Source organism: Bidens hawaiensis, unplaced genomic scaffold (assembly GCF_021521415.1).
Source record: "Bidens hawaiensis isolate Kalapana, Puna unplaced genomic scaffold, B.hawaiensis_p1.1 tig00052169_1, whole genome shotgun sequence".
NCBI classification, from domain to species: Eukaryota; Viridiplantae; Streptophyta; class Magnoliopsida; order Asterales; family Asteraceae; genus Bidens; species Bidens hawaiensis.
Genome location: NW_027499360.1, coordinates 1 through 62,731, shown reverse-complemented (window position 1 = coordinate 62,731; position 62,731 = coordinate 1). Strand labels below are relative to the sequence as shown.

Below are 62,731 nucleotides of genomic sequence, written 5' to 3'. Positions count from 1 at the left end.
GGTAAACTTTGACACCTCATCCAGCTCTCGCCCTCTTGTTGGCGGAAGGGATAACACGCACCCTTCAAGCCGAAAACACCGGTGGACGCCACTCATCAAAAGCGTCACGGAGATATTTGCCACCGAAAAACTCTCATGGCCAAAAGCTCCAATGATCCGGCAACGACCTAATGCGGATCAGAGCAAATCCTGTGACTTCCACGGGACAAAGGGTCACAGTACAGAGGAGTGTGCATCCTTGAAGGATATTGTTGAAACATTCGTCAAGGATGGAAGACTTGCACACCTTGTGGCATCAATCAAGAATGGAGGAAGGAATGATAACCGGTATAAAGGCAACGGACGAAAGCCCGTTGACATCAGCATCCACATGGTTCATGGCAACATCAGAGGAAGAAAAAGACGAACGACAGAACCATGCGAATGGAAGGAAGCTGAGGTGCGCTTCCCGCGAGTGCCAGGAGGACCCAGCAAGGAAGGCCCTATCGTCATCAAAAGCCAGCTGGGGCATTACATAACTTCCCGCACTCTTGCTGACAACGGCGCCTCGTCAACGGTTATGTACAGGCAGTTCTTCGACAAGCTAGACGACGAAGACAAAGAACGCCTGGAAACGGTTTACGCCTCAATGGAAGGGTTCGACGGCAGCACAAACACCCCCCTGGGTATCCTATCTTTCCCCGTCATTCTCACGGACGGGAAATACTCCCGCACAGAAGACGTGGACTTCGTCGTAATGAGGAACCCACATCACACATACGACATTCTCTTCGGGAGAGACGGGATGGCAAGATTCAACGCCGTGGTATCTTCAGTCCACGGCATGATGGGATGGCCAACTGCTGAGGGTGTAGCGATGATCACCGGTATCCCCCAGGTATGCATCGCATCCGTCTCATCTAAACCCAAACCAAAGATGGCTAAACCAACCATTACCGAACCAGAAAAATGGGCCCTCAATGGCAAATACCCTGACCAGGCTGTTACAATTGGCCCAACAATCGCTGATCCTACGCGCACCTTACTCAAACGCTTACTACAGAGAAACGCTGACATCTTCGCGTGGACACCAGCTGACATGACTGGTGTACCTCGAAGTAAAGCAGAGCATAAGCTCAAGTGTGACCCGGCTTTTACGCCAGTCATACAAAAGCGCAGAGTAATGGGGGCGGAACAGGCTAACGCGTGTAGAACCCAAGTCAAGGAACTCCTTGACGCAGGCATCGTACGCGTTAGTAGATATCAAACATGGGTTGCAAATCCCGTTATGGTACCGAAGGCTAACAAACAATGGCGCATGTGTATAGATTTCAAATATTTAAACAAAGCATGCCCCAAATATTGTTACCCGTTACCCGAAATTGACCTCAAAGTGGATTCATTAGCACCGTTTCGCCTTAAATGCTTCTTTGACGCATATAAGGGGTACCATCAAATCCACATGGCTGTAGATGATCAAGACAAAACCGCATTTCGAACACCCGATGGCACATTTTGTTATCAAATGATGCCATTCGGACTTAAGAATGCAAGGTCCACATACCAACGCCTGATGGACAAAGAGTTTCATGCCCAAATTGGGAGAAACTTGGAAGTCTACATGGATGATTTGGTCATCAAAAGCCCTGAGCCAGAAGCGATGTTGAAAGACATCGAAGAAACTTTCAACACGCTCAGAAAGATAAACATGAAGCTCAACCCGAGCAAGTGTTCCTTTGGGATGGAAGAAGGGAAGTTCTTGGGAGTCATTGTTACTAAAGATGGCTTCAGAGCGAACCCTGAAAAGGTCGAAGCCATTATCAAAATGGAATCACCTATTACCATCAAGCAAGCCCAGACACTGAATGGACGCCTAGTCGCACTTAACCGCTTTTTGTCAAACCATGCGGATAGGTCGTTCCCATTCGTGTCAACATTGAGAAACTGTTTAAAGAAAACGCACTTCCGCTGGACACCAGAAGCGGAAGCAGCTTTTCAGGAAATTCGGTCACGCTTGATCGAACTCCCAACACTCACAGCACCAGAAGCGGGGGAGGAATTAATCATATATCTTTCTGCCACAGATAGAGCAACCGGGGCAATCCTGCTAGTAGAGCGAAAAGGTATCCAGATGCCTATTTACTATGTTAGCCGTGTCCTAACAGACGTAGAAACCCGGTACTCCACCCTGGAAAAACTAGTCTTAGCACTTGTATAGGCTTCACGCAGGCTAAGACGATATTTCCAAGGTCACCCAATCACCATTCTCACCAACTTCAAACTTGCAAACGTTCTAGGCAAACCCGAGTTATCGGGACGTCTAGCCAAATGGGCAATTGAGTTGGGGGAATATGCGATAAAGTACAAGCCAAGACCAGCCATAAAAGGCCAGGTTCTGGCCGACTTTATAGCAGAAGTCCCCGCTTCGCGGGAGAAAGAGTGCCAGGAGGAGGCTCAACCCTCCCCAGCACAGGACATCAATGATGTCTGGCGACTCTACACCGATGGAGCAGCCAGCAACGAGGGTTCAGGCGCAGGGTTGAAACTAACCAACCCAGCAGGCTAAGAATACACTTACGCTATTCGACTGGATTTTTCAAGTACGAATAACGAAGCCGAGTATGAAGCATTCTTGGCCGGGCTGAGAATTGCGTGTAAAATGGGAGTGAAAAACTTGGAAGCCCACGTGGATTCCATGTTAGTAGCCAACCAAATAAACGGAACGTACACGGCCGTGAACGACACAATGGCCCGGTACCTCGCGCAAGCAAAAACCCTTATGCGCAATTTTAATGATTGTAAAGTCATACACGTCAAGCGTAGCGAAAACAAATCTGCGGATGCGTTAAGCAAGCTTGCATCATTAGCCTTCACCCATTTGGGAAAGGACATCCGCATTGAACTCCTTGAAGCACCATCAGTCCCGCACAAGGAAATTTGTGTCATCCAAACCGGCACAGAAACGTGGATGACACCGATAATAAATTACCTTGCAGCGGGTATACTACCAGAGTCAAAAACACAGGCAAGAAAAATACGTTGTAAAGCATTAAACTATCAACTCATCGATGACATCCTTTACAGACGTAACTTTCTTGGCCCACTCTTAAGATGCGTGGACAACCAAGATGCTGACTACCTCCTAAGGGAAGTACACGAAGGCATCTGTGGAGTACACGCAGGTCCACGCGCTGTTGTAGCTAAGTTAAACAACGCGGGATACTTTTGGCCGGGGATGCATACGGATGCGCTGGCATACATCAGAAAGTGTAGGTCTTGCCAGCTCTACGCACCCAACACGCATCGCCCGAAGAATGAACTTGTTCCAGTCACCTCTTCATGGGCATTTCAGAATTGGGCCATCGATGTGACAGGCCCATTTCCTACAGCAGCAGGAAACGTTCAGTTCCTAGTAGTAGCCATCGACTACTTCACCAAGTGGATAGAAGCAAAACCCTTGGCCCAAACAACCGCAAAACATATTAAAAAATTTATTTGGGAATTTATTATTTGTCGTTTTAGACTTCCACAGACTTTGGTGAGTGATAACGGCACCAACTTTGCTGACAAGAAGCTACAAAAGTGGCTAGAAGAACTTCAAATCACCCACACCTTTACCTCAGTGGCACACCCGCAAGGTAACGGTGAGGTGGAAAGAGCAAATAAAAGCATCGTCGAAGGCATAAAGAAAAGACTCCTGGAACACAGATCCGGCTGGGTAGACGAAGTTCCACACGTCCTTTGGGCAAACAGAACGCTGAAAAAGGCCAGTACGGGAGAAACCCCGTTCAGCCTCACTTATGGCACTGAAGCCATGGTCCCAGTCGAAATTGGTTTGCCCTCACCAAGGGTCTTGATTCAGCCAGAAGACAATGATGCGGAAAGACGGTTAGACCTTATGCTAACCGAGGAACGCAGAGACTTAGCCGCAGCGCGTGAAGAAAACTACAAGCGACAAATGCAAAAGTACTACAACACGCGGGTAAAACTCTGCAACTTCAATGTAGGAGACTACATATTGCGTAACAACGAGGCTTCAAACCAAGAGCGCCCAGGAAAACTGGCACCGGTCTGGGAAGGACCGTACATTATCAAAGAAGTTTTGGGAAAAGGCGCATACCGGCTCGAAAGGCTCGATGGCACTTCTATCCCAAGAACATGGAACGGAGCTCAATTACGCAAATGTTACATGTAGATCAATTCCAAACTTGTAAAGAAAAGGCCTAGAGCCACTTCTAATGGAAATGATTCTCCTTTCACATTGTGTTGATAGCCTTACCTTTATACTTATGAACTTCCCACGCTGATATGCCGGTATTCACCGCATAAATATGGGAATAAGTAAGTCGTTGCGTGTGGAAGGCGGCAAAACCCGCATAAACACATAAAACTGTAAAAATTTCTAAGGAAAACCTTCACGCAGGTCAGCTATAGGTGAAGTTTGGTCATCCCAATAAATGAAAGTGACGGTCCTACCCGCACAATCATGATAGAGGAAACTGAACATTGACCTATTGGCAACCGCGCGTCGAAAGGTTAACTTATTCAAAACACTTAAAAAATTTCAAAGGAAAAGATGAGGAAAACTTCCACGCAGGTCAGATATATGTAAAGTTTAGCCATCCTACTAAGTGAAAGTGACGGTCTTATCCGCACAATCACGAAAGAGGAAGCAAAACTTTAACTTATTATCTGCCACGTTGAAAAGTTAACTTATCTAAGTACTAAAGAAATTGCTAAGTTAAAACAAAATATGAGCGAAATAAACAACGCAAGGCATTAACAAATAATTTTTATTCCATCAACATTCAAACATTACAAGAATTGCTGGGTACATACCCGCATACAAGATTAGAAGTCTACAAACATAAAAATCTACTCTAATGGTGGAAAGGGATCTAAAGTATCAAGCTTCAGGACCACTCCCACTTGGACCCGCACCATCAGTAGAGTGTGGCGGTTCAAGGAAAGCTTTGAGGATAGCTAGCCCATCATCAGCAGCAGCAATCTCGTTTACCTTCTCCACCACCGGATGCGGGAATGCGGCATACTGATTCACTGCTTGGTCATACGCAGCTTCAGTATCCACATTGTAAAGAGGGAAGTTGGAAGGCGGAATGCCTTGTTCAACAAACCCTAGACCAAGCAGGAAGCCAGCCTTTTCCCCATCCTCATGAGAAGCGTTGAGGGCTGCGCTCATCGCATCGTCATATGATGTGTTCGTGAACACCCGATGCACAACCTAAAAAACAGAAGTATATCAAAAACTCTTCTAAAGAAAAGCGTAAAGAAATTGTGAAACTACGCATACCTGCGACAACGCTTCTCGAAGAAGCCATTCCTTGGTAACCAGAGCCTCCTGGAGGGCAGCTTGAGCTTCATTACGGGCGCGTTCGGCTTCGTTCTTTGTAAGGTTGGCAAGCAACACATCTTTGGTTGCAGCCTCTTCGACGCCCTTTAGCTTACGCTCAGTTTGGTCAAGCACCCCCCTCCGGTCCAAGATCTCTTGGAGCTTCTTGACATCTTCCATGGCCAAAGCATCATGAGCCTGCTGGAGCCTCTCTAATTTGGCTTTAAGTTCCTCATTCTCGATGCGTAGAGGCTTAGCAACAGCTTCAGCCTTGGTGGCCCTCTCGGTTGCATTCTGTGCAGTTTCCTTAGCCAACCAAAGCTGTTCGTAAACAGCTTGGGCAGCCTTGGAACGGGCCTCGAGCCGGGCCTGAACTTCAACCTCGAGGGCCTTGAAGGCATTCTCCTTTTCCGCAGCAACGGCGGCAAGCTTCGCATTCTCCTCCCGGATAACCCGCGCCTGAGCCACTTCAAGGCTACGCGCCGTCTTTAACTTGTCGTTTTCACGACAAAGTAGCTCGACGCGCGGCTGCATCCGGGCGAGGAGGATTCGGAGCTCGTTGGACAGCCTACCTTCCTGGTAGCTGGCCATGGCCTCCCCCAGCGCACCGCTTGGGGCGGCGTGACGCACCCATTCGACGCACTCCTCAGCAGTCCGGAGGGTCGTTCCCCGGCGGATCTTCCACCGAGGAGCGTACACCTCGTTGGAATCACGAACTGCAATAAAACAAAAAACAGTTAAAGAGAGAGAAATGATTAAAGGGATATAGGCCAAAATAACCCTACGCACCTGTAGGGTCGACAACAGGCCGATAGCCACCAAACCCATCACCTGAACCTAAGGGATATCCATCCAAAAGGTCAAGGAGACGGGAAGGAGGCAAGAATTGGCTAGACGCCCCAACCCCAAACGTACCTGAAGGACTGGCCGTAGTCGCAGGCGCCGGAGGAGGCATGGTGGAGGCTGCCGCGGTGGAAACCAACGGAGGTGAACTCACCGGAGGTGAACTCACAACTATGGCCGCGGCTGCGGAAGAACCCGCAAGAGAAATCACCGCCGGCTCAGTGATGGATTCTGTGAAAATGGCACTGACGGCCGGCGGGGATAATGTTACAGCTGGAACAGTTGGCTCAACGGGATGAGCAACTGAACCAGTACTGCAAGCAGGCGTAGCCGCCTGGGTCATCGCCTCGGGTAGGTTGACCAAACCTACCTTCATGGGTCCAGAGCTGCTCCCTCCCGCTCCACTCTGGAATGCCGTAGCATCCACGCCTGCACGAAGACAAGATATATAAGTATAATAGCGGAAAGATATGAAGTTAAAGTTATGTACACTTACGGGTCCTTTTGAGCTTGAAGGTGCGAACAGGCGGGGAAGAACCCGATGGAGCCGGCCTCTTCGTACCGGTCACCGTCGTCGTCCTGGGCTGCTCGGAGGTGACAGCCGTTTCAACCTCCGGAGCAGTGGTCTCAACACCACCTGGGTTCCCCGCCGCTTCTTCACTCTCGGTCTCCGACTCAGACCGGTTCCCCTGATCGGCAGTGGAGGCAACCTTCGCCTTGCCCTTCCCGCCGACAGCCTTCTTCTTCCGCGCAAGAAAAGGACCATCTGCGGATTCCTCATCAGAAGATGACAAGATTAGAGGAATTCCAGCAGAGGTTTCAGCATTCAGAGGGCGATGGTTAAATAGTCTTTTACCTGGCCGCGTGGCGCTCAGTATTTCGTGGCCTGGCGGGTAGGCCTCCGCAAACCGATCCGCAGTCTGCGCAAGGATGGGCAACTCGTTCTCGTCAAGAGCACGAGTACCCAACCGAGCGGGACCGTCAGCTTCCCGCGGATGCAGGAGGGACTGCAAGTCATTTCCCTCTGAAATAAAAAGAAAAACAGTTAGAAAAAACCTTAAATCAACAAAGAAGACGGAGCATACCGTAATGGATAAAGTTCAAACCGTATTCAAGTACGATTGGAATCTGTGGCGCATCCGCCCCAGTATCCTTCCACACCCTGCTCATACCAAGCATCACCATCCCGGACTCCGGAAAGCGGTAAACCGGAGTCTGGATCCGGGAAATCTTGGAGAACCATTCCGCCTCCTGGTAGTTGGAGGCGTGAAGGCTGGGGAGAGCTCTCCCGTTCTTAAATGTCATCGCTATAGGGATGACACGGGCAGAGATGTAAAAGAACTCCCGCTTCCAAGACCGAAGACTGCGCTCGGTAGCGCAGATCTTCAAACCCTTGATCCGGGTGACCAGGGTATACCAGCCTTGGATACACCTCCAGGAGTAGAAGGTCATCAGGCGGTCGACGGGGGATCCACGCCAAGAATGAGGCACACCCACTCAAAATGGCGGATCTTGGCGATCGCCATTGGGTGTACCTCGGTCAGGTGCACACCGTGTCTATCCAGAACACGGTATACAAACTTCGTCAACGGGAACCTAAGATTCCCATAGACGAAGAAAGCGGCATATACCCCTATTTTGCCCTTGGGGGCATCGTACACCGTCTGGTGTGGCTCCGGAAACTCAGGCTCGAACGGCTCGAGCATGAACTTCCGGACGATGTACCGGTAAAGCTCGATGGGAAGAGCACACTGGCATTCGCCAGCAGTGCTCTTATCGTCCTTATCGGACGTAGACGTCGAGTTCTCGACATACAAGTCAGACTCCTCGAGGGTAGCTTCTGGATCATGAGTAGACATGTTTTGGAGGTAAAGAACGATTTCAGGAGAATGCTCGACAGAAAGTTAGTATTCGCCGGAAATCGCTTAGAAGAAGAAGAAAGAAGTGAAAGTGTGGATTACCGTGAACCCTCTCCCCCTTTATATACTCATCGCAATGAATACGATACATTTAATGCGGAGGAGAGAGAAAAGAGCTGGTGCAATGAAACTATGATACGTGGAAAAAACAAGCTGGCAACAGCTGTTGACGGGACGCGCGCCGTAAAATCCGCACCCACGCGCCCGAAAAATCGTGCCCACGCGCCTGAAAAAGCGTCTAGAATGACCATATACTGTCACGTTGCCATAACTTCCTGCACGTCCTGACACTGTCAGAAGAAACCGTCGGACGACGTTTCAACAGTTTGGACTGTTCTTATCCTTTCACCAACTCTTCGAATTTTAAAAAGATTCAAAAAGATTCAAAAGTAAGCGGGACTATACCCCTTACCTTGGCAACCAAGTAACTATAAGACAGGTGCGAGTACAGTGTTAAGGCAAAACCCTTCGCATACTTAGCACCTGCAGGGAATTGAAGCCAAGAATACCTCGGTAACCAAGTAACTATAAGACGGGTGCGGGTACAGTGTCAAGGCAAAACCCTTCACATACTTAGCACCCGCAGGGAATTGAAGCCAGGAATACCTTGGAAGTAAAGTAACTATAAGACGAGTGCGGGTACAGTGTCAAGGCGAAACCCTTCACATACCTAGCACTCCGCAGGGAATTGAAACCAAGAAGGATCTTCTGGGCCATGCTTGCGGAAACGGGAATAACATCCCCGCATAGCGGGAACGTCGAAAACTAGATTGTTTGAAGCTCCAAGATGGAATTGGTTGTTTTAACATAATTGATCACTATGTTCAAAACTACCAAAACCTCATGGAGAATCTACACAAGTGGAACTCAACGCTCCTGACTTGCGAGGAGGTTACACACCTACCCGCATCATACCCAAAGATCAAGCAGAAAAGTCAGGAATTTCTGCGTGACATTAGGGAAACCGCGGGAAGAATCCCCACGGACAACCTTAAAACTAAATCCTTTTCAAAACCCCTTGATTAAGTCCAAAGTTCACCTCACTTATTAACAATTCATGAGAAGAACATTGGACTGGGGGGACTTGAAGAGGTAGGTCCCAGCAGAGCCCAGTTGGACCCGCAAGACTCACCTTGAAGAGGGACGTTTGCGCAAGGACCAACTGGTTCCGCAGGACCCACCATGCTCAGAGATGAAGACCTTACGCGCAGTACGCCAGCTGTTCCCGCAGGGAAAGCCTCCCAATGGTGAAGTACCCCGCCTGTCCCCGCAGCTGCGGATACAAGCCATCAGGGAAGGCTACCCGCACTAATAGCAAGGCTACACGCACAAGGCACTAACTCAATAATTCAGTGTCACCTGAAGGAATGAGCAAGGCGGGAATACTCCCGCCCAAATTGTGACATCTGCCCCGATCCGACCCGACCCAGGTACCCGTTTCTCTGACCCGAACTCTTTCTTTTATGATTTAATATTTATTTATACTTATATTTTACTTTTAATAATAATAATATACTTTTCCTTCCCGCCTCTTTCTCTCTCTTTCTTTCCGCCGTCCCGTCCCTCTCCTTCTCTCTTTCCGCCTTCTTTTCCCTCTTGCCGCCGTCCCGCCCTTACGCCTTGTTTCCCTCTTTTTCTGCTAACTCTTTGCTTGTCCTTTGGTTCTTCCCGCCTAAGGTTGTCTGCGCAGCTCCACGCGCCAGACCCCTTACAAGGAATCCTGCGTGAAGACCACCTGTTTCAGCGATACGCGAGACGAACTCTTCTCGCAGCGCGCTAAGAATTGTAATTCTTCTCGCAGCGCGCTAAGAACGGTAGTTCTTCCCGCGACGCGCTAAGGATTGTAGTTCTTCTCGCAGCGCGCTAAGAATCGTAGTTCATCCCTCGACGCGCGAAGAATTATAGTTCTTCCCGCGGCGCGCTAGGAATTTTAGTTCCTCCCGCGGCGCGCTAAGAAATGTGATTCTTCCCGCGGCGCGCTTAGAAATGGTAGTTCTTTCCGCGACGCGTTAAGGTTAGTTCTGTCTGCCTTCGCGCTCGCGCTCTCTTGACCTTCTGTGTCTGCCTTCGCGCCTTAGCCTTCTCGCGCTGAATCCTTCGAGTTTTCTTCTGTTTAAATCTAGCCGTTTGCTTTTGTGTTGTCTTATCTTTTGAGCTGTTGACCTAATCTGCTTTATGTCTGAAAAGTTACTTTCGGCGCAGCATGCGCACCAACCCCATTGGTTGACAGATAAAGTGACTGACATAATCTTTTGAGATCTGCTTTTGCCATGCTTGACCTGTACCTTTATCTACCCGCCCATGCTTTTTTTACTGTTCCCTGACAGCTTTATCTTGCCTCTGCAGCTGCCATATCTTTCCATATCTTTTGCTTTTGGAATCTTTTGCTTTTTAAGATCTTTTCCCCTTTTCTAGGGATTATGTCTCCTAGGGTTTTCCTATAAATAATAATAATATTTTCATAACACATCACACACAAACACTTAATCTCTCCTGTTCTCTTGCTCCTTGCTCTCTCTGCCGTCTTCCTCTCTGCCTCCGTCTTCCTCCCTGTTCTGCCCTGCTTTTCCGGTAATATATATTATATATAATAATTTACTTATTAATTATGCTAACTTATAATCAAGACTTGAAACAAATCATTAAAACAATAATCTTATTTATAGGTTAACTTGTGCTTGTTTAAAGTTGGTTCTTGCTTTATCTTACACCGCATCGTTTATCATGTGAGTAATCTCGTACCTAATCCCTTTTTGCTTTTAATGTTTTGGGATGTTCATGTGTTCATACAAACTTAGAGTCTTAAACTTGTTTATAAACTTTAGTCGCGCAGTATCCCATGTGTTGAGGACGTAGACTTGGCTGTTTATTTGTATGTGTGGATCATTAACCGTCTTGTCGGTCTATTCCGCAGTTTTCATGGTACCATTAGATGAACACGGGAGAACTATCGTTTATGATTTTCTCTTTTGTTTACACATGCACAGTTAGTCTTGTTTGTGAGCTCAATTGTGAGCACTGGCAGTCTTATGAATCTTAGAGTTGGTCCCGATCAGATTACACCCTTGTTGAAAACCAGACATACACATGTTGCGCGCAGATTTTATTGTTATCTATGTATTGTATTAAACTTGATTTCTCACCAACACGCAAGTGTTTGACGTTTATTTTAACACATGTTCAGGGTTGCAGTAGCTGTTTTGGAGCTTGTGGACACATAGGAAGTTTTCTTTATTTTGGACCTAGATTAAAATGTATCAAGACAAGTTATTGCTGTTCGAATATTATGATTTATAATATATTGATTTATGATGATTTATGTTATCTTGTGTTTACCCTGCGCGTGCGCAAATGAATGTATTTATTAAATATTGACACCCAATAGTGTCACGAGTAATGAAACAATATGTGGCGCCCCGATGTATAATCCGCCTTTGGTCGGGGTGTTACAGATTGGTATCAGAGCTCGTTGACTTTAGGATAGGTGGTTAGACGTAACGGCCTAGAATACCTAAGAGTCCCTTCTCGCGCATGAGAGAAATCTCATGTTTGCGCGCTTATTGTTAATTACTCGTTATTTGTGAATATGCTCGCGCTTGCGCAGTATATGATTTTATGTTTTATTTCGCGATATTTCGATTTTTGTTGAATTTCGATTTTTATTGATTTTACTTACATATTCGTTTGTTGGATTTGAAAATCCGAAAAGTCATGGTGATACATGAATAGTTGATTTTCAATTTCCATTTACGATTATGTTCTGAGGTTGGGGACTTGAAAAGTCATGGTGATACATGAATTGTCAACCTCCAATACTCATTTTCTTGTATATTTTATATTGAAGATTGGAAAGTCATGGTGATACATGAATCGTCAATCTCCAATACTCGTTTACTCGTATATTTTAAATTGAGAATTCGGAAAGTCATGGTGATACATGAATTGTCGATTTCTGATTTGAATTTGTTACCTTTATTAAGTCTGCAATTAGGGTCATTTATTTTACTTTAACTTTTGATAGCATCTAACTCCGTGAAACCAAGCTTTATAAGATTAAAATTTTGCGATAAAAACCAAGATGTTAACTAAAATTAAAACTTTTATAGAATGCCTCCGCTATCTCGCCGATTTCAGAGAAGAGAAGCCTCGCGCATGCGTAGACAGCAACGTTCCCAGGAAATGGCCGCCGCGATAGCCCAAGCCTTGAGCCAAAACAATACCAACACCTCTGGTTACAACATTAAATCCTTTAACGCGGGTAACCCTCCAAAGTTCACAGGTCTTGGAGGAGCCACCGTGATGCTCCAATGGCTCGAGAAGATAGAAAACACTTTCCTCCACACCCAATGCCCCTCAGACAGACGAACCCTATATGCTTCCAGTGTCCTGGAATCCAGAGCGCTTACATGGTGGAATGGAGTAGCTCATGCGCGTGGCGCAGAGGCTGCTTCTAGCATGACATGGGAGGAATTCAAGGAAATTCTTACGCGAGAATTCTGCCCTCCAACGAAGTTAAGCGCCTGGAGGAAGAATTCTGGAACTTGAAGCAATACAGTGGCGAAGCGCGCGAGTACGCGACGCGCTTCCACGAGCTAAGCTTACTGGTCCCTCACCTTGTTACCCCTTCACGCCGAGCAATCGAGAAATTCCTTGGGGGTCTCCCCATGGAAATTCAAGATTCTGTATGGGCCAGAAACCCAGTTACCCTCTCTGACGCCATCGAGTTGGCCGCTGTGCTCAGCGACAACCATGTCAGAGCAGGAACCCTGTTCCTGCGGGGAACTGAGAAGACCAAACTCACCAAGACTGCCCCTGAACCAACAGAAACCAAACCAGAACCCTCAAACCGTAACAACCTCAAGCGCAGGCGCAAGGCCTATGCGCTTACCAACCCGCCCATTGTCCAGCAACCCATCTACCAACCCCCAGTTTACACGCCTAACCCTCTGTCAGCCTACCCAACACCTCCTGTAGTCCACAACTATGCCTTAACCAATCCAGCACTCCCTGCCCCGCCAACTAAGAAACCTTACACAGGAAACCATCCCTTTTGCCCAACCTGTAGATTTCACCACCCAACCCAAACCCCGTGTCGACTTTGTACCCGATGTGGCCGTACTGGTCACACTGCTGAGAACTGTAGAGTCCTTCCCGCCAACCCAATTGCGCAAACACCACCAGTCTACCCGCAGAACCCACAACCAACCTACCAAAACCCACGACCCAGATCGTGCTTTAACTGCGGTGATCCCAGTCATTTCCGGAACGCGTGCCCAAGGCTACAAGTTCAGATTACGCAAGCGAATCCGGTGAACCAGATTTCAAACCAAGTGACGCGTGGACGAGCTTTTAACATAACCGCGCACCAAGCGCAAGCGAATAATGACGTAGTTAATGGTACATTTTTGCTTAACGGATTTTATGCTTCTGTACTTTTTGATACTGGCGCCGATCGAAGTTTTATTTCTCGCGCCTTCGAGCAGAAGCTTGCGCGACCGCGCAACGATTTAAAAGAAGATTTTTCAGTTGAATTGGCTAATGGTGAAACTGTTTTAATAAACTCAGTGATTAAAGATTGCACGCTTAATCTTAACGAAAACGATTTTCTAATCGACCTCATCCCTATGCCTCTTGGAAGCTTTGATGTTATCATTGGTATGGACTGGCTCTCGAAGAATCGCGCCGAAGTTATTTGCGCCAAGAAGTTGATTCGCATTCCTCGAGAAAATGGTGATCTTCATATCTACGGCGAAAAACCCTCCAGTGGTCTTAAACTTATGTCTTGCGCCGAAGCCCAAAGACTCATGCGGAAGAAGTGTATTGCATTTCTAGCCCATGTGGTTAAACCTGCTGAAGAAAAGAAGCTTCGCGATATCCCCGTCGTGCGTGATTTCCCTGAAGTTTTTCCTGATGATCTTCCTGGTATCCCTCCCGCTCGTGAAGTCGAGTTTCGTGTTGATCTTGTCCCTGGTGCTTCCCCCGTAGCTAAATCTCCTTACCGTCTTGCACCCGCTGAGATGCAAGAACTGGCCAGCCAACTTCAAGAGTTGACTGCTAAAGGATTCATTCGCCCTAGCTCTTCGCCCTGGGGTGCTCCGGTGTTGTTCGTTAAAAAGAAAGATGGATCGTTTCGCATGTGTATTGATTACCGCGAGTTGAACAAACTCACCATTAAGAACCGGTATCCCTTACCGCGTATTGACGACCTCTTTGATCAACTCCAAGGTGCCTCTTGTTTCTCGAAGATCGATCTCCGCTCTGGCTATCACCAGTTGCGCATCCGCGATGAAGATGTTCCGAAGACTGCTTTTCGTACTCGTTATGGCCACTTTGAATTCTTGGTCATGTCCTTCGGTCTAACCAACGCACCCGCCGTTTTCATGGATCTAATGAATCGGGTGTGTAGGCCCTTCCTGGATAAATTCGTGATTGTGTTTATCGATGATGTTCTGGTGTATTCTAAGACCAAGGGCCGAGCATGAGCAACATCTTCGGTTGGTGTTGCAAAAGCTTCGAACCGAGCAGCTCTATGCTAAGCTTTCCAAGTGTGAATTCTGGTCTGATGAAGTACAGTTTCTTGGTCATGTTGTAAACAAGATGGGTATTCATGTCGACCCATCCAAGATTGAAGCAATCAAGAACTGGATTACGCCATCCTCTTCTACCGAAATCCGTTCCTTTCTGGGCTTAGCTGGTTACTACCGGCGATTTATTTCGAACTTCTCAAGATCGCTTTGCCTTTAACAGCTCTAACGCACAAAGGTAAACCGTATATTTGGGGCTCGAAGCAAGAAGAAGCCTTTCTAACGCTCAAGCGTTTGTTATGTGAAGCTCCTGTTCTTGCGTTACCTGAGGGTAATGATGATTTTGTCGTGTATTGCGATGCATCCAACCAAGGTCTCGGTTGTGTTCTTATGCAACGAGGCAAGGTTATCGCTTACGCATCAAGGCAACTTAAGGTTCATGAAAAGAATTATACAACTCACGACCTCGAGCTTGGTGCAGTTGTTTTTGCCTTGAAGATCTGGAGACACTACCTTTATGGTACTAAGTGTATCCTTTACACTGACCATAAAAGCCTTCAGCATATCTTTGATCAAAAGGAACTCAACATGAGACAACGCCGATGGAACGAACTCATCAGCGATTACGATTGTGAGATCCGGTATCATCCTGGTAAGGCTAATGTGGTAGCCGATGCGCTCAGCCGAAAACCCTGCCAGCTTAACTGTATCTTGCCGCGCACCCAGCTTCACTTCGCGCCGATTCAAAGCAACCTTGAATCGCGTATTCGTGACGCGCAGCGCGCATCCATCAGTAATGGTAATCTTCGCGCCGAGCTAGCGTGTGGCGCGGAAGCACTCTTTGTCCCTAATCTGAGTGGAATTCTCTGCTATCTTAATCGCATCTGGATTCCCTTTGATGAGAATCTTCGCGCTGATATCCTGAGTGAAGCACACAAATCTCGATATTCTATTCATCCTGGCGCCGATAAGATGTACAAGGATTTGCGCATAACTTATTGGTGGCCCGGTATGAAAAAGGATATTGCTGTGTTCGTAGCTAAATGTCTGACTTGTTCTAAAGTGAAAGCTGAACACCAACGCCCATCTGGTTTGCTCGAACAACCAGAAATTCCTACGTGGAAATGGGAATGTATAGCGATGGACTTTATTACCAAGTTACCTTTGACAGCAAGCAAACATGATAGCATTTGGGTAATAGTGGATCGTTTGACTAAGTCTGCTCACTTTCTGCCCATTCGTGAAAACTACCGTGTTGAGCAGCTCGCGCAGCTTTATGTCAAGGAAATTGTCTGCCGCCATGGTACTCCTTTGAGCATCATATCCGATCGCGATGGCCGTTTTATATCTCGCTTTTGGAAATCTCTCCAATCTGCGCTAGGAACTCGCTTGGACATGAGTACGGCATATCATCCTCAGACTGACGGTCAGTCTGAGCGAACTATTCAAACTCTTGAGGATATGCTCCGATCTTGTGTTCTTGATTTTGGAGGTAATTGGGATTCACACCTGCCTTTGATTGAGTTCTCTTATAATAACAGCTATCATTCCAGTATCGGTATGGCCCCATTTGAAGCACTTTACGGTCGTAAGTGCCGCTCCCCGATCTGTTTGGAGCGAAGTGGGTGAAACTCAATTCACAGGACCCGAACTTGTTCAAGAGACAACCGATAAAATCGCCAAGATCCGTGATCATCTGCTGACTGCCAGAAGCCGACAGAAGAGTTACGCAGATCGTAGGCGAAAGCCTCTCGAATTTCAAGTTAGTGATCTTGTTCTCCTCAAAGTGTCGCCCTGGAAGGGTGTTGTCCGCTTTGGGAAGAAAGGTAAGCTTGCTCCTCGTTATGTTGGTCCATTCAAGATTCTCGCGCGTGTGGGAAAAGTTGCCTACAGACTTGACCTGCCGCCCGCGCTCAGTAATGTGCATCCAACGTTCCATGTATCCAATCTCAAGAAGTGTTTAGCTGACGAGAACCTTCACATTCCACTTGATGAAGTTCAAGTTGATGAAACTATGCATTTCGTTGAGAAGCCTGTTGAGATTATGGATCGCGAGGTTAAGCAAACCAAGCGCAGTCGTATCCTTATCGTGAAAGTTCGTTGGGAGTCCAAGCGCGGAGCCGAGTTTACATGGGAAAGGGAAGATCAAATGAAGATCAAGTACCCGCACCTGTTCTCTGCGCAACCTACTTCGAGATAAATTTCGGGACGAAATTTCTTAAAGTAGGGGAGACTGTGACATCTGCCCCGATCCGACCCGACCCAGGTACCCGTTTCTCTGACCCGAACTCTTTCTTTTATGATTTAATATTTATTTATACTTATATTTTACTTTTAATAATAATAATATACTTTTCCTTCCCGCCTCTTTCTCTCTCTTTCTTTCCGCCGTCCCGTCCCTCTCCTTCTCTCTTTCCGCCTTCTTTTCCCTCTTGCCGCCGTCCCGCCCTTACGCCTTGTTTCCCTCTTTTTCTGCTAACTCTTTGCTTGTCCTTTGGTTCTTCCCGCCTAAGGTTGTCTGCGCAGCTCCACGCGCCAGACCCCTTACAAGGAATCCTGCGTGAAGACCACCTGTTTCAGCGATACGCGAGACGAACTCTTCTCGCAGCGCGCTAAGAATTGTAATTCTTCTCGCAGCGCGCTAAGAACGGTAGTTCTTCCCGCGACGCGCTAAGGATTGTAGTTCTTCTCGCAGCGCGCTAAGAATCGTAGTTCATCCCTCGACGCGCGAAGAATTATAGTTCTTCCCGCGGCGCGCTAGGAATTTTAGTTCCTCCCGCGGCGCGCTAAGAAATGTGATTCTTCCCGCGGCGCGCTTAGAAATGGTAGTTCTTTCCGCGACGCGTTAAGGTTAGTTCTGTCTGCCTTCGCGCTCGCGCTCTCTTGACCTTCTGTGTCTGCCTTCGCGCCTTAGCCTTCTCGCGCTGAATCCTTCGAGTTTTCTTCTGTTTAAATCTAGCCGTTTGCTTTTGTGTTGTCTTATCTTTTGAGCTGTTGACCTAATCTGCTTTATGTCTGAAAAGTTACTTTCGGCGCAGCATGCGCACCAACCCCATTGGTTGACAGATAAAGTGACTGACATAATCTTTTGAGATCTGCTTTTGCCATGCTTGACCTGTACCTTTATCTACCCGCCCATGCTTTTTTTACTGTTCCCTGACAGCTTTATCTTGCCTCTGCAGCTGCCATATCTTTCCATATCTTTTGCTTTTGGAATCTTTTGCTTTTTAAGATCTTTTCCCCTTTTCTAGGGATTATGTCTCCTAGGGTTTTCCTATAAATAATAATAATATTTTCATAACACATCACACACAAACACTTAATCTCTCCTGTTCTCTTGCTCCTTGCTCTCTCTGCCGTCTTCCTCTCTGCCTCCGTCTTCCTCCCTGTTCTGCCCTGCTTTTCCGGTAATATATATTATATATAATAATTTACTTATTAATTATGCTAACTTATAATCAAGACTTGAAACAAATCATTAAAACAATAATCTTATTTATAGGTTAACTTGTGCTTGTTTAAAGTTGGTTCTTGCTTTATCTTACACCGTATCGTTTATCATGTGAGTAATCTCGTACCTAATCCCTTTTTGCTTTTAATGTTTTGGGATGTTCATGTGTTCATACAAACTTAGAGTCTTAAACTTGTTTATGAACTTTAGTCGCGCAGTATCCCATGTGTTGAGGACGTAGACTTGGCTGTTTATTTGTATGTGTGGATCATTAACCGTCTTGTCGGTCTATTCCGCAGTTTTCATGGTACCATTAGATGAACACGGGAGAACTATCGTTTATGATTTTCTCTTTTGTTTACACATGCACAGTTAGTCTTGTTTGTGAGCTCAATTGTGAGCACTGGCAGTCTTATGAATCTTAGAGTTGGTCCCGATCAGATTACACCCTTGTTGAAAACCAGACATACACATGTTGCGCGCAGATTTTATTGTTATCTATGTATTGTATTAAACTTGATTTCTCACCAACACGCAAGTGTTTGACGTTTATTTTAACACATGTTCAGGGTTGCAGTAGCTGTTTTGGAGCTTGTGGACACATAGGAAGTTTTCTTTATTTTGGACCTAGATTAAAATGTATCAAGACAAGTTATTGCTGTTCGAATATTATGATTTATAATATATTGATTTATGATGATTTATGTTATCTTGTGTTTACCCTGCGCGTGCGCAAATGAATGTATTTATTAAATATTGACACCCAATAGTGTCACGAGTAATGAAACAATATGTGGCGCCCCGATGTATAATCCGCCTTTGGTCGGGGTGTTACACAAATGAGCCAGTCCGTATGCTTCTGGAAGATCTTTTGTACTATACCTGCCAAGGTTGGACAAAATAGACAAGATCTGACCAAAGCAGCCCATGAACCAATCACAGGGTGACAGCTCACCGACAACAGTATGAGGAGCATGCTCTAGTACTGTTTGTCACTATTAGCCGCTGCCTACTCACCAACCCTTGTCGTGGCACGCACATAGCCTGCAGTTGGTGGAAAAGGAATAGTACACAGCCGGCCTGGTCACTATCAGCCGCTGCCTACCCACCAACCAGCATGGCACGTGCGTAGCCCATAGTTGGTAGAACAGGAATATTATACAGCTGGCTGTACCTGCTTGGAAACCTACCTTCGGCTATAAATACTCCAACACCTTGGAACGGTATGATCATCTGGTATTTTACCTTCACTAGCTATTTCTCTCAATATACACTTATATTCAGAGCAATCTAGTCTGATTCTCACGCCGGAGGGTAGTCACAAGGAGGAACCCCCCCCCCTTCTCAGTGACGAGCTCACGGTGTCTGTTTTGCAGGTCATCTGAAGAACATCCTTCTTTGCCGGACCTAACTCTCGTGGGAAACATTACTTAACCCCCAGATTATCCATAATCTACTCGGGGTCACCTAGTGTTTCTTCACCTAGTAGCATATATTTTTTGACTTGTAATGTTTATTCTTTTTTGAAAGTGTTCTTACTAGTGGATTAGTAAAGTGGTAAGTTCAATGATAGCTATGATTATAAAATTGAAAATAGCCTTATAAGACTGTATGGTATTGGCACCGATGTCGCCCACTGGCAATGAGGTGGTTGCTATGATGGATCCTTGCGGGGAGGATCGGTGAATGCGACAAGATGAGAAGGGTTAGAGTGGTGAAAGTAACGGAGACGGGGACAGAGTGTGAAGGCATGTTGATGTGGAGTTAGTTGTTAATAGCAGGGTCCTTGCGAGTTGCGGTGAGTGGAGGATGGAGGTAAAGGGTGAATGTGTGGGGGGGGGGAGTAGAGAGCATCGGTGTTGGTCAATTTATTCAATCAATATATTTTATATCCCTATTATAAATGAGTCAAAAAGTTTTCTTGAGATTTAAAAATAAAAATTACTATTTAAGAGTATATGAAGTATTGTAGAAATCGTTATGCGTTAGTCGGGCAGTGGGGTAGGGGGTAGGGAATAGCGTTTAGTAGGATTAATCGGATTGGAATATGTACGTCATTTTTAAAATTATACATAAATTTTATATATAGAACGCTCAATTTTGATTGATTTTAACTAAATAAAGGTTAATCGACGACTAGTCGGCAGAACGAGGATTAATCGACGCGCATACCGTATTTTTACAATCATTAGTATATGCTGAGAATTAGAACTTTATATGAAATTGCTTTTGAAATTGAATATTAGTGAATGATATGATTAATGAATCTTCTACAATTATTTGAAGAATTTTTAGGCTAAAATAATTTAACTTTTAGAAAAAGTGTGTGGGCCAATCAAGCTTTTACAATTTTTTTAACGCTTTCTTGACTAAGTTGTTTGATGAAACGTATCAAATTACCAACTCATTTGATTAAACTTTAAAGAGTACTTGGAATCTTGAATTGGTTGCAAATTTAGAAATTTTATTAAGTTGTATGTTAGAGAAAATTAAATCGAGTAAATACGTTTCCAAGTAATCAAAAAGACATGTAAAGAAACTTGTATAGGAAAGGCGGAGAAGAAAACACATGTAGATAACGTGAAAAGCAGTGACAAAAATAACATGTTGTTTCATTAGCATAATATGTTGGACTATTGATGAATAGTGCAAACTTGCAAGAGGAGTCAATTTTCACGATTAATATATGGTAATCATAATTGGAAAAATATGTTGTCATATGACTAGTCACTTCGACATGACTAGAGAACCCGGACACAACACATTTAGCTAAACGCATCATTTTATTAAATACTAGTTTAAGGCCAGTGTATTACACTGGTAATTGATGAAAAATTTTAAAAAAAAATTATGATTTGCCTCCATCTGCTTTAGTGGCACGCAACAAGCAAAATCGGACTCGGGTTTGTAAAGTGCTCCCACCCATAAAGCATAGGGAAACAAATTATAATTTTCTCATTTTAAAATTTAAACATTAAGAAATATACAATCAACGACGAAATTATCATATATTATTAATACAATTACAACTAACATAGAAATTACAGGAATTACAAAAGAAACATTAAACAAATACTTTACAAATAAGAACTTCCTTGTACACTACATTTGTGCTTGTATTGGTCAGATTACCTTGTTTATCAAGAATCAAATTCTTTAGCACATGCCTGCTTGTAACTCTTGACAAGGCAACATATAACCGTCCATGTAATAACACGGGTTATTTCAAGTAAAAAGATATATGTTGGTTATTTTTTTTATTGAATTGGATACTTTTAATAATATTATACTAACGGACTTTTAATACAAAGTATTATACTAATTGAACCGGAAGTTGAATGAGCCTGATAAATTTGCTGTCACCAACCGATCTGTATTAAAATATGACAAGTTTTTTTTTAATTTATTACAATTAAAAGTCATATAATCAAGGAATATATGAAATAGTTAAAAGTATTACACAAGGAATGCAATTGGCATAAATATGAAAAAGACATACAACCTGTTTGCCATAGTTGTCAAAACGTTGATTACTGTATAAGTTAGCAAAGTACCACATGATGTTCTTATATATAGTACTTCAAAATATTAGATGAAGAATGTTTTAAACTTTGAATACTAATCGCGTGTGATTAGTGATTATTTTAAGAAGAAGTTGCAATATTTAATTAAATTAATATATCTTTATCTCTATAATTATTTAAAAAATTGAAAAATCATGATTATAGTTTTCAAAATAATGAAAAAATTCAGATTTACAGGAAACAATCATGGTAAATGAGCTGACCAGATTAAACAAAAAAAAACCGTTATTATAGCTTGATCACAATCGACCCTTGATTTCTTCTTTAAAAAAATCTACCTAAAATAATATATTGATTTATATTTAGGAAAAACTGAAAAATCAAATCACTCACATTTATATTAGTTAAAAGTGTTAAATAATGAATATATATAATTTGACACATATCCCGTGTGATTAGATAATTTCATTTGAAAAGTTGTTGAAATATTAAACACATAGTAAACCATGATTGTTTTCACACATGTATTAATAAGAAAAAAGATATAATTTAATACTTGATTTTAAGGTTTACAACTAATAATTATTCGTATGATTAGAGTTTTAGCAAGAAAACCAGAATTGTAGGTTTCCAAAGTTTCAGCTAAAAATAATAATGGTTTTAATATTTACCTAAAATTCTCTTAATTTTAAAATTATTAAATAAAGTGATTTTAATGAAAATGTTAAAACTTTGCACATTAAGCAAAATATAGTCAATAAAAATATGAATAACGAAAAAACTAAACAACTAATGGTATCTTACTAAACAACTAATGGTATCTTAGTTATGAAAAAAAAACATAATGAAAAGTTTTAAATAGCTAGTAAATCGTGATTGTAGTTTTCCATATAAATAAGAATTCGAATTTTTAGAAAGTATGGTAAAATAGTTGACCAGATCTAAAATAATGTTTGTTGAATTTATGTTTTTGAAACAAAGCAAAAAAAATGAGAATGGCTAAGGGAGTGACAAGTGACACAAGTAAGTAGTCTTTTATTATAATAGTAGGTTATCACGAAAAATAAACAATTATTGTCAACATGTGTAAGGGTTACCAGAAATGCTTTTATTTAGATTTTAGATATGAAAAATGTTATTAGTAATCATTTGATTTTCAATTTTCTACTTAACTTGGTTGTGGCTCAATGGTAGAGCACTCACTTTACAAATGAGAGGTAGGGGATCAAATTTCACTACCACCAACTTATATGGGAGATATGAGGGATGACCCTGGTTTGCCAGGGTTCGAGTCCTGATCTCACCCGGTTTTACCGGCTCCTCGCTGTCGTGTCGTTTGGCGGGCGTGGGGGTCGGGTTTTATCTGGTGAATCCCTCAACAGGTGGACCGCTAGGGGCTCCGTCCGTCCGGACTAGTGGCCGGCTCGGGCTACCTTTAGCCAATGGCGGCCTCGTACGAAATACCCGGCGTTACTTAGTTGGTCGTTCAAAAAAAAAATAACTTCTAAAAGTTAATAATATTTTTCTTTTAAACTATTTCAACTTTTCTCATCCAACATATTTATTTTTATTAGTTAAGTGCTCATTCTCTCATCATTTACATTGGAGGTGTTTGGGTTTTCTTATTTTACCTCCTTATAACTTATTTAATTTTATAGATTAAAATTGTGTTTGGGTAAAATAACTTAACCTTTTAAAGAAGAAAAATGAAGTTTTCATAAGTTAGGATTTTATAACTTATGAAAAACTCCTTATACAAAGTATAAGTAAGTGTAAATAAGGAATCCCAAACATGCCCATTAACTTTCTTCTAATATCGAGTTATATATATAAACCCGAGTTTGTAACCAAAAGTGAGAGATATACAAACAAATACAATTTATCAAACCACGTTGATTATAAAAATGTTTCATTTGAGTTGGAATATTTTATTGTTTAAATTGTTAGAAAAAGGTTCCATACTAACATATTAGATACCAAACATCCTTGACGATAGTTGTTGTGTCCGATCTTGACCCAAACTGCACCTAAAAAATTAATGTGGGTTCACATCACTGACTATTAAGAGTGTTTAACTTAAAGCGATACAACATGTTATTGTGTTTTATATAGGGCTTGTTCGGCACAACATGTTCAACATACTAGCTAATACGAACACAAGAGTTATTTTTCTAAACACTAACACAAGTGAGTCATATGACACAACACACTTAATAGTTAACACAATTAAATGTGATTAGATAATGACATTACACAACATGTTAAACATGATCAAATATAGAGCAATTTCAGTAACACAAATGATACGATACGCTTAACACAACTCACTAAACAGGGTTAAGAATTTTCAAAACATGATAAAATAAAGTTACAATTCACATTTAATTATCTTTTATTTTATAAGATTATGTTGTTTTGATAAAGGAGTCTGAATGTATCTTGTTGGCATGTTAACCTATTTAGAACAATAAAACAAACATACTAAACGCATTTTATTAAACACTAAACCGTTAGAACTTTTTTTCTTTTTTGAAAATATTAGTTTTAATTGGGATTTAGTTTTCTACTTCTCCTATACGTGGTGCGGTATTTCCCCTTCAAGTACTTCGAGAGACGACAAGAGATTATTCCAGATCAATGCACATTTTACCATTAAAATATTAAATAGAAAACGACTTTTTTTTGTCATAGAATTAAATGAACAGTCAGAATATCTTATGCAAATAATAAAAAATACAATTACTTTAAGTCAAATTATTCTAGAAAGTTCATTGAATCAAGTTCTTATTTTGATTTTTTAAAATTAATACTTTTCAATTTGTCACCTTTCTATCTTTTATAGACACTCACATTGTACATTTATTTGTTTCTTTTCTGAAAGTTACATACAAAAACTATTTTACAACCGCCAAGTAGGCCACTTACATTATCGTTCAAGATTGAGACTTATTCAAAGACTCGGCATTCAACCATCCGAAGAACGAATGGCGCTTAGACTATCGTTCAAGATTGATGTAGGCCACTCGGTGTTCATGGATCAATCTAACCTAACCCGACTCAGCCAGATCTGACAAGAACTTATATAACCACCACACAAAATCTTTATAATATGTTGAGATGACTAACCATCTTTCTAGGGTGTGTCGAGTAAAAATGGACCAAACGGTGATCATGATCAATCCATCACCGACATGAAACATAAGCATACAAAGCTTCAAGCTTTTCATTATCAAGTCGTCCAAGCAACACAACATAGAAAAACATGCGCTAAAACATAGCGTATAAGCATATTTACAAATTTGTAAAAACCAGGTATCAACTTATTATCATCATCATCATTATCGTCATCATCATCACCAACGGTTTCTAATAGCCTCCTTGTATATAGGCATTCAACCGTTCAAGTTCTTCCCTGTGCTCACTTACAACCGCACGAACCACGTCTCCAATCGAAACCATGCCCAGCATACCCTTTTCACCGATCACCGGAATGTGTCTGATACGATTATCTATCAACATTAAACATAAAAAAATGTTTATTAAAGACCATTGACCTAGTCAAACTTTGCAATTAGTATGTAGTATATATATACCTGTCATTAACTGCATTGCTTTCAAGACTTTAGTGTCTGGAGTGACTGTGATAAGCTTGTTCTGTCACCATAAAAAATTAAAAGATTTAGAACCCGACCCGTTAAAAACAAAACTAAATGAGTTAAAACGGGGACCAACAAACTACATTTCATACCTCTTCGGTCATGATATCTCCAACCTTAGTTGACTTGGATGATCTTCCCTGAACGATGATTTTCCTGAGATAATCTGAAGAAATATAACGCGTTTTAACGTCTTTGAAGTTTGAACCAAAATAATGTAATTTATATATTCATAATTTTATAAACTCAATTAATTAATCACCTCTTTCTGTGATAATTCCAGCAATCGACTTTTCCTCCCCGGGTTTGACCACCACCAATGCTCCAACATTGTGTGTTGTCATCTGCAATGTATAATATGCTCATTTTGTAACTGTCTTAAAACACACAATTCACATACACATACACACACACACACATGTATATATACCTACCGATTTGACAGCATCATACACAGAATCCTCGGTGGTGCACCAGAGCCACGAGCCATCTGCGCTTTTCCCTTTGGATTTCAAAATATCTGAAATTATGGTTTTTTCAAAACCGTGTTCTTCCATACGAGCAGCAGAAGTTGACTCATGTCTAACGAGAGTTTGTGCAAGCGGGCTGACCAAACGAACGTGTTGAAGAACCGCATTCTTCACAATGCTTCCGTGTGACATGAAAGATCCAATTGCTCTTTGCATTTTTACCTTAAGAAAATACTCCACTAGAATCAAATGTATGAACCAAGAGTTTTGATCATATATATTTAATATATATGTACACACAAACTCTATTTTAACTCTATTTCAACATAAATGAAGGCACATTTGTCTAATATGAAACAAACTTAACTAAAAGGCTTTTACTTAACTGTCATTTGTATGCAATGAACTAAGATTTTTTACTATAATGTAAAAGACTTAACTTTGTTACCATCTGACATAGCAACCATATAATCAGCCACATTAGCAAATAAACTGTCCACGTGGCGACTGACTTGGTGAAAACAGGGTATAGGTTAAATTACAAGTCAAATTATTGATGTAAAGTTTGTTAAATTACAGTTCATTCATGTTTTACAACTTATAAATATTATAAGTAAAAGACTTAAATTTTGTTATCATCTACCATGGCGGCCATAAAATTCACCACATCAGCAGAATAAACAGTCCACATGGTGGTTGAATCGCCAAAAACCGGCTATACATCAAACGGAAAATTCCCAAAATAGTCATTTTTGACCAACCTTTTCCAAATTCAGCCATGGTTTTGAAAACATACCAGTATTTTTCCATCGGATCAAACGTAAACAAGAACTGATCTGACGGATTATTTAAGCCTATCAGAAGTCACCACGTGTACAAATGTTCCGGCGGAAGACGAAAAAATTACGTTGGACGACGAAAAAGCTTCGCTTTTCTTCGGAAGACGCACATGGCGAATTCTGATAGGCTTAAATAATCCTTTGGATCAGTTCTTGTTTACGTCGGATCCGACAGAAAAATACCGGTATTTTAGGAAACCATGGCTGATTTTGGAAAAGGTCTGTCAAAAAATGACTCTATTTTGGGAATTCACCATCCGTCAAAATTAAGTCAAATAGCATTTAATAATAATCTAAGTAAAGTATGTTAGATCAGATAAGTGTATTTCATTTCAAGTTTACAGCTAAAAAGCATAACACTTATTATATTAATTCAACCATCAAAGGTTCATCATCATCATCATCGTACTCAGTATATCCCACCAATAGCAATGCTATGGTAGGGTCTGAGGAGGGTAAGATGTAGACAGCCTTACCTCTATCCCATAGGGATAGAGAGGCTGCTTCCGGTGAGACCCCCGGCTCGATAGTAGTTTTGAATCAAGCCTTGGACATAAGACACATAACACTCAATCATCGGGACATCGGCTGATTGGTGCATGTGCCCTTGTCTTTCGGCTATCAACGCCACCACATGATGCCTGATTAACCTTCCGCCACTTTTAACGTTATTTTCACGTGATTAGTAAAATAACGTCAAAATTAGTGCAATTTTACTTTTGCCCACCCAATGGTTCACACATATATACATTATATGTGCGCACCGCAAGCAGGGCGTCAACCATCAAAGGTTGATATTATTATTATTATTATTATTATTATTATTATTATTTCAACTCATAACCAACTCAATTTCTGCAATTAAACCTCAAAACATGAGCAATTGGTCACAAAGAGTAAGGTTCCATCAAATCAGGTCAAATCAAAACCCCAAATATAGCATACAAAGGATCTGAGAGCAAAATTAGAAACTTAAAAGACAATCAAATCATAAGACTAAAGTCAGATCGTAGCCCTAATTGATTACGTGAAACAGAGGATGATGATTATTATTAAATCAATCGGTAGTGAAAAAAAGCGAAAATAAATAGCGTAGACTTACAGAGAGAAGAAGCTATGAAGCTGAATAATAATAGAAGCTTGTGGATTACACACACACAGTGGAAAAATTTAGTGCAGTGTTTAATTAAATATAATATTTAGTTTAGTATTGAAGAAAGTGATGTTGCAACATTTTGATAGTGACAATTTGGGACCGTAGCAGCAGGCCCGTGTTTATCTCCTTATCCATTTCACCTTTATTTTTATTATTATTATCATCATTATTATTTTAGTGAAAATTAACATCTCTCCTTAACGATTCGGTTCAATTCGGTTTAAAATCATAAAATCATAATTTGCGTCTTCTGATCATTTTTTAACTTTTAATCAGTCGGTTGGTTTAACAGCTTTAAATAGCATTTTACGTTTTGGTTTATAGTTTATATTAAAAAATGACTGTATAAACCGGACTATTAAATTAAGTTATATTTTAGTTTTTAGATATTTCATGTGAACTATTATATGGATTTAGTTATTGGTATTTTCTATTAAGCTTAATTAACATTAGATTTGTTAAATAATGCTTGAAGTGTAACAATTGACTTTATATATAGCTTATTATTATGTATAATAAAGTTAATTAAAAGTCAAAACACGGTGATGTTCTCAAACCATGAAACCAAATTACAATCAACAATCTATTGGGTTTTAAATTTCAACTGTTTAATTCTAGTTTATAATAGTAATAAAAAATTGTTACTAACTTAATCATGACACATGACTAAAAGTATGTAATTTAGGTTTAAATTTATCTAAAGTTATGACTAAGCTATTATTAGTCGACGTGTGCTAGGAACATATAGTTACACCTGTAATATAAATCAATTAAATCATGACACATGGCTAAAAGTATGTAACTTAAGCTCAAGTAGTTCTCTTTGAGAGTGAATTGTATGCTCTGGGAGCCGATAAGAGTATAGTGTGTGATCAAGAGTATGTTATTTTCACCTATATGTAAAGTCATCCGGCTTTATCTTTGTCCAACAAGGAAAAATATATGTAAATTTCATCATTATGATGAAAATAATGTCCATGTAATTGTTTTATGTTGGCAAAGGTTAATGTATATCTGGTCCACATTTATGTATGTAATTTACTTGGTTAAGTTGTCTATGTTAACTTGCCTTTAACTACTTTTAACTACCTAGATCATGCTTTATGCGGTTTTGATTGCATAACCCTTGACCGGTTGATATAGATTGTACGATAAAGAGAGACGAGTGGATATGCGATAAAGAAAGAGAGGTAAAGATATTTTCCGACTTTTAACCGCTATTTTCGTATATCCAAACTGCAAAAACTAACATGTATTAATACTCTTGTGAACTGTAGATGCAAGTAGAGTTGCCATGAAAAACATTGAATGCTATAAAAAAGGTACAAAAAATCTCAGATATTTGTTTGTACGAGGTACGATGATGTTTTTCATATGCATTCGTATCTATTCTCCAGCTGTCAATCCAAACCCAAACTTGTAGTCTTTCTTCTTATGGTCTAACTGCATAAACATAATTTGACACCAAAAAAAAAGATTAAAAATAGGTATCTTAGACGGTCTTCTTGGTGAGTGAATCATCTTCATCCTATAATAAATAAGGACATTTACACCACCTATTACATGTCAGGTCCTAAAGCTATAGTGTAATTCCCTGTGTATTAACCCGCTCCCAACTTTGACCCATTGACCTTCAACTTCTAGTTTAAATTTTATTCATGTATTGAGATATTGAGCAGTATATGTATTCACCTCTGCAGATAGAATAAATTTGAGACCCACATTCAACTTTTCTTCAAGAAAAGCAGATATGCAGCCATTTGAATCAATCTTCCCTCTAATCCGACACTGTCAATATAAAAACGAGATCGTTTTAAAGTTAACAAACGTGCCAAACTGGTCAAAGATACAAATCATTTGGTCTCAAGGCCTTGTAGAAACGAGTTTTTTATTTGCTCAAAAATCAGTACAAAAACTATTGAATGAGGAAACACGGTAAAAAAATGTGTTGGGTTTCAACGGTGGTTCGGAACGAAAACGGTCAAACTATTTAACCCGTTTTAGTTAATTATTTCATTTAAGTAATTATTAATCAATATTAATAATTTATATATACAAACGAATTATAAAACTCAGCGGAAAGAAAAAGATTAAATCGAACCATAAACCGAAACCCGAACCCGGATCCGGTTACAACCATATACGAGTACGATTAAACAAACAAAAAACAACCAAAGATTAGTTTTTGATATACCTCGGTTATCGAAACCGGGAAGACACCGAGGGCTTAACGAAATGAGCTAGAGAATACGACACAACAAACACCTCAATAACTTCCGACGGTGGTAGCGGCGGACGGCGACGGCGGCACAGTGGTGAGTGGCGGCGGCGCGAGATCTGGACAGCAGCAGCAACAAACAATGACGAGCACCAGCAGCTGCGGCTATGGAGGCTGGAGCTGTGGTGGTCGGAATCAATGTCGCCGGAAGTGGTGGTGGTCCGGCAAAGAGGTGGCTGGCAGATCTGACCTGCGGCTAAGGTCCAAAAACGACGGCAACAGTGACAGCTAAAAAACAGCAGTAGCAGGTCACCGGAAAAGGCACGCCGGAAAAACGATCTTGCCGGAGTAGAACCAGGTCGCCGGAAAACCGAGATTTAAGGTCTCAACAACACCGGAGCTAATATGGAGCTGCGGTGGTTCTTGCGGTGACTGGAGAACAATAGTGGTGGCTGTGTTTGATGTATGTTGGCCGGAAACACCCGCCGGAAAACCGAGCTGCCGGAAAACGGCGCCGGAATTGCGGCTGGGGTTTTAGGTGATGGTTTAGGGTTTTGCTTGTGTAAGGATTAGCCTCTTCTATTATGTATATATAGTATACTATATATAGATAATACTTTAGGGTTTAATCAATTAATCCATTTGGCTTAAAGCCCAATTACAAGTTCAAAGCCTAATCCATTGTCCGGTCCATCTAATCTTTTATGTCGAGCCCAATTAACATTTAAGTGGGTTTTGTTTCGTTACCCCCGGTGTAACTCATACCGGGTCACATTCGGGTCGGTCGCGTTGACTTGACCCGAACCGACCATTAAATCCAACAGTCTCCCACTTGGACGGATTTGGGTCAAGTATCACAACGCTAACAGCTAGAGGCGTTTTAGCTACACATAGCTGTCCCCAACCAAATATGACATTTTTAAATCCATAACCAAAGTATCTTGGAATACCTTATTGCAAGATAATGAATTTATAGTAATCGTTGTCATCTATCCTTTCTGTATAAGACATTAATTGAACAATGAGACATGGATCAAATCAATCTCATATAGTGTTCAATTATTGTAGTTCTCGATATAGAGTCAAAGTGGTCCAATCAAACACACAGTTAGTTTGGGTGAGGCCTCACACTTTACCAGTTTGAATCAACGAGGGCGCCAATATGTCTAACTGTTACATTTTAATGTAAGAGTACAGAATCCCATTTTAACTACACACAACTCCCACTGAACTCCAGAACATTCCCAATCAATGCCTTTATGGCTGGCAGTTACGCAACAGCGATTGACATGATCAAAGAATATTCCTCGGTAGACGAAAGTTCTAATATGTATCTCAGGTCTTAGGATACTAAATGAGCATACTATTATCAAAACATCTCATGATCAAGATCCATGAAGATGATTTGATACGAGTTACATCCAACGTCATTCATAATGAGGTATGTGAGTTTGGAAGTCAAATGCTTGAGTACAAAGTCAGAATAGTCTTAATTCGGAATCGTTCCCACGAGTCTGACCGACTACGGATAATTTAGAATACAATATTCACGGATTAAATGTATTAAAATGAACACAGTTGTATCATTCAACGTTTGCATTTAACCATTAAATCAAAGGTGAACTGAAAAGTACAACTATTTGAATGTTCATACATCCAAATACTAAATCAAAATAAATCACTAGCAAGTCTAAGCCCGATAGCATCTCTATGCTGATCATGCTTGTCCTGAGTCATCGACTTAGTGAACGAGTCAGTTAGTTTTTGATCTGTGTCTACTTTGCTTATCATGATGTCACCTCGTTCCAGTATTACTCGTATATAGTGGAACTAAAAATGTGCTTGGCCATGTGATGATAATTGGGCTCTTTGGCTTGAGCAATAGCACCTGTGTTATCACATATTACGTCGATCCTTTTCCTAAACTTGGAACCAGATCGGGGTTGGCTATGAATTTCTTCATCCAAGCAGATTATGAGCGAGAAGCATCTCAGTCATTTTGAAAGTTAGCGTCAGTGTAACATCTTACAGTGACCTCCTTTTCCACTCCTCCAAACACGCTTACGAGACGTCAGGTCTAGTGCATAATATAGCGTACATGACAGAGCCAATTGCTGAAGCATATGGAATTGCTTGCATGTGCTTTGTTTCAATGTCCGTTGCCGGAGATTGCGATTTGCTAAAACGGTTCTTTTAGCAATGGAACAGCTCCTATCTTGGAGTTATCCATTGAGAAGCGTGTCATACTTTGCTTATGTATGTACTATGACTTAGCCCTAGAAGTCACTTAGATCTATCTCGGTAGATCTTCTATTCCCAGAATATATTTGCGGCTTCTCCAAGATCTTTCAATGTAAAACAAGATTCCAACCAGTGCTTAACTCCCTTAAGCATAGGAATGTTGTTTCCAATTATCAGTATATCATACACATACAAGATGAGGAATGATATAGTGCTCCCACTAGCCTTTCTGTAAACATAAGTCTCATCTTCATTGTTGATAAAACCAAACTCTTTGATTTTCTCATCAAGTGAAGATTCCAGCTTCGAGATGCTTGCTTAAAATTCACTTGCTCCCTATTGCCCGACCTTCGGGGGGTAGCTCAATCAAGTTCTATACTTGATTGTCATGAATAGATTGCATCTCGGCGTCCATGGCATCTCGTCGTTTCTCAGATTCCGGATCCAAGATTGCAGATATGTAGTTAGTAGTTTTGTCGCTAGACTTGGCTACTAATAAGACTTCTGGACCATCCAGATGCCATAGGTATCTAGGATTTGGTGCGGGAGTCCTACTACTTCTGCGAACGCTCATGTTCATGTCTGACGTATCAGCAACAATAACTTGTTGATCAGACGCTACAACTTCCTCAGTGGTTGTTTGTGGTTCTTGAATTTCTTCAAGATCGACAATATTATCTCTAGTTCCTCGATTGAGAAATTTCTTCTCAAGGAAGTGGCATTTCCTCTTGATAGAAATCATATTTGTATCATGATGAAAGAAGTAATAACTGTTTTGGTTGTAGTAATTGACGAATGCGGGAGGCGGTCATAAGGGTGAAATTCCAAAAAGTGTGAGGCAAGTTAGTTGTACACATCATCTTTCGAACCATGTTTAGCAAAGTTCGATTCCTCCTCTCGCTCACGCCATTGTGTTGGGGTGTGCCAGGTGAAGTGAGCTGTTAAACAATTCCACGCTCTTTTAGATGAGTGATGAACTCTGAGCTGAGATACTCTCCACCTCGATCTGATCGAAGTATCTTAATGGTTTTACCAAGTTGGTTTTCCACTTTGTTTTGAAAATCTTTGAACTTCTCATAAGTTTCATACTTGTGTCTCATAAGATATACATAAGCGTATCGACTATAATCGTCGATAAAAGAAACAGAGTATCTTTCATGGTTTCTAGGCATGGTTCTGAAAGGTCCACATACATCAGCATGTATGAGTCCTAACAGATCATTTGCTCGTTCACTCTTATGAGTGAAGGAGTCTTTGGCGAGTTTGCCAGCTAAGCAAGACTCACAATTGTTAAAAGAGTCCGGTCATGTGGATTCAAGAATCCCTTCGGATTGGAGTCTTTAACTCTTGCTTTGCTTAAGTGGCCAAGTCGGCAATGCCAGAAATGTATCGTTGATGTCAGATCTGATACGTTTTGAAAGATTATATACGTTATTATTAGTTTGAACATATATCTCATAAAAACCATTTCGAGGTTCAGCCTCAAAATAAAAGATATCATTTAAGTAGGTAGAAATAGCCATGCCATTAAAACACGTACTTAAAACCTTGTTCAAACAGTAAAGAAACTGAAATAATGTTGCTGGTCAAACCAGGAGCATACAATTAATTATTCAAAAGAAAAACTAGGCTAGATGGACAAGTAAAATGAAATGTTTCAGTTGCCAGAACTGGTACTCTCTTCTCATTTCCAATGATGAGTTCCATGTTGCCTTTATTCAGTTTCCTCCACTTCTAAGGCTCCTGCAAGACATTAATGATGTGGAAACCACATCCGGTATCAAATACCAATGTGTTGCTAGAGACAGTGAAAAGTTTAATAACGTATACCAATGATGAGCTAATATGGAGCTGCGGTGGTTCTTGCGGTGACTGGAGAACAATAGTGGTGGCTGTGTTTGATGTATGTTGGCCGGAAAACACCCGCCGGAAAACCGAGCTGCCGGAAAACGGCGCCGGAATTGCGGCTGGGGTTTTAGGTGATGGTTTAGGGTTTTTCTTGTGTAAGGATTAGCCTCTTCTATTATGTATATATAGTATATTATATATAGATAATACTTTAGGGTTTAATCAATTAATCCATTTGGCTTAAAGCCCAATTACAAGTTCAAAGCCTAATCCATTGTCCGGTCCATCTAATCTTTTGCGTCGAGCCCAATTAACATTTAAGTGGGTTTTGTATTTCGTTACCCCCGGTGTAACTCATACCGGGTCACATTCGGGTCGGTCACGTTGACTTGACCCGAACCGACCATTAGAACTAATAATACTAATAAGCATATTGAATTGCCTATACTTTTTTTGATACTTTCTGTACATAGCTAAGAGCCACATTTCCGGTGCTGGCAAATTGTCCTGCAGCAACCTGCATGAAAAAAAAAATAAATACTAGAACTTAATATAATAACTTGTTAAATTTTCAGGCAAGTTAGCTTGATGAAATTACCATTTTATCCGTGTTATATCGAGCAGCGTAACCAACATCAGACTTACGATGCTCACCATCATATGATACTTCCCCGCCTAAAGACAGGCGAGGTGTCATGCTCTGCAAGCACAATATTACAAATTAAAATCATTTTTATACTAATGATGGATCATTAATATGATTGTACATATGTTAAATATTGCAAAATCAAATATATGCATAATGCATTAGTATAAGAGATGAAAAATCTTATACCTGAAAATAACTAGCTCCAAGCAAGGCTCCATTTCCGAATTTTAATTGAGTCCTATAGTCACTACCCTGCATAACATACAAATTATTAAAAAAAAAACAGAAAAAAAAAACAAAAGTATTCTACGTCACAAGGAAAATAAGTTACCTTGTAATCGAAGTTGAACAATCCTTGCGACATGCCAGGCTCACTCGTTAGCTGAGTTGAGAAAAATATATTACATTTATTCAACCAAACGATAAATAGGAAATTCATTTATGTAAATAACAATAATTTGTTTACTATTCTACCTGAGCATTCGCCCTCATGGTAAGATTCTCTGACAAGTCACATCTAACTCCACCGTTGACTCGCCCATCCGTCATTACCCTTCCTAAAAGTATCAACTACAGCGCATCAAAACAACATTATCAACGGTTAGTATTTGACAAGATGAGATGGTAAATTAGTAATAACTCACCCTTGGATCTATAAAGTTAGCACCAAAATCATAGTGTGCAGTAGGGACTTTTATTGTTTCAGCAGATTTATAAGGAATCTCAGTGGGTCCCATAAGAATGCTGTAAAATTATAACACAAAACAAAATGTTCAAGTGAACACAATGCACAAATGTTAATGTGGAATTAGTACCTGTGAGTTAGTGAGAATCTATGGTTGAGTCCCATGATGAAGTCGAATCGCATCCCCTCAAAATGTTCGGCTTTTAAGGACACTAAAGAAGAAGACATTGCATTCAATATAAGCTTTTTTTAATGTATATATGTTTCTAAATTGCAGGTGATTCAATGTCTTAAGTCACTAGAATCAATGAATCATCATGCATTCTAGAGGTGTGTATGAGTAGCTTGTGAGCCAAACCTAACCAAAAATTTTGTTTTTGGGTTTTTGAAAACTGTTTGGTTTTCACAGTGGTTTCGATTCGGTTTGAGTTTTTTCGGTTATGCAGGCTTGAAATTTAGGTCGAAAAAATTAGCCCAAACGAACGTGAATTTGGGCCTAAATTTTTTGCTAACTAATGATTAATAAATCTATATCTATCTATCAATAATATATATAAACGAAGACATAAAAATCCTATGTGTCGCGATGTGGTCGCTCCCCCTTTTTTTGGAGTCACCAGATTTGCTTGATTTTTAAATGGAGGCTTCTCATGCATTTGACCCGAATTCATGGGTATGGGTCTTACCAAATCCATATATTCCTTAAACAGGTTATAACATCTCATTAAATTAAAAATTATTTTCACCAAATTATTAATGTAAAAATCCTATAAAATAGGATATAATTAAAGTTAATATCTTATTTATTTTAAAAAAGATATATATATTATTTAAATTAAAAAACCAATTTGATAGTAAAAAAAAAATAAACAGGTCTTGGGTCTCATCAAACCATAAGTATATTATTAACTTTCATAAATATTATTTATAATTAAAAAACCAATTCTATAGTAAAAAAATAGTGTCTTGGGTTTCATCAAAACCATACAGCTTTTAAACCGGGTTATAACATCTCATATATTTATGAAACAATTTATCATCAAACCATAAGTATATTATTAACTTTTATACAATAAAAATATATAAATTCAAAAATAAATATAAGAATAAACAATATAAAACAACCCCCGTAATATGTGAGATAAAAACTAGTTATTATATATTTGGGTTTAAAACTTTTGGGGTACACACTTGACATTCAAAAATAATAAATGTTAAGCAATAAATTTAATAACAAAAGCCAGTTTTTTTGGTTATTACGGATTCTACTAGTCAGTTCGGTTTTTTTATTTTAATTGTTTTCAATGCATGCAAACCGAAACCAAGCAGGAAATTCGGTTTTTGAAAAAACATGAAATCAAGACAATCAATCACATATTCACATACTATAATATACTAACAAATAATTAATTTAAAAGTCACAAATATTTTACTCTTAAATCTAAAACATAATCAACTTTCTCTTGATCCGCATAATACACCAAACATATCATATAATTATTACAACACCAAATTCAGTTAATATATATAATTCAAGAAACTAACTGATGGCTTCACGGTGGATCTCATCGTAAGGAACCGGGCATGGAAGCTTCATGTAATCGGTATTCTGCGGTTTAATAACTTCTGGCATCGGCGAAGGAGCTGGAGCATCGACTGGAGTCGCCATTGTAGCAATATTATTTTTGGCGGGTTCCAACTGTTTAATTTCTTGTTCAATAATTCTTAGACAGGCCCCTTTTAAAGTGACACTTAATTTTTTTAAGGAAACAATATATTTAAAAAAGAAAGTTATTTTTACCCCATATTCTTTGCCTTTCTTTTATTGTGTGTATGAGAAGTTATAACTTGTTTTTCAATTATACAATAAAAAAAGAACAATTAATATATTTTTATTTTTATTTTGTAGGAGTTTGTATTTAATTGTTTACCACTATTTGTTACTTTTATTATGTGGCATGACCAAATAAGTCACTTGGATGGCATCATGTTAAGGTGAATAATCGAAAGTGTTGACAGATGACAAGCAGTTGAGCACGCCTAACTAATCTGAAAGCCTTGTTGCTAAAATATTTATCATGTGTTTTTGTTGCCCACTTTTTACAGTTTTGTGATCTTGTGACAAAATACACACTCGACCCATGAAAACAAGCTTCTAAAGTAATCTTAGTATTCTTGAAAGGAATATACGAAATTATACGTGGGTCTATTAATTTTCGTGTGAACCATTACAACATCTACGGTCTTAGGGGTGTTTAGGATTGTTTTTCCACTTATAACTTATTAACTTTTTAAAAATGAATAAGATGTTTGGGATTGTTTTTGATAGGAGAGGAAAAGTTAAGTTACATTCTTGTAATTTATTAAATTATTGAAAAGTTATAAGAAGTTTGCATAAGGAATCCCAAACACCCCTTTAATGCTATGTGTAGTGAAGGGGCTACAAAATGAGGGAGATTTTTGACACTTGGTCAATGGGACGATATGTAGCCTATAAATCACACCATCCTCCAATCATTGATCATTACGTCATCATCGTCACACAACCTGGTGACAAATTCCCGTCCCCCCCCCCTTTATCGCCCCTTTGTTGCCTAGGGGGTGTTCCTTGTTAAAATAAATTGTCGTCCCACTACACTCGGCCTAACAAATGTATCCTATAGATTTTACATGTGGGGTCATGTATTTTTATGGAATGTACTATTTTCCCACCTATTAGCCCAAATCATGCATACAGGAGCTGATATCATGAAATCTTAAATTAATTATTGATGGATGAATATGAAAATTCACATCTTAAACTTTTAATGACTATTGCATGTATATTGTGATGAAGTGAATAAACTAATTGTTCAATAATTACAGTTAATCATTATACTAATTGTTCTTTATTAGAACATGTGTAATGAACTTTTCAACAACACTAACCTTCCAAGTAAGCACCAAGCAGTAGCCCTGGGGATGTTAAATGGCGACAATTGGGGTGACAAAGGGGCAACAGAGAGGAAAGAGGGTAGCGTGAGTAGGGACGTTACGACACATGGCCTTGGATGTAAATGTCATCTTCTAAATAAGGGCATGTTATTATTTGTATCATTGGCACTATTAAAACTAATCACACCAGCTCTCTCCATTACAGCTACCATTTGGAAGACAACCAAATGTGTCACACCTTAAATCACTCGTTAACTTATGAGAGTTAGACCTCAAATTGTTCAAACTTTATTTCTAATGCTCGAGCTTGCCCATCAGTGACTTATCTTGTTTTTATATATGTTAAACACGTCTATAATTGTTTTTATATATGTCTAGTTATAATTTCTACTATAATATAAATATATTAATTAGATTTTATTATTTTCATAATTACACCTACAATAACAATCACTATTTAAACACGTATTTAACAATAACACTATCCTAACGGTTTTCCAGTGTCTTTTTTTTTATAAAAAAAGAGATCATCAGTATGAGTCTCGTTTATGACAAAAGATCATGCGTGAACCAGATATTTTACTAAAGTAGGCTTTCGGACGGTTCATGACGTGTACCCGAGTGGCCGGATTTAAAAGTTAAAAAAACACACCAAAGTGACATATATAAAAATGATCAAACCATAATAACATTTATGCCCTAAAACTATTAATAAAATTTGACTATTGAGAGTGGTTCCAATTAATCCATTGGAGCTACAAATCCATCATCTTCAACCTCCGATTGCTGTATGAAGGTAACCATATTCAATTTCATTATCATGTAATCAAATTAACTGCAATTGCTTCCGATTATTATGTTTCTGATAAGCTAAAACCCTAGAAATACACATTACAGATCAAACCCGGATCTTTAAATCTCATAATCATTGTTCTTATTATATAAATTATTAATCTTTATATATTTTTTAGTATTTGTCATGTTTTGTATTTGGGCATTAGGGTTTAGTAACTATATGTGTCCTGGGTTACTTTTTTTTATAGAAGTGGTTAATAGTTATATCAAAGTTATATTAATCTTTATAGTTAGTTTAGGGGTGTGCATGGTTAGGTTTTTGAAATTTTGAAAAATTAATGGTTTCAGTTTTTACGGTTTTGTCACTTGAGTTTGAAAATTTGGGTCGGAAAGCAAAATTTGGCCCAAAATAATGAATATGGGCATAAATTATTTTGTTACTTAATAAATTTTTAATTATTATACATTTGAGCTAAAATATTTTCATTACATTTTTATTAAATTATTGTAAAAAATGAAAACAAAAATGAATTTATAAATTCGGTTCGGTTCGGGTTTTTCGGTTATTATTACATGCAAAACCAAAAAACGAATAGTAAGTTCGGTTTTTACAAAAACATAAAACTAAACCACCGGCTTTTGTTTCGGTTATGTTTTCTTGGGTTTCATGCACATCCCTACTTTCTATTCACTCTTTGTGCCTTTAATTGTTATTATATTGGTCTTGTTTTCATTATGCTTATCAACCTCAATATTGGTGCTAATTACGTTTAGTAATTAGTATGCAATAATCCGTCTCAAATGGTTAATTTTTCTAGCAATTTTGAAAGAAGAAAGCTTAAAAGTAGGAACAATTATTGTGTCAAATATGATTTACAATGTTATATTAATAGTAATTTAATTCATTAAATAAAATGATTTAGGTGGATTTTGCACGAAGATTATACCTGACCCGACTTTCAACTGTATGAAGATGTTATTATAGTTATTAGTTTGACTAATTCATTCATGAAATTTAAACCTCTATGGTACAGTTTTTCAGTTTGTACTGCAAAACAGCATGATAACACACCAGGAACATGTGTCATGTTACATTTATGTTCTTATTCATGGTTTTAGAAACTATATTTATCTGGTTAAAGAATAGTGTATAGTTTTATATATTTTCATTATTATGATTATTTTACCAGAAACTCACTCAGTTTGCTATCGTAGGATCTTAATGGTTAAAAAACCAAAAACAGCATCAAATAAAACTATGGACCACCTCTCAAATGCCTTTTCATTGCTAGAAATGGATGTTGAAGATGATAAAATAGAGACAACCAGTTCTGCTAACAAAAAAGAGAAAGCCAATGGTATAACATAACTTGTTAAAACTTTTGATAGTATTTAATATTGTTGCAATAAGCAAAGATGTAGTTACTTATCTGCACATTTTGTTTTGTGATGCAGGTGACTCTAAGAAAGAAACCGATAGCAATAAAATCGTGTTAGAAGGAGATTACAGGTTGCCTCTTGTGTGGATCGACTTGGAAATGACTGGTATGTAATTTTGACTTTTTTTGAAAGACAAGTTAAGTTGACCAAATGGGTAGTTGACCATTGACCATATTTGTATGTGCAGGATTGAATATTGAAGTAGATAGAATACTGGAAATTGCTTGTATAATCACAGATGGAAAGTTGAATAAATCTGTAGAGGTAAGTTATACACGGTTAATATCATTATAATTTTGTTACTTTTGTGTATAGGATTTGAATATAATATTAAGTTGGATCAGGGTCCTGACTTGGTTATTCATCAACCAAAAAAGTGTCTCGATGAAATGGGAGAATGGTGTCAGCATCATCACGCAGCAAGTGGTAAGTAGCATCAAGTCTGTTTATTTTGAAATAATATAATATTTTGATTTTCAGTAAAAAACATTTTGGGTTAACGAGTTGTATGAATTGTAGGTTTGACAGAAAAGGTCATCCAAAGTACCATTAGTGAAAAAGAAGCTGAACAACAAGTACTTCAAACTTCATTTTCGATACTTTATCCTTCGCTGAAATTATTGAATTTTTTCTGTTTCTTGACAATCAAAAATATGTCAATTTGTGTAGGTTATTGAGTTTGTTAAGAAACATGTGGGCACATACACTCCTATGCTTGCAGGAAATTCGGTTTATGTTGATTTTATGTTCTTGAAGGTAAAAGAACAGGCGTGGCGTGTTTATAGTAAGAAATTACTCTGTTAAATATGTATACAAACTTACAAAGTTATATTATCTTAATAATAATCTAATTGTTTGAATCACTTTTGGTGACTTTTGACCCGCTTAACTCTTTTTGGCCCATTTTTATATATGACTTGATTTGAGTATTTGACTCAATCATAAGCAAATAGGCCAAAATTGCCACTTCTACTAGATGTGTAATTCTTTTGTTAGTTATTTACTCAAGTTAAATAAAGTTAATGATTTTTTATTTATTTTTTTTAATTTGTGTTGCAGAAATACATGCCTGATTTGGCTAGTCTATTCTCTCATGTAATTGTTGATGTTAGCAGCATTAACGCATTATGCGCCCGTTGGTTCCCAAAAGGTGTGTGAGCTTCTCATTATTTGTTTATAACTAATTATTTACTTGCATTTGCATGGACTTATTACAGTTGGTTACAAGAAATGGTATCCATAGCTATTAACATAATAGCTTAGGCAATAAACTAGTCAGTAGTCGGTGTTACGCTATTTGTTAAATCAATATTACATGTCGATGTAAGTGTTGGTATATTCGTTAGTGTAAGAAAAAAACAAGCTTTTTGTTATCATTTATTGCTTTATAATTAACCTTTTACCTCTCTTTATTTTGTTTATATTTCAAGCTCTTTATATATCTTTAATGTTGGCGCCTTTCTTTTAATGTTTTATTATGTACAGATAAAAAGAGAGCTCCAAAGAAGGAGAAAAATCACAGGGCGATGGATGACATAAAAGAAAGCATAGCAGAACTCAAATACTACAAGGAAAATGTCTTCAAATCCCAAAAAAAGAAGTAAAACATCACATTTCAGAATCATGTATGATGCAAAGCTGGGTTTTTTTGAAGTGGAAACTTTGGGTCGAAACGGGTCAAAATGGAAACTTAGGGTCGAAACTGGTTGGTTAGGTTGGCCTTCAAACATTTGTTTTTGAAGTATTTTGTTATGATTATACATATGGTTTTATTTATGAAGTGGTGCTTTGGATGTCTCATATTTGATTATTTGTTACCAAAGAATCATGTGGTCAACTGTACTAGCATAGCAAGCAGGTGGTAAGAAAAGTGTTGTGTTTTTGTTAACAATGATTTTATCATTTCCTTATAATTTGGACAAAAAACTTTACTTTGTTACAAAATTTAAATATGCTTTTTACAATCAAGTCTTCTAACATAACTTTTTTTTATAATAGCTTTATAACATTTTTCCGAGAACACAAATTTTGTATGAAAATGACTTGTTTCCGTACCTTGACCGTGTCATTCACAACAACCATCTCTCATCACCACTGTTGACGATTGTCATTGATAATACACAATGAATTGTCTGACAATTGTATCTTGACTCAACAAAATATCAATTTTTTTTAAGATAACTGTGTCAAACATTACAAAACTCGAAATAACTCTAAACAGTTTAAATGTGCTTTGTAAAAATCTAAAACTTGCTGCTTTCTGTTAAGTTTATGTTAAAAGAATAATATGCATTTTATTATAACTTGTTTTGTAAACAGTATCCCCTTTATATCATATTGTTTCCCAAAAGTATAATAAATAGTAAATTTATTTATTTTATAAAGGTAAATAGGCCTTAAATAAATGAGAGAGAGAGAGAGAGTCTAGGTGAGCATGTAATGATAAAATGACTAGCTAAGAAGATGCATGTTATCACTTGTTCTATTAATAAAAAGCATTTGTAGATTTTGTTTTAATTAATCCGAATATAGTCATAACCAAAATAAAACAAAGTACAACCGTTATTCGTCATCCACACATTACACGTCGAAACTAGCGAAAGGAAGATTTGAAGCATGTGAAAATGGCTAACTTCCTTCAAGATACTGATCCTCAAGTTGAGGGTTCAGTCACCTTGAAGACCTCAAAAACAGCTGAAAAATCAAGATCTCCTAATCCATTGCTTCTAGCCTTCTTGAATGCCTGCATTTTAGTACAAGTTAAAATAATTAAATGTATAAATAAAAATGAGTTATGAAGTGTAGAGATGCAGGGGTGTGCATGCATCGGTTTTGGGCTAAGCTGAATTAAAAACCTTGGATTTTTAAAAAAATTGTTCAATTTTGGTATTGGCTTTTCACAATAGTTTCGGTTTTATTTCATTTTTATCATTTGGGATTGAAAATTTTGGGCCGAAGCCCAAAACTTTGGGCCTAAATTTTGTGTTAGCTAACACCATTTTTTAACTTCTTATGAATTATGATTACTTAAAATTGTTTTTTGTTTCAATTTTTGATTGATAACAAAGCCGAAATCAAATTGAAAAACCAGTTTTGAAAAAAAAAAAAAAAAAAACCAAACTGCAAGTTTTTTTATCGGGTTCGGTCACGTCGGTTATGCCAGTTGCTGTTTGGGTATTTCGGTTTAGTACAGGTAAAAAAACAGGCAAGGTCAGCTTGGTTCGACATAAAAACGCCTTTTCATTATGCAAGATTATATATAAACTTGGATTCTTTTTGAGCTTTCTGAGCTCTATTTTGATAAGCATATACATGGCAGAAGAGAGGCGGTGAGCGGTTTACCTCATTGGCGGCAGCTGCAATCGGCATTGACACGGCATTCTCATCACCAAGGGCAAGAGCCAGTCTCATATCCTTTTGTTGATGTTTTAATGGGAATGCTGGGCTGTAATTATTTTGAATCATTGAAGGTCCTTTCATTTTGAACATAGGGTTAGCAATTGCACCAAGATCCTGCAACAAATATATATATTAGGGGTTTAATGTTTTACATTTATTTTTTAATTTAAAAAATAATGAATATCTTACCAAGACATCTAGAAGAGTTTTGGGGCTAAGTCCACTTTTGTCAGCAAGTACAAGGCCCTCTGAGAAAGCATTCATCATACTGCACAAAAACACAAAACCAATACAAGTAATCAGTTTATTGAATCTAAGGATAGTTAGGTAATTTACATAATTACATTTAGAATAATAATCGGATACCTGCCCATAACCATGTTGACAACAAGTTTCATTTTTGCTCCGTTTCCAACTTCTCCCAAGAAAAATGACTTCTTACCCAAAACGTCGAATGCAGGAAGAATTTCATCATATAGTCCCTAAACCACGCGCGCACAAAAGATATTGGATAAATATAAAAAATTAAAATTATAAAATATATGAATCTAAAGTTGATATTTTTATAAAAGAAGATCAAATGAAGTCATCCTTAAACTACAAGTAGGCATGTAAAAGAGCCAACCGAATATGAACAGGGCATGCTCGTGTTCGCTCATTTAACATTAACCGAATAAACGATCGAACGCGAACAGTTAAACGGATGGGTTTCTTGTTCATTCGTTAAGAAAATTAGTGTGTTCAAGTTCGTTCGTTAATAGTATAAACAAACAGTTCACAAATGTAAACGAACATTAACGAACGAATAAAACTAGACTAAATTGCAACAAGTGTTATTTTAATGCAATAAAACAAGACTAAATTCTAATGGGCCTAACAATTAATATGAATACATAAACAGACGAACATAAGCTAATGAACATAGACGAGCGAACGAGACATGTGTTCATGTTTGCTCGTTTAACTAATGAACAAATTTTTTTTTTCGTGTTCGTTCATTCAGTAAATAAAAAACATAAACGAGCTTCCCACCGAATGGTTCACTGAACATTCGGTTCATTTACAGGCCTAACTATAGTTACAAGTTCAATTAATCAGTGCTCTAATTTTTAAATGATTCTTAAATGGGATATTTCAACTCATTAATGTAAAAATGGGCCTTTTATTTCTAACAAAACGGGTAAAATCAGAAAAACTAAAAAATAAAACGGGTCAAACGATTTTAAAAGTCAAAAATTCGATTCTTCAAAGCATCCTAAATTGTTGTTTAAAAAAACTAGATCATTATTCTAGTAATGGTGTATGTAATCATATTTAACATATTTACAATTTATAATACACATAACTGTAAATAAAAAAAAAGGATCAACCCGGCCCGTTTTATCGATCCTAAAACTTACCTTATCCCCGGCAGAAAGAATAACTAGCTGCCCGTCTTCAGCTGGTTTTTTGCTACCCGAGACCGGAGCTTCAAGAAAAGACCCTCCTTTATTTTTTACTGCCTGAAATTACCAAACTACCTATTACACGTGGCAAAACTGGATTAATAGTTCACCAGATTTTAAAATATGCAACTTAAACCTCGCTAATCTTTGAGGAAGTTTCAGCATCGACAGTTGACATGTCAATGTAACCTTTTCCACTGCCAATTTCCTCAAGAATCCCGTCTTTATCAAATACAACCTAATATACAAATATGAGATTAATAACAAATTGATATATTGAACATTAAATGGTTTATAAAAACAATAATATGATTAATAAAATATACTAACTGAAAGAGCTGCAGCGGGATCTGATAACATCCCGATAGTGTATTTGCATTTCTTAATTACTGCTGCAGGAGTTTCCCCTACAGAAGCACCATGCTCTTTTAGCTCATCACACTGCAGAAATAAATAAATAATAATAATAATAACAAAGTTATTCCATTCTTGTAAACTAGAGATAAATAAATTTGGAAAAGCTAAATAAATGTATGAAGCTTTTAAAATTTGCAACTTTTGAGGTTGAAGATTGACTTTAAAAAAGTCAAAATGTGTAGATGGTTTTGACCACAAGTCAAATCTATCCTTTTTTATTCTAATTTTCAAATAATCACACTCTAAAATGACATAACCAATCATACCCATTAACTTAAAATTATCAAGATAAATCAAGATTCAAGAAAACATATATCCAAACACTAACCTATAAATAGAAACAAAACCCTAAACCAAAATAATCCAATACTAAACAATCAATCATCAAAAACATAAATTTAACAATCAAACATACCTTAGAAAGAGTTCGATTCCAAACAGAGACCTTAAACCCATGACGAAGCAAGTTCATAGCCATAGCTTTGCCCATTATACCCATACCCAAAAACCCAATTTCCTCCATGATTTTGACTTCTGATCAACTGGGTATAATTAATACTCACTGATCTTAAAAACCCTTCAATGAATCCGAAATGGGTTGCTATATAAATAATCGAAAAGAGTAGACAATTGGGTATTTGAATATGTGTTTTTCTTGTCGATTGCAATCGTTGCTATCTTCCACTCATTTTCTGTATGATTTATTTAATATTATTATTGTTGTTGTTGATGATTATTATTATTGGTCCACTTTTCATTGGGCTTTAGGTTTTATTTCCGGGGATCTTGGGGGGACACTGTGTGGTGTGTCAGTGGGCCCATTTGGTAATTGGTTGGGCCTGTACATTTGTCAGGTTGTTATGGGCTTACTAAAAAAGCTTTTAGAACAAAAATAGTAAGGTTGTATACAGTAGAGGTGCAAAAAAAAACCCTAACCCGGAACCGGACCCGAAATAAATATTCGGAACCGGTTTTTCTAATACCCGGATTTTTAATACCCGAACCCGAACCGGACCTGATTTGTACCCGGTAATACCCGAAAACCCGATTTGTACCCGGTAATACCCAAACCCAGAACCGAGGTTTTCCAATACCCGAAACCGGGTATTTTAAATACCCGATGTATACCCGGAAAATACCTTAAAAATACCTGAATAATACCCCTAAAAAGTGTAAACTTTTAAAAAATCCAATCTATATAAAAAAATACTGGAAAAAAAACCCGAAAAACCCCGTAAATAGAGTTTTTTCAATACCCGATAATAGGGTATTCAAATACCCGGTTTTAGAATGCCCGGTTCTATACCCGACCCGAACCCGATGCATAGGGTATGATTTTTAGAGACAATACCCGACCCGAACCCTACCCAATTATTACCAATACCCGGTCATACCCAAACCCGGTTCTATACCCGAACCCGGGTATTTAGAAAACCCGATTTGTGCACCTCTAGTATAGAGTGCACAAATTAAGTATTTTCAGGAATCGGAACCGATGGTATAAACCGGTTTCGAGTATGATCAGTAAAAGTTAAGAGCTGAGTCAGGTAGAAATCGGTTTCGGGTATTTGATTAGGTTTTCCAGGTTTTGACTGGGTAAAGGCGGAACCGCTTCCGGCTGGTCCGGGTCGGATTTGGGTATTTTCAGGAACCAAAACCCGGTTCGTACCCGCGGTTGGGTCGGGTAGGAACCGGTTTAGGGTCTTTTATTCCTACCTTTGGTTGTGATTTATGATTAATTGTTTAACTATGATAAATAATGAGATTATGTAAATGTTTAGTTATACTTTTATTTCTCTCGTTATATCTTCCAAACATTAGTTATAAATGTCTTTGGTGACGTAAACAAGCCGATTCGAGCCCTAGCTCGACTAAACTTCAACTTGGCTCTTTTAACTTGAGCCCAACTTGTTTGTAGCTATATTTCGAAATTTTGAATTTGGCTCGTGAGTAGTTTTTTAAACTTAAGCTCAAGCTCGGATGTGGTTGCACTGTATTTATCTGTGTGTATATTTATATATAACTATTTATATATATGTTATAGTATTTTATTCAATTGTTTTTATCATAACTTTATGTATAGTAATTATTTTTATTATAAGAAAGTTTAGGCTCGGCAATCTAATTAATCTTAACATGTGAAGCTCACACTTGTGATCTGGATCTCTTTATTAAATGCTTTCTAATATAAGTTCCAGCTTGGAATTGGGTTTGTTTAACTTCGGCTAGGTTCAAGCTTTTAACAAGTTGATGTCAAGTACCTTATGAGCGATTCAACTAGTTTACACCCTTATTGCATTATATGATTCTCATGTTTTTTTAACTGCCACCTAATCAATCCTATTAACTAACATTATCAACATATACAGAGGATTAACTCCGGCCATTTTGATGAGAATAATACGTCCCCGGATGTGCCCCTAAGAAGAGAGTTGTTATCCGTTGAACAAGCCTATGTAAATATCATATTCATTTGATTTAGGTCCAAGTCTTAATCATAATAAAGGTCATGTATAAGAAAACTAGAAGATAAGTTTTACTTTAAACATTTTTTTATAGGAGGAATGAAGGGGAATATATATAAAAATAACTCTTAATCTGAATGAATTATTATATGTGTAAAATCTATAGAGTAAACAGAGACGACTTCAATATTATATGACACTAGAATCGTTCAAATACTATTCACATCATGCTCCTTAATTATCTAACTTGAAATTCTTGTGACACTTCAATTTTACAAACGGGTGCCATGTGAATCCGTCTTTAGTGAGCAAGAATCTGGTGTTTAGTGTTGACGTCGCTAGGATTTAATTGTTTGTGAAAGGCACCGGTTGTATCGATTTGTCACGTTTATAAGAAACATTGTACGAGTGTAAATAAGTCAAGTCTTACTAAGCGAAAGTTTAGCGTGTTTAAATAAGTCAAGTCTACCTATGCTTTCGTAGCCTTGAGAGCACAATCTTGGAAGTTACAGGACCACATTTTGCGTGATTGTTGTGTTGATGGGTTAGATTCTGATTTTGGGTGTGCAATGGATTATTTGTATAACTCTATTCCCGATCTTGATCTTGGCGGGTTCGCTAATAAGGACACCGCCCCCCCTAAAGCCCAAAAATGCTTTGGCGAGTGCCCTTTATAGTAAAACCGTCCAAAGTTTGGGAGAAAAGTTTGGCATGTCCTCTCGTCAGAGAGCAGTATTAGAATGTCTTCAGGCTCCTCATGCTCAAGACTTTTTGATTGTCACCCCTGTTGGAATCGATCTGCCCAAGACACATATTAGAGTTGATGTGGCTAGTACGTATTGATCCAAGTCGGGTCATACCCAATAACAAGCTAGACAAACGCCACGATATTTATTATTAGATATGATCTAATTAATAAATATCAACACTTATAATATTTGAAAAAGGTTTTCTAAATATTTGCATTTGTGTGTTAAATAAATTATATGGATAATTTATATTTTGAGAGATGTTATTTAAATTGGTTAAATAACATATTGCATATTACTTATGATATGTTTTATAACATAAATATTATAAGTAATATTTGCAAGAAATAAAAAGTGGATTTGAAATTTGGTGGGAAAATTCCCCCCTCTTCTCTCTCCTCCTTTTTGTTATTTCAAAGCATGCATGGTTGTTTATTGGGAGATCACTTTTCTTAGAGAAAAACAACCATACTCTCTTACACACACATTGCTCTCTCTCTCTTCTCTTCATTTCGGAACCGAGAAGAAGAAGAAGAACAAGGGTGTTCTTGCAAGTGTTGGATCCTAGCAACCTAGGTGTTTGTTGGAGATTGTCGGGTATACAAGCTTGAGGACTCCTTCTTTGGATTCTAGCCGTTCAATCTCATTCATCCTCTTCTTTCGGACTTGAAGGTAGAATGCTAAACACGCTATGGTTGTTTTGATAGCATGAATATTCGTATATGGATCCGGGCATTGGGTTTTATATAAAACGGGTTTTATATGTATTGGTAAACAAAATTTAAAATTAATTATTTCCGCTACGTTTTTCTATATAATGGGTTATATGGACTTTGATAATGTCACACCCTCAAAATCCACTAACGGAGTTTTACCGTCAGAGGGTGTGAACTGGCAGGATCGGAATCATCAGTTATAATCAAACCATAAAATAAAGTTTCAAAGCCATGAAAACGTTTACGAGTAATTAAATGCGGAAGCGTAAAAAAATCTTTAATCAAAAGTTGCGTCACGCAGGACGGCTTAAAACCAAAGATAACCGTTAAAAATAAGTTTGCAGGACAAAAGCGTTTTCAATCAATGCATGTTCCTAAACCGCGCGCCCGCCTCGGCTACCTGAGAATAACATACTAAAAGTGTCAACACAAGGTTGGTGAGTTCACAAGTTATATAAAAATAAATCGTTTAGCGTTTGCGTTCAGCGTTACAGCGTTACAGCGTTTTGCGTTAAGCGTTAAGCGTTTTGCGTAACCACGTTACGGCGTTTTGCGTTACCAGATAGTGTTATGTCAAATTATATATCGATAGGTAGCTAGTCTATACAACAAGTATTACTAAGTGTTCGACACCGAAGCTGACTCGTTTAGTAAGTGCCTTGTCACCAGGTCCTCCAGACCATGGTACGTGTTAGCCAAAATTACACCCGCTCGACCTCCAGTCGAGTTTAGCGTTGGGTGGGGTTTGTCAAACCCAGTAGTACTACTCAACAGTGACTCGCTATTCAAAATATTAACCGGTTCGATGTGTAGGACTTCAAATGTTTCGTTTGCCACTTAGCCTTTACAAGTGATATATAATTTATAACAAAATCTTAAATGCGTTGTGGAGTATGTTATCTCCCCCAAGTGAAAAGCGTTTGAAAACAGTTTAAAGAGGGGAAAGTGAAACTCACTGTTTGCGAAGAATTTCCCAAAATAAATCACCAAGATGCGCGTCACCGAAAAACTCTCTCTAACGTTCTAAAACAACAAAGAGATTTTTCTAAGTGTCGGAATATTATCGAGTCTCTAGACCCGGCACATAATACCTATGCACATAACATGTTTCGTGTTTCGTTTGTGAATCGTGTGCGACTTAAACAAGTGTTTTTGTGACACATTACATGTGTAAGCAATCATATACGTGTCATGTATTCATAACGTACGTCACTAGCAATTATTCCCCGTAAGGGCATTTTGGTCAACAAATAACAATTAACTAGCCATTATTCCCCATAAGGGCAATTTGGTCAAATCATGGCAATCAATTAGCAATTATTCCCCGCAAGGGTATTTTGGTCAAAACATAACAATTATATAACAAGTATCATATTTCATGCATTTTTTTACACAACTCAGCAGCTAGTTTCACCGAGACAGAAATCCTACTAGAAAGATTGTACTATTTCACCGATCATAGCATCTCAATTAATTTACCAAAAATCATCACAGAAGCACATATGTCTTAGGTTTCCAGAACATATTTTATTACATTTTTATTCCTCATAGTTTTCTCACAATCATCAAATCATTACAGCAACACTCATAACAGTCAAATTCATGCGCAACAAAATGTTATTTGCAATTCCCGTTAAACGAAAAATTCAATAAATGCAAGGCCACTTGGGTTAGGTTCCTAACTCAATGAGTCAACTTCCAGAAGTGGAACCAACCCAATTGGTCTCGTAGTTCATGAGATATAATATTTACAAAACAACCTAACAGCAGGTCTAACAGCTCAGCTTTGCACAACGTTTTTGTAAAATCATAAAAGTTAACTTCTACTTGTCCAAAAATTACAAATTTATACTTTATAGAAACTAGACTCAACCTAGTTTACTGCAGTACCAATAATCTTAACCAATTTTCACGTTTACACTTCGTTACAGTCACTTAAACATCATATACACATTCTGTCCAGAAACTGTTTGCATCCAAACTCCTCATAATAACAATCTATGAACTATCATGCACTCATATAACCCTCTAGACTCCATAAACACCATCCATGCACATCAATTATATATTACATACTTGATTAGGGTTTGTGTTTGAACTCCAATCAAAGACACAACAATTTACATGCAACAAGATTCAATCTAGTTATCAAATCATTATCAATCAACAACAATCATGTTAACTTTATACATACATGAAATCGGCTCATCTAGGGTTTTCAATTAACCCTTTAAACATCAAAATCAAGCAACAAGAATGTAAAGGATGATCAATTATACCTTCCTAGCACCTAGTTCTTCAATCAAACACTTGATTTGATGTTGTATGTGTGTGTATTGATGGACGGCAGCCAAGGGAGCAAAGGGTGGGGTTTCCGATCGGTTTTGGAGAGAAAGAGAATAATAAGTTAGGGTTAAGTGATTAACGTTATATTTATAGACATACAAGTTACACTCAAGTCCCTCCACTTTCAATTGTTGTTTTTCTAACTTAACTAACTTAGTTCTTGTTTCTTGTCTAGCATTACACACAATATAATCAAGTAACACATATGTTAACACATAATTATCACATAATTATTATGTTGACGTTTTTCGTTTAATCCTCAATCGTTTGCGTCAACTCGTTTGCGTTTCGGTGCAAATCCCGAAAGACTACACATGTAGTAAGTGTTAAGCGTCATTTAAACCCTAGTTTAAATGTAATGAAGTGTGTGTTATAGATTCAGTGATCTTAAGTTTGAATTGACGGAGTCGAGTTAACGGAGTTAACCTGAAATTGACGATTGTCACATCATTCCCATGTTAAAGAATTTTCGTCCCGAAAATTTGAGTCAAGTCGTGATGAGTGTCTGAAAGAGTAAGAAAAAAAATTTCAGTTTGTCATAGATAATCTTGTTAAAACCCAACAACCCCCATCGAAGGGTTAGGACAACACATGTCAGCAGTGGAATTCCGAGCCATTCTTAAATATCGGTTAATAATCCCCCTGTTCCCAGTTGATGAGCCCTGCCCGGTTTGTCGTAAGGCGTGTTTAGACAATTTTGGTGAACATGCGGTTCATTGCAAAGAACTCCCGGAATTTAAATATAGACATGATTTGGTCAGGGATGTCCTTTTTAACGTGTTAAAACGAGCGGGAATCTCGGCAAGAAAAGAGGCTCCTGTGAATTTCTTGTGTTTGGATGGGCCGGGGGGAAGCATGTTTGTGTGGACCTTACTGGGGTGTTCCCTCTTGTCGGGCTTAGGGACATCGGGTTTGTTGCTAGGCAGGCCGTGTTAAAGGCAGAAGCAAGAAAAATTGCTAAGCACGAGAAGGTGTGTGTGGAGAATCAACACGCCTTCATTCTTTTTGCTTTTGATACATTTGGGTCTCTTGCTCCCGATGCTGCTACGTTTCTAAAAAGAGTTCAGCGGGTCGTGCACAGTAACTCAACGACGCCAAAGAACGATAATTTTATTTTCAGTAGGATCGGTTTTGTCATTCAAAAGGGGGTGGCGGCGCAGCTTATTGCCCGCTTACCTGCCTTTATTGTAATGGATCCTTTTATTTGAAAAGAAAGATTTATATAAAAAAAAATCATTTGAAAAAAAAATTGAAAATTCTTGAGCTCAGACTTGGCTCTTTCGAGCTCTATGCGACTATGTTTAGAGCTCAACAACATTTAAATACCTTTTATTTTCATATCTATCAAGAAAATTTGTGGATTTCCTTCTTAAGATAGAATGAAGATAACTGAACTGCTCTGATCCAAATAACCGTTCAAAATTATAACAAGTAAATTGACCGTTTAATCTCTAATTTTGTCATCACATTCACACGTGTATCTATGTTCACAACTTCGTGTCTTGAGTCAAGTCAACTCTGAAATAAAGGACCATCAGCAATTGCATTCACACTTTGATCGGTAATATATAATCATTGAAAGATTCAAATTCACCAAGTAAATTATTCGTCAAAAAAATATATTTATAGAATAATCTTTTTTCTAAACTTTTCTGGACCATATTAGTTGCAATTTTAAACTAAAGAATGACACGCTTATAACAATTTTATTATTGTTAATGATGTGATTGATATTTTGAAATGGATCACCGTGACATGGCATTACACTCAAGTCGATCTCTACTTCTTTCTTCATATTAAACGGTCATATATGAATCTGAATCTCTAATTTCATCTCTATCTCTATATTTTAAAGATTTTACTATAGTAAATATTTATATATTGTGATTCATTATTCACATCTCAAAAATTTAAATATTGCACGGTAAACATTTCAGTTTGTGCTTTAGGTATTTCAGTTTGTATTTCAAATATAAAAGAAAAAAAAAGAAAGAATAAAGAAAAAAATATAAAGATAGAAAGACATGTGATCATTCACAATGAGGTCTCTCTATTATCTCAATCTCTAAATTTAGAGATTTTCTTTATTTTTTCATCTACATTTAGGTCTTGGTCTTTATCTCTATCTTCATCTTATAAATTTAGCTTTTTATGATAGTGATTTTATGAATACAAAGATTCTCTATTCATCAATCTCCATAAATATTATGTAAGAGTAGAAGAAAAAAAAATGTATGTAAGTGAGATAAAAAAAATGAGGTTAAATAAAAATTCAAACATAAATATATAGAAATGATATTAATTCATCATATCCAGTGAAATTCCATCAACGGCAAAACTATAAGTAGGGGCTGGGGAGGGTGGGATGTAGGCACACCATACCTCTATCCATATGGATAAAGAGGTGGCTTCCAAAGAGACCATCAGCTCTAGAATACATATGTCCGGGGCAATATATGGAAATCAAAGTCCAACAGTAAATACAATAATAATAATAATAATAATAATAATGTGTATGGAAAGAAAACACCATTATTGTGTGTGACCAGAGTAAGGTAAATAGATGCCCTAAAGTGTTCATTTCTTCCTAAAAACCGTTAACTTTAATTCTACTTCTTCAAAAATTCATATCCTCAACCATGTCCCCTGAGAGGTTTAGGTCTATCAGATCATATCTAATCTTCTCATCTCAAGTCAATTTAGGCCGTCCTCTACCCCTCATCCCCTTTATAGTAATGTTTTCTACGGATCTAACATGATTCGTCGTCTGTCTTCTCTTCACATGTCCAAACTATCTCAATCTCCACTCTCTTATCTTGTCCGATATGTTCGCTACTCCTAATCTCTCCCGACACACAATGTTTCTTATTTGGTCTAACCTTGTGTACCCACACATCCAGCGTAGCATTCTCATTTATGCTACCTCCATCTTCCGCACCTGTGCCTTCTTGATGGCCCAGCAACCTGTTCCATATAGCATTGCAGGTCTTTTAACTGCGACCCTATAAAATTTTCCCTTTAGTTTAGTTGGCAAATTCTTGTCGCACAATATACCTGTGGCTGCTTTCCATCTACACCATCCTACCTGAACTCGATGGGTCACATCACTGTCTAATTCCCCATTGCTCTGAACAAATGATCCTAGATACTTGAACTTCGTTACCTACGGAACCACCTGCCCTTCAATGGTGATCTGTGCGTCTTCATTGTCATTTACCCCACCAAAATCACAGTGTAGGTACTTCGTCTTAGAGCGACTAATTTTTAAACCTTTTGTCTCTAAGGTTGTTCGCCACTCCTCTAGCCTCATGTTTAGATCTCGTTTTCTCTCAACAATTAAGACAATATCGTCTGCGAACATCATGCACCACGGAAGCGCCCCCTGAATCGACTTTGACAACTCATCCAAAGCTACTGCAAAAAGAAACGGACTCAACGCTGACCCCTGATGAAGACCTACCTCTACGGGGAAAATGATGAGATGGAAAAACTGATGAAAACTTACTTACGTTGTTTGTACGTTTTCTTAAGATGGATCGCGAAATTTTATCCGGGTTATAATTTTCCAAGATGGAAATAGAGATTCCAAATGGAATGCTCGTAGTGGCGAACTGTGATCATTTTTATTTTGATCACGAGTGCGTGTTGTAAACTAGCCTTGTTTGTATGTTTTCATAAGATGTATCAAGAAAATTTTACTCATGTGGATGTAACTTTTGAGTCCAACTTTTTACATAGTCGAGTTAACGGATTTTGTTTTCCAATTTGAATTGGGCAAAAGAAAAAAAAAAACTTTTTTACAAGGATTGAATCGTACTTCCGTTGGCTTCTTAAAATGTCTATATAAAATGTCGAGTAATAAGAAGACATAAAAAAATATTGCTCTGAATGGTTAACGAATGACCACTTCATTACATGATAATTTTGATTTTATTTTTCATCAATTTTTTAAAGGCATCGACTTTCAAAAAAATAGAAAAAAAAATACCAAGTCAATCAAATAAGTGACACACCTGGCTAGGACGGGGCGTCGAACATCTTAATTTTTCAGAATGTTATTTGTATGCAAAAACTCTAATCGCCCCCATTAAAATTAATGTTAAGTTCTCTATCATTCCTCATAAAAAAGTTTTTGAAATCCATTACTGAATTTAACAGTATAAGTAACATACAATTTTCAAGAGAAGTACAGAATTGTTTGATCCGGTCCAAGTTCCAACCTTAGTGAGTCCCTCCCCTAATAAACGCTACAATATTGCAATCCACCTAATATATAAACCGAAATTATAGCGTCTTTATGCCAAAAATATTAATTAAAATCATGGTTGAAAAAATTGCGTCTAGACGTTGATTAGTCTACGAGTCATTCCCGAGTATTCCCCGCCTGCCTAAACCAAATACTAGGTGAGTCATCCCCGAGTACTCCCTGATTAATATCGAATACTCACAACTCCCCAATCGACTGAGTTGCCAACGCCTAGCAATTTCCGCAACCATGATTAAAATAGGTCAAGCTACGAGTCAAGTTATATATGTACATTACGAACATCACAATTGCAAAACAAGATTTTTACCCTCCTTTCTCATCAGAAGTTTTTATATCCGTTTATTGAAACTTTTAATAAATATATCATTTCAACTCTTTTTTCTCATCATGCGTATATCTACTAGTTGATACGTGATTATATAACCTGATCTGTGATACATAACTACAAAACATGTGTACATGATAATATAACATGATATATAATTATATAACATAGTAATCATATATGAAGGCTTACTTTTCTACATAAATAAGTCTTTGTACAAAAATTACATACATGCACACATATAATTAAGGAGATTTGCATTACAGTAGACTAAATTGTTACGAGAACAATAAGAACATACCTAAATTGTTGATGCGTTTTCCATCAGCGGATCATAGTTTAGCACTTTTAATATTTAATACACATTTCAATGTTTCCTAACAAAAAATCCATTAAACTAATTTGTTAATATTTTATTTCTCAATTTCATATGTTTGCCTACATATGTGAATGTTATGTGTAGGAAATATACCTACAAGCTACACATGACTTAGTCAATGAATATTATAAATAAACGATTTTTGTTTATTTAATTTTAAAAATGCTAGAAAATTAGATGAATAAGCATTAGATGAATAAGCATTGCATTTCAACCATATATTTTCTATATTATGTTATATTTTATTTCTTTTAATTGAAATTGAAAGATATATTTATACTATTTCTGTTCTCGCAAAAACTGGCTTCTGCGTGGAGCCTTCTAATGTATCATGGTATATATGTGGCCTCAGGTGAGGGTTTTCTTCTTATCGAAAGGCAAGTGCATCCCGACCTGGTGATTTTAGGCAATAAGTCATTTGAATAATTTATTGGTCGTTAAAAAATATATAAGATTTAAAAAGTTTGTAAGATATCTATTTAATTATCCCTTTTGTTAATAATGATATATGCTGGTTGGTATTTTAAAAAGACCAAAGTGACATGAAATGAATAGCGACGTATGAACTGTTCTTTGTCACATTAGTGAAATATTAAGGGTCAAGTGGCAGTGATGAGCTAAACTTAAGTTGTTGCAGATAAACACTATATATATACATACAATAACACGTTATTACTATATATCCACATGCCAAATCTGTAAGTTTGTGTAGACCTATTGAACTGAGTCCATGGCGGGTGGTGGAGAAGGCAACTCGTTAGAATTTACGCCTACATGGGTTGTTGCCGTTGTCTGTACAATTATCGTCGGGATCTCTCTTGCAGCCGAACGCGTACTCCATTTTACCGGCAAGGTTTGCTTGTTTGTTTTTAATTTTCCATTTTCTTTGATAATCAATGCATTATTTGGTGCTATAAAGTTAAGTTCTTGTTGAACCCTTTCTATTTTCAGAAATTAAAGAAGAAGGGTCAAAAGCCACTCTTTGAAGCCTTACAAAAGATCAAAGAAGGTATTTATATAACGAATCTAACATACTAAACATAAAAATAACTAGAATGCATGATTATTACAGTATTATTCATCCGTTTTGAATTAGATCGAGTAATTACATCACAAAAAATAAAGTCCAGTAATAATTTTTCTAGTTTAAAAACTGTAGAATAAATTAATTACTTTAGTGTTAGCTTAATTTCTCTATCGCTCTACTTATTTGTACATATATTCTCACATTAAGAGTTATTTGTATCTTATCCTTACTCTGTATAATATATATTATTCATTTTGGTTATATGCAAAGTAATCTTTGTTATCTTGTGTGTAGAGTTGATGCTTTTGGGGTTTATTTCTCTTTTATTAACTGTTTTCCAATCAAAAATCGTCAAGATTTGTATTAAAGAGAGTATAATGGAACACCTTCTTCCATGCTCGTTGAGCGATAAAAAAGAAGCCTCGAAGCCTAAACTCGAGGGTACGTCTCATATTCGTCATTTACTCGCAGGAGAAGCAACGGATGTCGGCTACTGTGCTGCAAAGGTAATAACTTTGGATTATATTGATTAGACAGAAGAATTGTAGCAAATTTAGCTACTGATTTGTGGCAATGTCCCAAATATAGTGACCACTTGGTCCACGTCTATTTTCTGTCGCAAAACAATGGCAAATTTGTGACGGTTTTTATTTGGTCGTTAAAGGTTTAGAAAATTAGTTTAAAAGTAGATACTCGGTTTTGAAACATTCGCAAAAGTAACATATAAAGTATATTAAGATTAAATTGTTTTCCGTCATAAAAATGACCGAAAATGCAAATAGAAAATAATTTAATGTAAAAACTAATATATGGTCTCAAAAACGTCGCTAATAGTTAGTCGTAAGATAGTCGCTTAATGTGGATTACAAGATCTAAATGGTCTTTTGCGTACAAGGAATGAAATGGTGGTGCATGTTTAATATTTTTGCTAATAATCTTCTTAATATCATATTAATGACTTGATTTACATATGGATCCCTACGTTATTACATTTCATTTAGGATTATAAAAATAGACGTAGTAAAACCTGTTTTTTACATACCTCTCGTTATTTGGGATCCAATTCACGTCTTTAGGCTTCTATTGAATCGAGAAATAGGTTTGATTTTAAATTTGTTTATACTTTGTGTACTTACAGAACAAGGTCCCACTTCTATCTCTTGAGGCATTGCATCAACTACACATATTTATTTTTATCCTGGCTGTTGCACACGTGATATTTTCTGTTCTTACTGTTGTATTCGGAGTGATTAAGGTTAGTTAAAATTTAACAATAATTAATTTATTCCATTTTTATTAATATTTTCACTTATTTGTTTTATTGCAAATATATGTTGCTGCCATGGGTTAGATACAAGCATGGAAGCATTGGGAAGAATCTATCACAAAAGATGACTTTGATCATTCTAAAGGTATTCGATTCAACCGGGTTTGATAACAAATTTTTAACCGGATTAGTAACTACAGTTTCGGAAAACAACAAATAAAAAGTCTGAGTTGGTTGGGTTGGCCAGATTGGCAGGTCTTAGCGGTTTAGTGGTTTATGGTTCGGTTTTGTTGGTTTTACGGTTTAAGCCGTTTTTTATTTTGGTTTTGAAAATCATCATATTTCAAAAGAATAAAGATGGTTAAAACTTACTATGATGACAATTTCAAACACGATATAAAATTAAATATATGATTTTGGGTTGTCATATCTAACTTGTTTAATAAATGTGCCATGTTTAGGTTGACTAATTAAACATATCAACACGCTAACCCATTTATGGCTCGTTTAATCCATTCTTTTACAACACATCAACTCGATTACTAGTTGCCAACATATTCGACACATTTAAATTAATTGGTTAAACAAGTCGTGTTCACATTACACAATTTTAAGTTTGTACAGGTTAGAGTTGATATTCTGACACCATTTGAACAACCATTCTATCAACCCGACACCACTAACACCCATGTTTCTAGCCGGATAGAAAAATGATCAAAGATAACTTAAGGAGCATAGTGCCTTACCTTTATTACTTTTTTTGATGATGTAATTTGCATTGCAGTTTTAGAGCATAAAGTGACACATGTTAAAGATAATGACTTTATTAAGAGCCGGTTCGTTGGTATTGGCAAGCGTTCAGCATTACGAGGCTGGCTGGTAATTCACCTTATTCTTCTTCTTATTATTATTATTATTATTATTATTATTATTATTATTATTATTATTATTATTATTATTATTATTATTATTATTATTATTATTATGTCTTAAGTCTCGGTATAAACTTTGTTAAAAGCCGAGTTGTACTTGTATCAATGTGTTATATTGAAAATAATGCATTATTTTTATATTTTGATTTTTTTGTTGACTGTTATATTTTGATAAACATTGCAGCGTTCTTTCTTCAGGCAATTCTATGGATCTGTCACCGAATCAGATTATGTAGCACTGCGTTTGGGATTTATTGAAGTAAGAATTTGAATACAATAATACACGAAGACACATTTCACAAGCCCCTATCTTATTTTGTTACATTTTTTTGTTTCTTTCGTAGACCCATTGCAAGTCGAACCCGAAGTTCAATTTTCACAGATACATGATTAGGGCTCTAGAAGATGATTTTAAGAAAGTGGTTGGAATCAGGCAAGTCATCATTTCTTTACATTTGAAACAACTTTTGAAGTTAAAAGGTCATCCCTTTGAAACTCAAAAAACAAAAAAAAAAGTATTTCAGAAGTAACATTTTAATGTGTTCATTTTGAATAAGGTTTTTTTTCTTTATTTCTTGCAGCTGGTATCTTTGGATATTCGTCGTAGTATTCTTGTTGTTGAACATTAACGGTATGCAACGTTTAATATTACTGACCATTTCTCAAAGTTGTTGAAATCTTTACTTGCATTGCGCTTTAAAGGTCGCTTGAGTTACTAAACAAGTCAAACGGGTTCAAAGTTGCCTAAACTGTATTGTTTTAATTCAAAAAACTTCTAAATATGATAATAATTAAAATTATTACTGATATACTACTGTGGTTTTACTTATATATATAAGCACACTAAATTCATATATAAATAGAAGTTCAATTTTTTGACAAAACGTGTTCCGGGCCAACCTGGCCCGACACTCTAAAACTACACTTGCAATTTCGTTATAGCATAAAATCAATGATCATACAATCTTGGATACATTTTGCAGGTTTGCATCTATACTTTTGGTTATCTTTCATCCCTTTTTTTGTAAGTACCCTAACTCATAGCTTAACATTGTTCAATTACTAGCTTTCATCATCATTGTCATTTTTTTTAATTTACCAGCTTCTACTTGCTGTGGGAACAAAGCTGGAGCACATAATGATTCAGTTAGCTCATGAGGTTGCTGAAAAACACATAGCCATCGAAGGCGAATTAGTTGTGCGTCCGTCAGATGATCATTTTTGGTTTCAACGCCCTAAAATCGTGCTTTTTTTCATACATTTTATCTTCTTTCAAAATGCGTTTGAGATTGCATTCTTCTTCTGGATTTTGGTACATTTTCTTTTCGTCTCGTTAAGCATATAAAGATATGCTGAAATCAATATTGGTTAACAGCTTAACACTGCTTTTCATTTTTAATAACAGTTTGAATATGGCTTTGATTCGTGCATAATGGGGGAGGTGGGCTTCATTATCCCACGGCTGGTCTTCGGGTAAATTATCTGTTATGTGACCATTTTCTTGCGTAAATATGCGCAATCGGTCTTGGGAAGTTGGGCCTGACCAAGAACAGCCCACAATAGATCTTGGGCCCAACCCAAGCATACAGTCGGTCTTGGTCCCAACCCATAAAACCTGCAGTCAGTATTGAGCCCAACCCTTAGAAGCCCACAATTGGTATTGGGCCCAACACAATCGGTCTTGGGCCAACCTAATATTGTTTCCGAATAATAGATACTATTTAATCTCATATGAGTTATTCTTACTACTTTTATGCTTTATAAAAGATATAAGAGGCATCCTTTTTTTCCCCTAACGACGAACACTTGGCTAAACCCAAGCTCCCAGGGGGTCTCTGATGTTGTTAGGCCTAACTCACCTAGTGGTATTTCACTCAAGCTTAAACCCATGATTATGGGTCTTTACTCTTTGTAAAATTTAATTTATTGAAATTTTCATCCTTAAGTTTTTAAATTAATATGTTATACTTCTAAAAACAAATTTCAAAATATACAATATCTTTTTATTCTTGATAAATAAAAACTATTAAAAGTTTTTATCTTAAAACTTTTTAAATATCTATATCCTAACTATAGTAAAAAAGTTGAAAAAAAAAAGATAGGACTGGCTCAAATCATATACCTTTGTTATATTCCAGGGTGATTATTCAGGTTTTGTGTAGCTACAGCACTCTGCCACTTTACGCACTCGTGACACAGGTACTTCATTTAAAGATCCATTTTTTGTAGTCGGTTTCTAATCTTTTTTTATTGTAACATCCAACTGTGATTTATATTCATGATCAATTTCTAGATGGGAACTCATTTCAAGAAGTCAATATTTGAGGAGCATATACATGCCAAAGTTGTGGGTTGGGCTCAAAATGCCAAGAAAAAGAAGGCCCAGAACGGTGGGAGCAATGGCCGGCCCAAGTTGGCCCAATTGTCTCCCCCTCAGCCGTTAATCAGAACCAAGAGTCCTAAACTTGCATTATCC

General features: G+C 37.8%; 5 protein-coding genes across 6 annotated transcripts; 2 read left to right on the top strand and 3 right to left on the bottom strand.

Annotated features, from left to right (window-relative positions):
* Positions 1–24,927: 24,927 nt before the first annotated feature.
* Positions 24,928–27,770, bottom strand: LOC143599427 (CBS domain-containing protein CBSX3, mitochondrial-like). The gene is made up of 6 exons (XM_077077388.1): positions 27,658–27,770; positions 25,681–25,938; positions 25,509–25,590; positions 25,339–25,412; positions 25,184–25,244; positions 24,928–25,099 (listed from the first exon to the last, which is right to left on the bottom strand). Exons 2-6 carry the CDS (start codon positions 25,930–25,932, stop codon positions 24,957–24,959), a joined length of 612 nt encoding a protein of 203 aa, XP_076933503.1. The 5' UTR covers positions 25,933–25,938; positions 27,658–27,770; the 3' UTR covers positions 24,928–24,956.
* A 1,327-nt stretch (positions 27,771–29,097) lies between these two features.
* On the bottom strand, positions 29,098–37,024 carry LOC143599428 (mitochondrial import receptor subunit TOM40-1-like). Its single transcript, XM_077077389.1, has 10 exons — positions 36,898–37,024; positions 35,483–35,564; positions 35,312–35,411; positions 35,142–35,237; positions 34,999–35,049; positions 34,854–34,919; positions 34,617–34,718; positions 34,467–34,535; positions 29,404–29,499; positions 29,098–29,154 (listed from the first exon to the last, which is right to left on the bottom strand). Exons 1-10 carry the CDS (start codon positions 37,019–37,021, stop codon positions 29,098–29,100), a joined length of 843 nt encoding a protein of 280 aa, XP_076933504.1. The 5' UTR covers positions 37,022–37,024.
* A 1,944-nt stretch (positions 37,025–38,968) lies between these two features.
* On the top strand, positions 38,969–42,377 carry LOC143599423 (oligoribonuclease-like). Of its 2 annotated transcripts, none has more exons than XM_077077382.1 (9): positions 38,969–39,082; positions 40,297–40,439; positions 40,537–40,626; positions 40,709–40,785; positions 40,866–40,947; positions 41,041–41,096; positions 41,191–41,277; positions 41,581–41,671; positions 42,007–42,376. In XM_077077382.1, the coding sequence occupies exons 2-9, from the start codon at positions 40,304–40,306 to the stop codon at positions 42,123–42,125; spliced, it is 738 nt and encodes a 245-aa protein (XP_076933497.1). In that variant the 5' UTR covers positions 38,969–39,082; positions 40,297–40,303; the 3' UTR covers positions 42,126–42,376. The 2 variants fall into 2 exon arrangements, with proteins under 2 accessions (XP_076933497.1, XP_076933498.1); XM_077077383.1 differs by having other exon boundaries at positions 38,970–39,082; positions 40,284–40,439; positions 42,007–42,377.
* Positions 42,378–43,011: 634 nt separating this feature from the next.
* On the bottom strand, positions 43,012–46,478 carry LOC143599426 (glyoxylate/succinic semialdehyde reductase 1-like). The gene is made up of 8 exons (XM_077077387.1): positions 46,198–46,478; positions 45,696–45,806; positions 45,502–45,603; positions 45,321–45,422; positions 44,287–44,402; positions 44,110–44,188; positions 43,864–44,034; positions 43,012–43,264 (listed from the first exon to the last, which is right to left on the bottom strand). The coding sequence occupies exons 1-8, from the start codon at positions 46,303–46,305 to the stop codon at positions 43,175–43,177; spliced, it is 879 nt and encodes a 292-aa protein (XP_076933502.1). The 5' UTR covers positions 46,306–46,478; the 3' UTR covers positions 43,012–43,174.
* An 11,047-nt stretch (positions 46,479–57,525) lies between these two features.
* Positions 57,526–61,965, top strand: LOC143599422 (MLO-like protein 1). Its single transcript, XM_077077381.1, has 12 exons — positions 57,526–57,882; positions 57,981–58,038; positions 58,351–58,562; positions 59,195–59,311; positions 59,408–59,468; positions 60,108–60,202; positions 60,440–60,514; positions 60,600–60,688; positions 60,837–60,886; positions 61,239–61,279; positions 61,358–61,567; positions 61,661–61,965. Exons 1-12 carry the CDS (start codon positions 57,760–57,762, stop codon positions 61,730–61,732), a joined length of 1,203 nt encoding a protein of 400 aa, XP_076933496.1. The 5' UTR covers positions 57,526–57,759; the 3' UTR covers positions 61,733–61,965.
* Positions 61,966–62,731: the final 766 nt, after the last annotated feature.

Bases quoted from the DNA above. Each gene is read 5' to 3' on its own strand.
- LOC143599422 (XM_077077381.1), top strand. From the start codon at position 57,760: ATGGCGGGTGGTGGAGAAGGCAACTCGTTAGAATTTACGCCTACATGG. The intron at 57,883-57,980 runs GTTTGCTTGTTT...TTCTATTTTCAG, and splicing joins TACTCCATTTTACCGGCAAG to AAATTAAAGAAGAAGGGTCA. The intron at 58,563-59,194 runs GTAATAACTTTG...GTGTACTTACAG, and splicing joins TCGGCTACTGTGCTGCAAAG to AACAAGGTCCCACTTCTATC.
- LOC143599427 (XM_077077388.1), bottom strand. From the start codon at position 25,932: ATGCAAAGAGCAATTGGATCTTTCATGTCACACGGAAGCATTGTGAAG. The intron at 25,413-25,508 runs GTGATTAATTAA...ATATTTCTTCAG, and splicing joins TGGAATTATCACAGAAAGAG to ATTATCTCAGGAAAATCATC. The intron at 25,100-25,183 runs GTATATATATAC...TAATGTTGATAG, and splicing joins AGCAATGCAGTTAATGACAG to ATAATCGTATCAGACACATT.
- LOC143599426 (XM_077077387.1), bottom strand. From the start codon at position 46,305: ATGGAGGAAATTGGGTTTTTGGGTATGGGTATAATGGGCAAAGCTATG. The intron at 44,403-45,320 runs GTAAGTTTTAGG...CGCGTGGTTTAG, and splicing joins TTCTTTCTGCCGGGGATAAG to GGACTATATGATGAAATTCT. The intron at 44,189-44,286 runs GTATCCGATTAT...GTTTTTGTGCAG, and splicing joins GTCAACATGGTTATGGGCAG to TATGATGAATGCTTTCTCAG.
- LOC143599423 (XM_077077383.1), top strand. From the start codon at position 40,304: ATGGTTAAAAAACCAAAAACAGCATCAAATAAAACTATGGACCACCTC. The intron at 40,786-40,865 runs GTAAGTTATACA...AAGTTGGATCAG, and splicing joins AGTTGAATAAATCTGTAGAG to GGTCCTGACTTGGTTATTCA. The intron at 41,097-41,190 runs GTACTTCAAACT...CAATTTGTGTAG, and splicing joins AAAAAGAAGCTGAACAACAA to GTTATTGAGTTTGTTAAGAA.
- LOC143599428 (XM_077077389.1), bottom strand. From the start codon at position 37,021: ATGGCGACTCCAGTCGATGCTCCAGCTCCTTCGCCGATGCCAGAAGTT. The intron at 34,536-34,616 runs GTAATTTCATCA...TTTTTCATGCAG, and splicing joins GATATAACACGGATAAAATG to GTTGCTGCAGGACAATTTGC. The intron at 29,500-34,466 runs GTATAGGCAATT...TTATATTGACAG, and splicing joins TACAGAAAGTATCAAAAAAA to TGTCGGATTAGAGGGAAGAT.